The sequence below is a fragment of the Palaemon carinicauda genome, chromosome 11 (genome assembly GCF_036898095.1).
Source record: "Palaemon carinicauda isolate YSFRI2023 chromosome 11, ASM3689809v2, whole genome shotgun sequence".
In the NCBI taxonomy this organism is placed as follows: Eukaryota; Metazoa; Arthropoda; class Malacostraca; order Decapoda; family Palaemonidae; genus Palaemon; species Palaemon carinicauda.
The window spans coordinates 124,947,246-125,000,896 of NC_090735.1; the positions used below are offsets into that span (position 1 = coordinate 124,947,246).

Genomic DNA, 53,651 nt, shown 5'->3' on the forward strand with positions numbered 1-53,651 from the left:
TTGTTTGTAAACAACTTATTGGCCACAATTTTACTCACAACGTAGTGAAACTTTTTGGGATTAATTGTTATGTTGAGACGTAGGAACGATTCAATTTTGAAAGTTCTAGGTCAAGGACCATAGCCTCTGCACCATGGTCTTTCACTGTCTTGGGTTAGAGTTCTCTTACTTGAGGGTACACTCGGGCACACAATTCTATCTTATTTTTCTTTCTCTTATTCTATTAAGTTTTTATACTTTATATAGAAAATATTTATTTGAATGTTGTTACTGTTCTTTAAATATATAATTTTTCCTTGTTTCCTTTCTTCACTGGCCTATTTTCCCTGTTGGTGCCACTGGACTTATAGCATCCTGCTTTTCCAATAAGGAAACAAAAAATAGAATAGACCTACATGGTGTAAGAAGTTAGGAACTATGGAGACAGTGATAGAGTAAGAGATATGGCATTGCTGGTGAGAGTAAAGATATATGAAACACTTATGGTACCTACAATGTTTGCCAATATTGAGACATAGGGTGTAATAAATGAAAAAGAAATAAAAGAGCTAGAGGACATAGGACATAAAGTACAAAATAGTTGAATAAATGTTTGAACATAGACCATTCGAAATTAGTGTGAATCATGCAATAGGAGGAAGAACGTTCAATTATGCTGCACCGAGACTCTTCAACGACCTTCCACTCGATGTCAAGAATCGCAAAAGTGTGGCAACTTTCAAGAAAAACCTGAAGACTTATCTTTTTAGAAAGTGTTATAATAGTGACCTGAAAACTATTAAGCCTGAATACAAATGCTAGCGAAATAACTGATAAGATACAGAGCAAAATATTAACTGGAAAGAAATTATTTTCACACAACAAGGCCCGCCTGAACAGACCTTAGTGTCTAATGGAGGGCGAGAAATAAACCCGTAAAAGTAAAAGTAAAAAAAAAGTAAGTAACAAGTCACAACTAGACTTTATTGGGTGATAATAGTGGAAGCAGGAATCTTTCCACTTGAGAATAGAAAAGTATAAAAATATAACATCAGGTTACAAACGATTAATTAATGAGATATTGGAAAACTAAATAAGAGAATCATATTAACAATGATGGGGAAAAAGTCTTTTAGAAATATGCAACGAAATTATGATGATAATTTGAAATGGAATAAGTAAGGAAGTATATAAAGTAATAACTAAAGAAATTAATAAAATGTAAAGTGACAAATGAAATAAAATGAAAAACATAAGAAAAGAAAGCTGAAATTACTAAGTTGAGGTTTGTAAATGATAATGTCGGAAGACATTTCATAAGTTGATTTAACATTAAGGAAGCTGCAATGGTAATGAAGACAGGGTTGACTAAATTATCATTACTATTATTATTATTATTATTATTATTATTATTATTATTATTATTATTATTATTATTATTATTATTATTATTATCATCATCAGCTACAACCCTAGTTGGAAAATCAGGTTGCTATAAGCCTAAGTGCTCATACAGGGGAAAATAAGCTAAGTATGGAAAGGAAATCAGGAAATAAATAAACTATAAGAAGTAAATAAAAATTAAAATAGAATATTTCAAGAACAGTAACTACACTAAAACAGATAATTCATATATAAACTATAAAAAAGATACTTGTGTCAGCCTATTCAACATAAAAGCATTTGCTGCAAGTTTGAGCTTTTGAAAACTTAAAAGAAACTTATGGAAACAGGAAGGAAAATGATAGATTTTGTGAGTTATGCCGAGAAGCAGATGATACATCAGACCACATGTTCAGCTGTAGAAAATTAAGAAAATTTAGCAGTGGCATAGAATTAGGGAAGTTAGAATCATTTATATAAAGTGACTGGTTAGTGCTAATTATAGTATCCTTTTTCCTGAATCTACCCACTGTATATTAGACAATGGAAGTTAGAAATAAATGATGTAAGCTGTGTTATCTATGTAGGATATCACTAATGACTATGAGCTTACTGTATATTGCAGTGCTTTGCACATACACACCCAGAAGTGTGCCCATAATGAGCCTGGAACCTCAATTTTACTGTCCTTAAAATATTTTATTTTTACCGGGTTTCCTTTCCTCACTGGGCTATTTTCCCTGTTGGGGCCCTTGGGCTTATAGCATCTTGCTTTTCAAATTAGGGTTGTAGCTTAGCAAGTAATAATAATAATAACATGGAACCTCGATTTTACTGTCCTTAAAATATTTTATTTTTCCGGGTTTCCTTTCCTCACTGGGCTATTTTCCCTGTTGGGGCCCCTGGGCTTATAACATCTTGCTTTTCAAATTAGGGTTGTAGCTTAGCAAGTAATAATAATAATACTATATCCAATTTTATTCTGATTTAGGGTGCGGCTCGGTTTTCTTTAATAGATATTATTATATCTGCCAGTAACTTGTTTCTTTAGGTGCCTCAAGTGGGAATCAAATCTAGTAATGCCACAATAAATTCATGAAACTTGTAGAAATTATGTGGAACCTAAAGGATTTATATCTTATCTAATATGTTTATGATATAAATTATTCTACAAGAACATTATATAGGCTGATTGGTATAAGAATCTATATACGGGACATATTTCTTGAATATATAACAGCATTTGTTTTGATATTTCAACACTGAATAGACCTTATCGTAAAGCATTATTAGATAGCGTATATAGTTGTCATCATTGAGAGATAATCAGCAAACTTGGTTTAATATAGCAATTTTTATAATAGAATTAAACTAATATCATGAAAAATACTATAAATTAACATTTATTCCGTACATTATTTGAATTTGATTGAATTTCTCATGATAGATATCAAAATTGTACTTATATATTTTTATTATTGTGATAATCAGCAAACTTGGTTTTATATCGCAATTTTTATAATAAAATTAAACTAATATAATAAGAAATACTATAAATTAACATTTATACGATACAGATTTTGAATTTGATTAAATTTCTCATGATAGATATCTAAATTGTATTTAATATACAAGGTATACAAATTTTATTATTGAGAGATAATCAGCAAACTTGGTTTTATATCACAATTTTTATAATAAAATTAAACTAATATCATAAAAAATACTATAAATTATCATTTATTCCGTACATTATTTGAATTTGATTGAATTTGTCATGATAGATATCTAAATTGTATTTAATATACAAGATATACAAATTTTATTATTGAGATAATCAACAAACTTGGTTTGATATCGCAATTTTTATAATAGAATTAAACTAATATGATAAAAAAATACTATAAATTAACATTTATACTATACAGATTTTGAATTTGATCAAATTTATCATGATAGATATCTAAATTGTATTTAATATACAAGGTATACAAATTTTAATATTGAGAGATAATCAGCAAACTTGATTTGATATCGTAATTTTTATAATAAAATTAAACTAATATAATAAAAAATACTATAGATTAACATTTATACTATTCATATTTTTAATTTGATTAAATTTCTCATGATAGATATTATTATATAGTTTTTATTATTGAGAGATAATCAACAAGCTTGGTTTGATATCGTAATTTTTATAATAAAATTAAACTAATATCATAAAAAATACTATAAATTAACATTTATACTATATATATTTTGAATTTGATTAAATTTCTCATGATAGATATCTAAATTGTATTTAATATACAAGGTATACAAATTTTATTATTGAGAGATAATCAGCAAATTTGGTTTTATATCGTAATTTTTATAATAGAATTAAACTAATATCATAAAAATACTATAAATTAACATTTATACTATACAGATTTTGAAATTTGATTAAATTTGTCATGATAGATATCTAAATTGTATTTATTATACAAGATATACAAATTTTATTATTGAGAGATAATCAGCAAACTTGGTTTGATATCACATTTTTTATAATAAAATTAAAAAAATATCATAAAAATACTATAAATTAACATTTATACCATACAAATTCTGAATTTGATTGAATTTGTCATGATAGATATCTAAATTGTATTTAATATACAAGGTATACAGTTTTTATCATTGAGAGATAATCAGTAAACTTGGTTTTATATCGCAATTTTTATAATAGGAATAAACTAATATCATAAAAATACTATAAATTAACATTTATACTATACAGATTTTGAATTTAGATTAAATTTCTCATGATAGATATTATTATATAGTTTTTATTATTGAGAGATAATCAACAAACTTAGTTTGATATCGCAATTTTTATAATAGAATTAAACTAATATCATAAAAAATACTATAAATTAACATTTATTCCGTACATTATTTGAATTTGATTGAATTTGTCATGATAGATATCTAAATTGTATTTAATATACAAGGTATACAAATTTTATTATTGAGAGATAATCAGCAAACTTGGTTTGATATCGCAATTTTTATAATAGGATTAAACTAATATCATAAAAAATACTATAAATTAACATTTATACTATACATATTTTGAATTTGATTAAATTTGTCACATATATCAAAATTGTACTTATATACAAGGTTTAGGAAACAATTATTATTGAGAGATAATCATCAAACTTGGTTTGATATCGCAATTTTTATAATAAAATTAAACTAATTTCACAAAAAATACTATAAATTAACATTTATACCATACATATTTTGAATTTGATTAAACTTGTCATGATAGATATCTAAATTGTACTTATATACAAGGTTTAGGAAACAATTATTATTGAGAGATAATCAGCAAACTTGGTTTGATATCGCAATTTTTATAATAAAATTAAACTAATTTCACAAAAAATACTATAAATTAACATTTATACGATACAAATTCTGAATTTGATTGAATTTGTCATGATAGATATCTAAATTGTACTTATATACAAGGTTTAGGAAACAATTATTATTGAGAGATAATCAGCAAACTTGGTTTGATATCGCCTTTTTTATAATAGAATTAAACTAATATCATAAAAAATACTATAAATTAACATTTATACGATACAGATTTTGAATTTAGATTAAATTTCTCATGATAAATATCTAAATTGTATTTAATATACAAGGTATACAAATTTTATTATTGAGAGATAATCAGCAAACTTGGTTTGATATCGCAATTTTTATAATAGGATTAAACTAATATAATAAAAAATACTATAAATTAACATTTATTCCATACAATATTTGAATTTGATTGAATTTGTCATGATAGATATCTAAATTGTATTTAATATACAAGGTATACAAATTTTATTATTGAGAGATAATCAGCAAACTTGATTTGATATCGCAATTTTTATAATAGAATTAAACTAATATAATAGAAATATTATAATTCAACATTTATACTATACATATTTTGAATATGATTAAATTTGTCATGATAGATATCTAAATTATACTTTACATACAAGGTTTAGGAAACAAATATTCACAATATCAGTGGTAATAAAATGACGTCATATTTGGGTGTCTACTACTGTCTAGCCTAGACCTTCCCAGGAGAACTTGTTCATGGTCATACTGTGGTCTACATTAAGTCCCATAACCTCGCTCCTGTTCTCCTCGTGATTATCATCTTTAAGGTAAAAGCACTACCATCTTTTTATCAGTTTGATCTTCTATTTAAGACGTTTTGTAAGTTTTCAGTCTTTGTTACCTAAGGTAGATGTACGATAACGTCATTTTTATACCTATAAGTAAATACAAAAGACATTGTAAAATAATTATTCTAGTGGCTACTCTGGTAAAACTTATCATATATAGTAAGACAAAGGCAGTTTGGCCATAGGTTAAAAAAGGTTGTGCGAAAATCACACCCTGTAATACAATACAAATTTACCAAAGGTTCTATTGTTTGAAAAGGTTCGCCACATATATGCTCTTCTTTGGGCATAAACTCCTATATCCCTTTACTTAGAGTCTTGGGTACACTATGCCCTGGTATACCGCACCCGAGGTCTATTTAGGGCACGTTGGGTGGGCACAACCATGAGGAGTAAGGGTAAAGCCTTATAAGTGGGGTTTATGGCTAACGGGAGGTTTTGGGTTCACAACTGCCTGTGTAATGGTGTATGGGTAAAGTTTCAGCTTTGGGTCCCCCCCCATTATCGGCCGATATCGATATATATTTTAAACTAATTATTTCCGACAGGAACGAGTGCCATTTTCGATGAGAACGGACCTTTTTCTATAGAATATAGTAGTTTTTTCCCTAGGTTACATTACCCTGCAATAAAGTACAAGAATACCGGCTGTTGTTGTTCCTGACCTAATGCTTTGCTCACAGTTTTCGGAGCCTTTGTATATCAGCGGCCAGTTCTTCATGCAAGAACACCATCTAACCTAACTTGATAGTCGTGCCCTAACCTACTTACTTAACGAGGGGGATAACGACCCCCTGCGACCCCCCTTCTCTGCCGTATTCCAAGTCCGCAGTAACATACATACAGGAGGCCGCTATCATACATACACCCCAAGTTTTCTTGCATTTTGGGGTTACTGTAGTTCGTTGTGACAGTTTAAGCTCAATATGGGACGAGTCGTAGGAACCGGCTATAGACCACGGTATGTAAGGATATGGCTCCTATGTTTGCTTAGGGTTTTTTTTTTTTTTTTGTCTGTTTCCTTTGTAAAATAGGGTTTTCCAATTAACCAATGAATAACAGAGGCTTCCTTATTTTATGTAAATTTGTGCATTTCTATGTTACAAGAATTTGCGGGCATTCATCATGTAATTAATAGAAAAATTATGAAATTTTTCTTATTGTATGTTCGTCCATCGTCTTTGCCTCCAGATATATTCAACTTGGAGACAAAGGCAATGTACTCACTGGGATATTGTTTAATTCAAACTACATTGTATTTCAACTCTGAATTACTTTTATAGCAGATGACCTGTGTATGATATATGAATCCATATTTGACAATATTCACTAACAAGACAAGAACTATATTCCATTTCTTTTAGCGAGGCAGATTTGCACCGACTCGCAGCTGTGCCCTTTTAGCTCGGAAAAGTTTCCTGATCGCTGCTTGGTTGGACAAGATAATTCTAACCAATCAGCGATCAGGAAACTTTTCCGAGCTAAAAGGGCACCGCTGCGAGTTGGTGCAAATTGGTTGGACAAAAGAATTCTAACCAATCAGCGATCAGGAAACTTTTCCGAGCTAAAAGGGCACCCGCTGCGAGTCGGTGCAAATCTGCCTCGCTAAAAGAAATGGACTATATTGAATAAAATGTTCATATACTGTACTGTAGTAACTGTTGGGTTAATATATGATACTATACTTTATTTTCTAGCGAAACTGGAATTTGCTGTTAGAAATCACAAGCACTTGCTAATTTTTTTATATTTTACTCTGTATGACTAATTGTGGGCTGGGGCATAACAACTTGTGTATCGATTGATTAAATCGCAAACTGCATTTCATTGTCTAGGTTCATTGATTACTTTCTCTATGGTGTAATCAATAGACGGCTTTTTTAACCAATTAAGAGCTTTTAAGTATTCATACATAACTTCTCAATTGTTTTTGTTCCTATGCAACATACAAAACTTCGTCCTTTGATTCGGGAGATTACTTTGGCGCTAGCTGGAATCTGGCGTTGAGCTAAATAACAAGTACTCATAGTTGTCCGACTGAAGAGGGTGAAGGGCAGCATGTTGTCCGACTGAAGAGGGTGAAGGGCAGCATGTTGTCCGACTGAAGAGGGTGAAGGGCAGCTTGTTGTCCGACTGAAGAGGGTGAAGGGCAGCATGTTGTCCGACTGAAGAGGGTGAAGGGCAGCTTGTTGTCCGACTGAAGAGGGTGAAGGGCAGCATGTTGTCCGACTGAAGGGGGTGAAGGACAGCATGTTGTCCGACTGAAGAGGGTGAAGGGCAGCATGTTGTTCGACTGAAGAGGGTGAAGGGCAGCATGTTGTCCGACTGAAGAGGGTGAAGGGCAGCATGTTGTCCAAAGCTTGATGCTGCACCCTTGCTGTGCTGGATGATGTTGCTCAGGGGTAGGTTGGCTCTGGGAACTCCTTTGATATAAACCCCTCTCCTCAACCACCCCTCTGAAGTCCTGGGTCGAAGGATCTAAAAGTGATTAGTTATAGTCCCGTGCCTGATCCAGTCAGATTACTGCTCATTATTCATTTTCAATGACAAATTCGAGCTCGCACCGAAGAAATCTCCCTAATTTAAGGCCTCAGGTTTGTATAGCTAGGAAAAATACAAATTACTTTAAAAACTTGATGTTTCAAGATAGTGAGGAACTGTAATGCAGGACCATGGTAATTGGAATATTATTTAGCATGGTGCAGTAGTGTTGAATTATCATTAACCCTTTTACCCCCAGCCTATTTGGAAATTTCCAACCCTTAACCCCCAGGGGGTTATTTTTTTCCCAGCACATTTTGCAATATATATATATATTTTTTAAATTGCTCTAACAGCCTTAATTTTTGTCATAGAGAGGTCAGGTTGGTCTTATTCTCTTGGAAAATGCCTGAATTTTCTCAAGAAATTATCAAAAATATGAAAAAAAAATTTTTTATAGCATTTTTTTGCAAGGACGTACCGGTACGTCCATGGGGGTAAAGGGATGAGTTTTGTGAAACGTACCAGTACGTCCTTTGGGGGTAAAAGGGTTAACTATTGCATGGCACTCGTTTGTCCAGTCATATTAAACATAATATAATATCTGTCATTATCTGTTTGGTTGTATTCTATTGCAGGATGAGTGTCAGCAGTATGTCTAGTTACCAGGATGACAGTAGTATACCCTTGGTTGATGATGATCCATCAGGTAATTCACATTACAGTATTTTGTTCATCTAATTTAATTTACAGTACTCTTCTGAAGTTAATTTGTTCCTATACGTAATACAAACCTTTGACCTTTAATAGGAGCATGACGTTTGCTAAGTTGGGTCAGCCGTTTAAACTTTTATTGAGGGTGTAGTAATAGCTGGCAGGTCATGGATAGACTTTGGCACTCACTACTTTACTTACTTTGATGGCTGCTTTTCCGGTCCCATACAGCAGGGGAACCCCACTCTCCACAGGACCTCCACTGTCGTTATACCTTGTTCGTTCAGAGTATTTAAAATTTCATATCGCGTATTGTTCATTTACTGTTAAATCGTCACTGTTGTATGAATGTTGAAATAAGAAAGTCTTCAGTTTCCCCAATAAAGCCTTAATGTCTTCAATCATTCGGATGCTTCGTGGGAGCCTATTATATAGTTTCGGGGCTTTGTAACTTTCTCTTTGACTTAAGTTGCCAGAGAGTACAGTACAGGCTTACTTTATGGCACCCTCATGTGGCTCTTCTCCTGTGAGTGGCAATGTAGGGATTATCCGGCTGTGGCTTGGTATAGCATAGAGACTTACTATCAGGGTGCTGACTCGGACCCTGCTAACCTACCTTGAAGTAAATGGGTCCTTCTGAACAATGTAAATTCTGGGCTCCACCCTTGTTTTTGGTTCTGGGTAAGGGGACACAACAAGCTAACATTCTTCAGGTTAGATTTTTTTCTATATGAACATTACTATCTTAATGCATGGGTGACGGTCAAATGAAGTTACAGAAGACCAAATAAAAAGATTAAAAAATAGTTTTTGTAAAGCAAATATAAAAAACCATTGTCCTATAATAGAAAAAAATATCAAGGTTGAAAATACAGTATATCTATAACTACCATGACAACCTTTTACTTTGAAAGAAAAAATAGGATACCATGTAAGTAACTAGAATGGGTTGAAATACAGCTGGAATGGAGACACAAGTAAATTGATTTCTGCTAATATGCCCACCATTCAAACTCCAAATGCAATATTTGTTCCACTGGTTACTAACTCACTTTCGCTCCAAAATCACAAGTGCTTTAGAAAAAAAGGGGCACCTGGAACATGCATCAAATAATCAATCAGGCTCAGGGCTGAAGTTACAAAAGGCGAGAACACTAGATTGGACTGTAATCATTTAAACTTCTATTTATGTTCAATCACGGCTTCCCTTGGTCAATGCCCACAATAGGATATCTGAGAATTGTCTTCAGTTTGGCTGGTTTCTGCAGTTTAAAGGCACTTTATTTAAGCTATGCCATACATTCTCTAAAATTAGGTCACACAACGCATTATTATTATTATGTTATTTGCTAAGCTACAACCCTAGTTAGAAAAGCAGGATGCTATAAGCCCAGTGGCCCCAACAGGAAAAATAGCTCAGTGAGGAAAGGAAACAAGGAAAAGTAACATTTTATTAACAGTAACATTAAAATAAATATTTCCTATATAAACTTTAAAAACATTTAACAAAACAAGACGAGAAATTAGATAAATAGTGGACCAGAGTGTACTCCTGAATGTCATGGCATGAAGCGGGCAGCATTACAGTCAATTTCGCTTGTATTCCTTGCTGTGCCAGTGAACGGTGTGGACTGGTTTAAACTACTTCCCTAATGAGTGTAGTTATTGTACAAACTAAAAAAAAAAAAGAAATATATGAGACAATTTAAAGGGAGGATGAGAGATACACAAATATGAAATTAGTAAATAGAAAACTTTACTTTATTATTATTATTATTATTATTAATATTAATATTATTTCTAGCCAAGCTACAACCCTAGTTGGAAAAGCAAGATGCTGTAAGCCCAAGGGCTCCAATGGAAAAATAGCCCAGGGAGGAAAGGAAATAAACTATATTAGAAGAAATAAACAATTCATCATCTCCTCTTACGCCTTTTGACACAAAGGGCCTCGGTTAGATTTCGCCAGTTGTCTCTATCTTGAGCTTTTAACTCGATACTTCTCAACTCATCATCGCCAACTTCACTCTTCATAGTCCTCAGCCATGTAGGCCTGGGTCTTCCAACCATTCCAAAGGCACTAATCCTGTCCTGCCATTTAACTCCCAATATTAAAAACCATAATGAACTTTGAAATAAAATATTTTGAAAACAGTAATAACATCAAAACATATTTCATATATAAACTATAAAAAGACCCATGTCAGCCTATTGAACATCAAAATATTTTCTGCAATTTGAACTTTTCAAGTTCTACCGATTCAACTACCCAACAAGGAAGATCATTCCACATTAGTCGAGGTGAAAGTAGTGCTACTTTTTTTTTTTGTGGGCGCGGCCCACCGCCACTCAACAGCCAGCTGTGATTACCTCGTTAAAAAGCTTAATGGCCATTTCAATTTTTGCAGGAGTCACACTCTTATTTAAGGTCTGGTGTTTGTATGGTTAGGAAAAATGCAAGCGGATAAAAAAAAATTGTGATTTTTATCATTAAAGTTCATACTAATTTGGATATACATATGATTCAGTGTTCATAAGCCTTTAATCTAATTTGGATTTCATAGTACAGTACTGTAGCCCGTATGGTTCTAAGTTATTTACTTCTGGATTCTTTTTATAAAGGAAACTGTTAATACTTTGTAATAGTAATTACTGCCTTCTAGTGTATACAGTAGTGTTATTTATGGTATATTATACAGTTTGTACTTGACTGTAAGTTTGCATTTGGTAGTGGTGCTTAGTTTTAAATGCTCTATGTTTAGCATATGGCATTGATATACATTACTGTAAATAACTGATTGATGTTCCTACTAAAATACACCGGTGTATTCTCTGCTTGGCAAGGTAGAAGTAGACCAGACTGAGAAAGGAAATTTGTACTAATTGTAATCTTTTTATTGACTCAAGGTGAGACTTGTACTCAATCAAGTAACTATTTGCTGTATCTATCTCATATTGAAGTTCATTGAATTTGTTTGAATGACCTTGAGTGATTATACATAGCCTAACTCTTTTATTAGAAATTTTACTTATTTTAACACAACTGTCAGTCACCTTTTCTCTCCATCTAATTCTTCTTCTTTCCTATATAATCCCTACATTAACCCTTTTTCAATATTAAACTTACCCGATAATCATGTAGCTGTCAACTCTGTTGCCCGACAGAATTCTATGGAGGGATACGCCAGCTATCACAATACTAGAAGGGGGTGTTCTTACCAGCGCCACCTGTGGCCAGGTACTCAAGTACTTCTTGTTGACACCTCCTCAATTATTCCTCTGTCGTGCTTCTGACAAGACGTTCTGGGATGCGCTTATGTTCTTGGAGTATTTTCACGACTTTGGTGAAGTATTTCTCTTTGATTTCGGCTGTCGCTTTGCTGGAAACTTCTATTTTAGTTAGCTTTTGGAATTAATTTGATTATTTTTGGTGACGAAGAGAGTATGAACTCTCGTTCACCTTTCAATGGCCGACCCTTCCCTTAGACGGAAGTGTTGGTGTCTAAGAGAGTATAGACTCTCTTTCTTAATTTTGCTTAACAAAAGTTATAGATTTATTTTATATCTCTCCGCCTCTTATAGGCCTCTTCGTTTAACTTCCTTTTATTATAAACTTATTAAAATTAATTTTTATATTTGTTTATATTCGACCTTCCTAATAGTAGGCGGTCTTTTCTTGGTACCGAAGTTAATTATCGTGAGCCCGTCATTTCGGTTTTACCTGTTAACATATTATGCTATTTTAAGGTCTTTGAAAGAATTTCTTTGATAGTCTCGTACTTTTTCAAAGTTGAACTAACGTTTTGTTTGTCTCGGCAGTTGTTGACGTTCAGAACGTTTCAACTTGCACTCTATCGTTACGATAGAGAAAGAATGTTCACGGTTTCACATTGCAGTAAAGAGTAACCGTTTTCTAGCGTTTTGTTCATTCTTTCTTAACTTAATGGTTTTGATCCTAATAAGGAACTTTTCTTTTTGGGAAATATTTCAGTTTTTTTCCTTTAACAATAATATGTTTTAACGATATATATGATTGGGCTCTTCTCTCAGGTTCTAAGTCAAGAGAGAGAGAGAGAGAGAGAGAGAGAGAGAGAGAGATAGAGACGGAGGGAGAAAGAGGATAAACGTTTCCCTCAAGCCTGCCAGGCGTACGAGTAACGTCGTTATCGTTTTGCTCTTATCCCTAGTCTCTTTAGGGGAAGAAACTAAACGTTTCTAGAGTGATCTAGTGTTTAGTCTCTTTCCAGCCACTGAATTTTCTTTCATTAGATTTTTCTGTTACATTGTAATTCTGTTTTCGCAATTACTAACTTTTGAGAAGGATAGAATTGCGTGTTTCAGGTACAAACCACTTAAAGTTTCGAGTTCAGTGAAATAAGTGCAAACAGAAATCAAAGTGATAAGTGATTAGCGCAAAGTATGTCAGTGTTATGCGTGAGGGTACTTTTGTGCGCGCCAGTCGTCCTCCCAGTCCGGGACCTCTTGCAAGCTCCCAAGCCCAGGGGAGAAGCAATGTCGAAGGGCATAAGGGTTCGGCAGGCCTTGATCGGCGCACAGAAGTATCCTCGGTGGTTGTGGGCGTGTCTTACCGAGACCGTCACTCCCACCCGCAGACGATTGAGCCCTTATTTTGCTCGTCTGCAGAAGAGATTTAGAGGAGAAAATAAAGGCAGAGTTACGCTGGTCTCAGGTCTCAAGACCTCTTAAACGTAAAGTCCAGACCTATGCCAGACGTACGAAGTAAAGTTCAACAACCCGGATGCAGTCATTGGGTTAGCTCTGTCTCTCCTCAGTCATCAGTTTGTCGGGCTGAGAGTGCGCCTACACTCCCCCCCCCCCTATGCTCGCTCCGCCTGATCGCAGTACCACCTGCCAGGCGTACGATGTTGTGGATTCTACTACAGTCCATGCAAGCACAGCTTTCGGACCTGATGCGTGAGTGTCGTGCTGAGAGTGTTGCACCTCCTCCTCCTCCTGCACCGGTGGTGCACCAACCGCCTGCACCCGTTCAGCCTGTGCTGCACCCGCCTGCACCGGTGGTGCACCAACCGGCTGCACCCGTTCAGCCTGTGCTGCACCCGCCTGCACTCGCTGCACCCAGTCGCAGCACCATCTGCCAGGCGTACGATGTTGTAGACTCTACTACAGTCCATGCAAGCACAGCTTTCGGACCTGTTGTGTGAGTGTCGGGCTGAGAGTGTTGCACCTCCCCTGCACCCGTTCAGCCTGTGCTCAACCCGCCTGCACTCGCTGCACCCAGTCGCAGCACCATCTGCCAGGCGTACGATGTTGTAGACTCTACTACAGTCCATGCAAGCACAGCTTTCGGACCTGTTGTGTGAGTGTCGGGCTGAGAGTGTTGCACCTCCCCTGCACCCTTTCAGCCTGTGCTCAACCCGCCTGCACTCGCTGCACCCAGTCGCAGCACCATCTGCCAGGCGTACGATGTTGAACCTCTTTCTGTGTTCGCTGTTCCCAGTGTTGTTCAGCCTCAGCCTTCTTTAAGGCAACCTTCGGTTTGGGATCAGGAGGATTACCCCACTCTTCCTCCTCCTCCCCTGGCTGCTCCACCGGTGGTGCAACTCTCGGTGGAGGTACAACCTCTTCCACCTGTGAGTCAGTCTCCTCAGCTGCTGCACCGAGCTCAACCCGTGCACCCTGATCCTGCGCCTCAGACACCTCTGCTTGCGGGAACTTTACCTTGTTCTGCGCAACCTCGGTCTCTTCACGCTCCACTCATACCACAGGAACAGGAACTTTCTGCACCTTCCACTGTTGTTGTTCCAGCTCGTTCTGACTCTGCTGTTCAGCATACCTTACCTCCATTTTCTAACCATGGCAAAAATATGAATCATGAGTTATGAATGTAAGGTAAACATTATGTTGATTTTTAAACCCCATGCAAGCATGCATAAAGCACTCTAGCACTGGTCATGGAATTTCTGAGAAATGTTAAACGCCATGCACACGCTCTGCTTTCCTTACAGCAGGCTCTGCTTACAGCAGGCTCTGCTTACTACATGCTCAGCATTCAGCATGCTCTGCATTCAGCATGCTCTGCATACAACATGCTCTGCATACAGCATGCTCTGCTTTCAGCATGCTATGCATACAACATGCTCTACATACAGCATGCTCTGCATACAACATGCTCTACATACAGCATGCTCTGCATACAGCATACTCTGCATTCATCATGCTCTGCATACCTTACCGCATGCTTCTCAACATATCTTGGGTTGTTGCCAACTCACTAGACTGTCAAGCAGTTTCATAACGTTGCCTTCTAGTCTGCTGCTTTTGCACCAGTGAACCCTCACTCAGAGAACTTAGCTTTTCTAGGATAAGGTCCCTGTAGATGAGAAAGTTCTTTTCTCCCTCCTTCTGATATTCCCTTGAGGACTCTGTCATTTGGAGGGAGCCTTTAGCTGCATAACCTCTTATGGACTTTTATTTAAGCATAACATGCTTACAGGGAAGGTAATGGTTCCACTTCAGCCGCTAATCCCGTCTGTTACCACACCTGCTCCCATAGACCTTGAGCTGTGTTGCATGACATGCAGTCCAAGCTTAGTCCTTGTTAGAGGATTTTTGTTTACGGAGTCAATGTGTCACGGGGAAGACGTTCAACAACCAACAGAAGGGACTTGTTGTGACGCAGTGCGGCAACCTCAGCAACCCGTTAAGGAGTTGTCTGTACGACCCAGATAGTCTAGACAGATTCGGGTTGTCACTGTACTTCCTCGCTTGCCCATGATTGTCAGTTTACAGACTGTGCAGCAGTATCATGATCTTGTGTCCGGCTCCGTCAGACGACTGGCTTTTAAGAGCTCCCACAAGTCGTCGCTGTCTGGAGATTTTCAAATGGACTATGGATCTGACCAAGGAACTGGGCCTCCTGGTCAATTTTGAGGAGTCTCAGCTCGTTCCATCCCAGACCATTGTTTCCTTGGGTATGGATCTTCAGAGTCGAGCTTTTTGGACTTGTCCGTCGGCCCCAAGGATCTTCCAAGCCCTAGAATGCATCCAGAGCATGCTGAGAAGGAACCGATGCTTAGTCAGGCAGGGGATGAGTCTAACAGGGACACTTTCATCGCTGGCCCTGTTCATCGAGTTAGGGAGACTCCACCTCCGCCCCCTTCAGTATCATCTAGCTGCTCACTGGATAAAGGACATGACGCTAGAGACGGGCTCAGTTCCTGTTTCCGAAGAGATGAGGTCTACTCTAACGTGGTGGAAGAACAGCATTCTTCTCAAGGAAGGTCTACCTTTGGCTGTTCAGACCCCCGACCACCGTCTCTTCTCGGACGCATCGGACACGGGCTGGGGTGCGACACTGGACGGACAGGAATGCTCGGGAACATGGAATCAGGAGCAAAGGACACTTCACATCTATTGCAAGGAGTTGTTGGCAGTTCATCTGGCCTTGATAAACTTCAAGTCCCTCCAGCTTACAAGGTGGTGGAGGTGAACTCCGACTACACCACAGCCTTGGCTTACATCTCCAAGCAGAGAGGGACTCATTCGAGGAAGTTGTTCAAGATCGCAAGGGACCTCCTCATTTGGTCAAAGATCGAAAGCTCACGCTGGTAACGAGGCTCATTCAGGGCGATATGAATGTCATGGCAGATCGCCTCAGCCGTAAGGGTCAGGTCTTCCCCACAGAGTGGACCCTTCACAAGAATGTTTGCAGCAGACTTTGGGCCCTGTGGGGTCTGCCAACCATAGTTCTATTCGCTACCTCGATGACCAAGAAGCTCCTCTTGTATTGTTCTCCGATTCCAGACCCAACAGCAGTTCGCGTGGATGCCTTTCTGCTGGATTGGTCCCATCTCAACCTGTATGCATTCCCGCCGTTCAAGATTGTCAACAGGGTACTTCAGAAGTTCGCCTCTCACAAAGGGACACGGTTGACGTTGGTTGCTCCCCTCTGACCCGCGAGAGAAGGGTTCACCGAGGTACTGCAATGGCTGGTCGACGTTTCCCAGGACTCTTCCTCCTAGAGTGGACCTTCTGCGTCAACCTCACGTAAAGAAGGTACACCCAAACCTCCACGCTCTTCGTCTGACTGCCTTCAGACTATCGAAAGTCTCTCAAGAACTAGAGGCTTTTCGAAGGAGGCAGCCAGAACGATTGCCAGAGCAAGGACGACATCCACTCTCAGAGTCTATCAGTCTTAATGGGAAGTCTTCCGAAGCTGGTGCAAGGCCAATGCAGTTTTCCTCAACCAGTACCACTGTAACCCAGATTGCTGACTTCCTGTTACATCTAAGGAACGTAAAATCCCTATCAGCTCCTACGATCAAGGGTTACAGAAGTATGTTGGCAGCGGTTTTCCGCCACAGAGGCTTGGATCTTTCCTCCAACAAAGATCTACAGGACCTCCTTAGGTCTTTTGAGACCTCGAAGGAACGTCGGTTGTCCACTCCAGGCTGGAATCTAGACGTGGTCCTAAGGTTCCTAATGTCATCAGGATTTGAACCGTTCCAATCAGCCTCTTTTAAGGACCTCACATTAGAAACTCTTTTCCTCGTGTGCTTAGCAACAGGTAAAAGAGTAAGTGAGATCCACGCCTTCAGCAGGAACATAGGTTTCACATCTGAAACGGCTACATGTTCCTTGCGGCTCGGTTTTTTTGGCTAAAACGAGCTTCCTTCCCGTCCTTGCCCTAAGTCGTTCGAGATCCCAAGCCTGTCCAACATGGTGGGGAACGAACTAGAGAGAGTACTTTGCCCTGTTAGAGCTCTTAAGTACTATTTAAGAAGGTCAAAACCATTACGAGGACAATCAGAAGCCTTATGGTGTGCTATCAAGAAGCCTTCTCTACCAATGTCTAAGAACTCAGTTTCTTACTACATCAGGCTTCTGATTAGAGAAGCAAATTCTCATCTGAAGGAAGAAGACCTTGCTTTGCTGAAGGTAAGGACACATGAAGTGAGAGCTGTGGCTACTTCAGTGGCCTTCAAACAGAACCGTTCTCTGCAGAGTGTTATGGATGCAACCTATTGGAGAAGCAAGTCAGTGTTCGCATCATTCTATCTCAAAGATGTCCAGTCTCTTTACGAGTACTGCTACACCCTGGGTCCATTCGTAGCAACGAATGCAGTAGTAGGCGAGGGCTCAGCCACTACATTCCCATAATTCCATAACTTTTTAACCTTTCTCTTGAATACTTTTTATGGGTTGTTCGGTCGGCTAAGAAGCCTTCCACATCCTTGTTGATTTGGCGGGTGGTCAATTCTTTCTTGAGAAGCGCCGAGGTTAAAGGTTGTGATGAGGTCCTTTAGTATGGGTTGCAGCCCTGTATACTTTAGCACCTTTGGGTTGATTCAGCCTCCAAGAGGAACGCTGCGCTCAGTAAGGAAGACGAACTTAAAAAAGAGACAGAGTAACGGTTCAATTCGACTTCCTTACCAGGTACTTATTATTTCATTGTTATTTGAGATAACTGTTATATGAAATATGGGATACTTAGCTATCCTTTAATCTTGTACACTGGTTTTCACCCACCCCCCTGGGTGTGAATCAGCTACATGATTATCGGGTAAGTTTAATATTGAAAAATGTTATTTTCATTAGTAAAATAAATTTTTGAATATACTTACCCGATAATCATGATTTAATTGACCCTCCCTTCCTCCCCATAGAGAACCAGTGGGACCGAGGAATAATTGAGGAGGTGTCAACAAGAAGTACTTGAGTACCTGGCCACAGGTGGCGCTGGTAAGAACACCCCCTTCTAGTATTGTGATAGCTGGCGTATCCCTCCATAGAATTCTGTCGGGCAACAGAGTTGACAGCTACATGATTATCGGGTAAGTATATTCAAAAATTTATTTTACTAATGAAAATAACATTTTACCCCCAAAGGACGTACTGGTACGTTTCACAAAACTCATCCCTTTACCCCCATGGACGTACCGGTACGTCCTTGCAAAAAACTGCTATTTAAATTTTTTTTCCATATTTTTCATAATTTTTTGAGAAAAATCAGGCATTTTCCAAAAGAATGAGACCAACCTGACCTCTCTATGACAAAAATTAAGGCTGTTAGAGCAATTTGAAAAAAAACGTACTGCAAAATGTGCTTGGAAAAAAATAACCCCTGGGGGTTAAGGCTTGGAAATTTCCAAATAGCCTGGGGGTAAAAGGGTTAAGGGGTCGGTTGCATGACGTGCCCTCTCCATTGCCTTCTTTCAAAGACATTCTCTTCCACTAAACCTCTTCTCTCCATATCATCCTTCACCTCATCTCGCCATCCACTTGTACTGTATACCATCAAATGAGTTATTTGTGAAAATTTTCACAATGTCAGTTTTTATGTACTGTACACATTATCAGTTAATTTCTGCTTCTTAGAGACTTGGATAATAGCTACCAAATGAGTCCCTAGTGTTTGTCCTTTTTACTAGTCCTCAACTTGCAAATGTCATATTATCATTATTAATATTATTATTATTATTATTATTAATATTGTTATTATTATTAATATTATTATTATTATTAATATTATAATTATTAATATTATTATTATTGATATTATTATTATTATTATTGTCATTATTATTATTATTATTAATGATATCATCATTAGTTATATTAATTATTTTTATCATTATTATTATTATTATTATAATTATTATTATTATTATTATTATTATTATTATTAAGATGTTTGTAATATGAATTTTGTTAAATTTTGTCCTAGGGTAGACTTAACCTGACTCCCTTTTGCCTACAATTTATAACAAGTAAAAAAAGATGGTCCCGTTCTATATGAAATAAATATCAGGTTATTAGGTTATTGCAAATGTCAAATGTCATTTTGCTTGTTGCCTTAGATAATGTTTAATTACAGTATACTGTATTTATCTTATTGCAGTATACAAACGTTTAATACAATATCTTGAGATTTATAAATTCAATTGGATTTGTTTGTATGGGATGTTTGTAAGTTGAACATTTGTAAGTTGAACATGTGTAAATTGAACATTTGTAAGTCGAACATTTGTAAATTGAACATTTGTAAGTTGAACATTTGTAAATTGAACATTTGTAAGTTGAACATTTGTAAGTCGAACATTTGTAAGTCGAACATTTGTAAATTGAACGTTTGTAAATTGAGGCCCTTCTGTGATTAATACTCACTATAACTGCACAGTAGGACATTGTTAGTTCATAAGTTTGTGGTTACTAATGCATCCTTCCTCGTCCTTTTAGTGATTCTGGATGACGAACGAACCGCGGCGTCCGAAATTTCGGATTTCGGCGCAGGACAGAGTTTAGAGTCCATTCCTTCTGCCTACACTAACGGGTCTAACAGTCCTCTTCACAGCACTGGTAATATGAAAACTTAGAAGGTTGTAAATTAACCCTTTTACCCCCAAAGGACGTACTGGTACGTTTCACAAAAGCCATCCCTTTACCCCCATGGACGTACCGGTACGTCCTTGCAAAAAAATGCTATACAAATTTTTTTTTTCATATTTTTGATAATTTTTTGAGAAAATTCAGGCATTTTCCAAGAGAATGAGACCAACCTGACCTCTCTATGACAAAAATTAAGGCTGTTAGAGCAATTTAAAAAAAATATACTGCAAAATGTGCTGGGAAAAAAATAACCCCCTGGGGGTTAAGGGTTGGAAATTTCCAAATAGCCTGGGGGTTAAAGGGTTAAATGTTAGCATGTCTTCCATATGAATTTTAAACCCTTTAATATTTGGATACTTGGTTAGTGTGGATGAACAGTGATGAGAAAGTTCTTCGTGTCTTTTGTCCCTATTTTTCCAAGTATAGATGAAAGCTGTTCTTCCTGGTTTTAGGGTAGTTTTTTCTTATATGAAGAGTAAGCCAGCATGAATACTTTCAAAGGATTTCTTTTGGCTCTCTTTTCAGGCACAAAAGAGGTGTCTCATCATTAATTATCAATTTGTTCATTAGGCAGAAAACTTATATTTCAGTACGCAAGCCTATTTTTGCAAAAAAGATTATGCATGTTTTCTCCAAAATTACATTTTCTAAATGATAATAGATTTACATAATGAAGATTTATGGCTCCTTATTGAATTGAAAATATTGATTAAAATGTTTTATAACTAGAAGGGAAAGTGTCTATAGTCCATTTCTTTTAGCGATGCATATTTGCACCGACTCGCGGCGGTTCCCTTTTAGCTCGGAAAAGTTTCCGGATCGCTGCTTGGTTGGACAAGATAATTCTAACCAATCAGCGATCAGGAAACTTTTCCGAGCTAAAAGGGCACCGCCGCGAGTCGGTGCAAATATGCATCGCTAAAAGAAATGGACTGTAGGACCTGGTTCTTTTAACATGGATTTAAAATTTGATGATAGAATTAGGTCAGAAGGATCATGTTAAAACTGTTGTTGAGGATCAATGTACATTTAGCTTTTGGATACTGTATGTGTATTACTGAAAATACAAATTACCTTTTTGTTTGTGAAGCTTTAACGCATGGACTGACGCTGACTTACAAGAGGAACTCTGTCAGTATTATCTTTCTTTGTAATAATTAGTTTTGCATAATAATGTCAATTTGTTTCTAAATGTTTATTTATAAGAATTCTGCATAGCCTTACTTTGTTGAGATATTGTTCAGTTTACTGATACGTATTAACAATGTTAATAACAATGACATTAAGAATAACAAAAGGGGTTCCTAGAGATTGCAAAAGATGCAGGGGAAGGAAGAGAAGGCGATTGAATGACGGACTAGGAAAATTTGCGGGTATAAAGTGCCATAGAAAGACCATAAACAGATGCAAGTGGAAGAACATGTCTGAGGTCTTTGGTCTGCAGTGGACTAGTAACAGCTGATGATGATAGTGATTAACCCTTTTACCCCCAAAGGACGTACTGGTACGTTTCACAAAACTCATCCTTTTACTCCCATGGACGTACCGGTATGTCCTTGCAAAAAAAATGCTATTTAAATGTTTTTTTTGCATGTTTTTGATAATTTTTTGAGAAACTTCAGGCATTTTCTCTATGACAAAAATTAAGGCTGTTAGAGCAATTTAAATAAAATATACTGCAAAATGTGCTTGAAAAAAAATAACCCCTTGGGGGTTAAGGGTTAGAAATTTCCAAATAGCCTGAGGGTAAAAGGGTTAACAATGAAATACATTGCATTAACTGAATGACTACCCACTCTTTGATCCTTATATGGTAAAGACCATAAGCACATGTGAAGAGGAAACGATGTAAGAGGTTTTCTAAGAAGAGGAGATCAAAGCTGGGCGTACACTCCAAGATAAGGATTGTTCCTTCCGTAGATAATTGGCTTATGCCAAAATCAGTTCCTTTCCTTGCTGAGGCTTTAGTTTATTTAATATCCCTTTTTTTTTTTTTTTTTTTTACTCTAGCAATGTATTTAATCCTTTTAAAGCTATTAGATTTTTTCTTAGTCTAGACACCCAATTTATATGGCAGATAAATTAATATGTAAAATTTGTTACAAATTTTTAGGTCAACATCCAATGACAAAGGTTAAGTATTAGACTTTCGAGCATCATTGCCTTTTGGTTAATATAATTCCAATAATTTTGATTGCTAGACTCTCCCGTATCCGGTTAGAAGACGTACTGTACCAAACTATTTCCACAGGTTTGGAACATGACATGTCTCCAGACGAACAGGAAGAGAAAGCCCGTCTTATCTCCCAGGTTCTTGAACTACAGAATACTCTTGATGGTAAGTGTAATTTTTGTTGCTTTGAGGGTTATTCTCTTCTCTCTATTATGATTATCACTTAGAAATAATTTTTTTAAAAAGATATTTCATTATTTGATGACCCTTGTATTATAGATGATACATAATTATTAATTGTTCCAACACCGAGTACTTACCTCGAACTACTTTCTCCTCCCAACCGACCAGAGTTTTGTGTAGTTTACCCTACTCCCGTTTTCTATGAGGGGCAACCTCAGGTTGGTGTGATACGCACCCTGAGGTGACCCCAGGTCAGAGAGCATGCTTACTCAGGTCTCGATCCCCAGTAAGTTCTCTGGTCGCGTCGCGATAACATTTTGACGCTCTCCTTTTCCGGTGCGACCCTTTTGTGTCTCACGCGGTTCCCACGTGGTACCTTTGTGTTACCCCTTATCCTTTCCCTCGTGTGTTCCTGTGTCTCGCGGTGCTTTACTAGTGCGTAATGGAGCATCCCCGTCGTTGTCCCGGGCCTATGGCCGGTAAATTGTGTGGTGCTTTCCTGTCGAAACCTGAAGTTGACCCGCACTCCTTGTGTTCTTCGTGTAGGGCCAGTGTGTGTTCCCCTACAGCCACATGTCCGGAGTGCGAGTCCTGGAACGAGGTGGAGTGGGTGCGTTATGGCACCAAAAAGAAGGCGTCGAAGAGATCACCTAATAAGCCGAGCGTATCTTATCTTGCTTTGTCGGGCATTGCGTCAGACAAAGCCTCGCTGCCGCCTTCCCCTACCCAGAGTAGGGGATGAGGTAAGTTGGTTGTGGGGAAGAGGCCTGTAGCCCTTCCCCAGGAGTCTGATTTACGTAATTTTTCTTATGGTCAGAGTCTGAAGTGACATAGTGGTATCATTCCCTATTTAGGTAAGTAGCCTAGCCTTCTCCGGAACTAGGAATAAGCTTCTTTTACACTTTAAACTTTAATTTGATGAGGAAACACACCCAAAGAGAAACAGTGAGATTGCTCACTCCTGTCTGGAATCTCTAAATTAAAAAAACTGCCATTATTATTATTATTATTATTATTGAGTTAAAAGTAATGGCTGCATTGGCAGAGTTTATTTTCTTATCCAATTTTTCTATTTTCCGGATAATTCTCTTCTTTAGAGCGCTGCAATCAGCCAGCAGACTTGAAAAATTCATCAGTCAGGTGAATGACAAAATCGGGAAGACTTCTCAAGTATATTCTCACAAAATATAGTGCTCTAGAGAAGAGAATTATCCGGAAAATAGAAAAATTGGATAAGAAAATAAACTCTGCCTATGCAGCCATTACTTTTAACTCAACCTGCCTAAAAGAGGGTCTCCTACCACGATATTATTATTATTATTATTATTATTATTATTATTATTATTATTATTATTATTATTATTATTATTACTTGCTAAACTACAACCCAGAAAGCAGGATGCTATAAACCCAAGAGCTATAGAAGGGAAAAATAGCCCAGTGAGGATAGGAAATGAGGAAATTAATAAATTACAAAAGAAGTAATGAACAATCAAAATAATACAAAGAGAAAGCTGATCATAATCACCTCGAATACAGTTCTTATACATACCAGTGCAGCGAATGCTAACAAATCCGAAGAAAGCAGCATATAAACGAAATTCCGTATACAATTGAAATAAATCTGATATATGAACGGATGAGCGCACAATGTTGTCTTTCTATGTTGACCTTTAGACTGAAAAACCTATCCCACATATTCAGCATGTTAACCCTTTTACCCCCCAAAGGACGTATTGGTACGTTTCACAAAACTCATCCCTTTACCCCTATGGACGTACCGGTACGTCCTTGCAAAAAACTGCTATTTAGAATTTTTTTTTTGCATATTTTTGGTAATTGTTTGAGAATCTTCAGGCATTTTCCAAGAGAATGAGACCAACCTGACCTCTCTATGACAAAAATTAAGGCTTTAAGAGCAACTTAAAAAAAATTTACTGCAAAATGTGCTGGGAAAAAAATAACCCTTGGGGGTTGAGGGTTGGAAATTTCCAAATACCCTAGGGGTTAAAGGGTTAAGATTTTCTTTTTAAGTTTCTATACTTTATTAGTTTTTGCTATCTTTGTGAAGATTAACTCGACCCTTTTATGCCCGACAGATCTTTCGCAACGAGTAGACAGTGTCAAGGAAGAAAACCTTAAGCTGAGGTCTGAGAACCAGGTTTTAGGACAGTACATCGAGAATCTGATGTCTGCATCATCAGTTTTTCAGTCCACCTCACCTAAGACTAAGAAAAAGTGAGTATTCTATATATTTCTTGTCATGGTCTTTTCATGTTATGATTTCGTATGAAAGAAAGAGTTCGTAGGTACAATTTATTGACTTGTTATTTTTACATCAGGCTAACTTCTAGTTTATTATTAATGTGGTGATAAACTAATAATTTAAAAGTTTGAGATAAAAGTTTATTTACTAATTTATATCTTATACAGGACAATTTAATGACAAATGTTTGTATTAAAGGGTTGATTTTTTACAGGTCTTTCTGTATTTGAAGACCGTAATTTTTTCAACATGTAAATTTCACTGGATTGGCCAATGTTTAGGCTTTTATATTCTATTCTCCTATATTGTAAACTGCATTACTTTGGACCCTTGGTTTCTAATCCCTTCCTTTAGTTTTGCCTAACCAGTAGGTGTTTAACTCTTTTTACACTTGCTATAGTTTTCTTCTCTCTTGAATAATCCTTTTGGGCAAACCACGTCTGAGTTTAAAAAAAAATCCTAATTGGTGGTCTTGTTAATCCAACATACATTATGATGTCAAGTTATATCCTTAGATACTACCACTAGAGTTATTGTGTCCTTTGACTGGCCAGACAGTACTACATTGGATCCCTTTCTTTGGATACGGCTCACTTCATCCTTGCTGACACATACACAGAATAGTCTGACCTATTCTTTATACGTTCTCCTCTTTTTCATACATTTGATAACACTGAAATTACAAATTAATTATCTATTAAGTGATGCTCAGATCTTGAAAAATGTGTGTGTATTGTATCAAGTGTAATTAGATATAATTTTGTTTGTATTACTGGGTAGAAGTTATAAATGATAAAGCCATCCAGTTCATATTATTGGGAAAAATAATGAGACCTTTATGAAACCATTTAATGGTATACACGAAATTCCTATTTAAAGTTTGTATGCGGAAAAGATCAGTTGTTTTAAAGTTTTTCTATCCCTTTGACATGTGACATGTAGGATTCTAAAGAGCTACTCTATTCCAGTAAACAGTGGTGTCAGTATGAGGCCTGAAGCTCTTTCCAGGTTTTAAACAGGTAACAATTTTTTCATCTACAGCTCTCTTAGTTTCCACACCATCACAGATACTATGAAAGCTACGTAGGGACCCTGCACTGTAGTATCAGTGATTGGTAATCAAAGTCTTAAGCTCTGCACAGTTAAGGACTGTTCTGTCACATTTGCTTAAATTCAAGTAACTTTTGTTAGCATTGATTAGGTATACAGTGAACCCTCGTTTATCGCGGTAGATAGGTTCCAGACCCGGCCGCGATAGGTGAAAATCCGCGGAGTAGTGACACCATATTTACCTATTTATTTAACATGTATATTTAGACTTTTAAAACCTTCCCTTGTACGTAGTACTGTTAACAAACTACCCTTTAATGTACAGAACACTTAATGCATGTACTACAGTACCCTAAACTAAAACAGGCACAAATATTAAAGGCAATTTTATATCGTGCGTTTCCTAAACGCGCCAAAAACCACGATAAAAAATGGCAACCAATGTTTTGTTTACGTTTCTCTGATCATAATGAAGAAACAAACGCATTTACTGTACACATCTGTGTATAGGTTAGTTTATGCATCGATTATATTGATTATTCTGTACAGTATGTTAATTTTGTTATTACCAATATGTATATATATATGGGTTATGAAAAAAATCCGCGAAGTGGTGAATCCGCGATGGTCGAACCGCGAAGTAGCGAGGGTTCACTGTACATTCTTTTTGACACATTGTGTAGTGCACAGTTCTTCTTTGCAGTGAGTATAGCCCAGTTTGTCTGTTCCTTTATTAGTAATGCCATGGTTTGCTTGACCATAAATCATTATGTATGTTTCTTATTACAGGAATGATATCATGAAGATATTGCATCGTTACAGTACCCATAAACAGAAGTATATTTAATCTCCTGGAAATATCCGACACTAATATTGCCAGAATTTAGTAGTTTAACTGAGCTTTGTAAGTTAAATTTTCTTGTACACTACGCGTGAAGGCTAAGCTTTTTGTTACTCGTCCAGACTGCATTTATATTTATTTTCGTCACGATATTGTTAATGTTTTTTTTTTCTCGCTGACTTTGCTCTCAAAATGCCAGATATTTTTTATACCTTCAGCAATTTACTTCGTGGCCTAACAAAATTGCTTTCACTTAAACCTCCAGAAGAATTTATCATTCATAGTCCGTATCCAGAAAACGAAGCCTGTCATCATAATTTCTTTCAGTGTTTTTTTTTTTCTTAATTTTAAAGAGGTAAATCTTACCCAGAAGAAAATACAAAATTCATTACCATTTTCATGTAAGTGTCGGAAATCTCTAGTTTCTTATTGAATCTAATAATTTCACATGAAATAAGGCATATTATTCTTGCAAGCGATTCATTGTTATTTTTATGGCAAAGAATTTTGATCGGTGTTAAAAATTTTCTATTAGAATATATTTAAGCTTTATTAAAAAAAAATTTTATATGCAAATTAACAACACTGAATTTCATTGCAATAGGTTTGTATTTCAAACTTTCCCTGCTTCGACAGTGATTATTAAAGCACGACGCACAATTCTGCAAAATAATTTTTAGTTTCACCTTACCCATACCACTAGAATCCACTTTCATATATTGAAGCACACTATACCTTCTTTTAGCATTGGAGTTCTCCCGTGTTTTATCATTAATCGTTTATTATATCGTCGCCCTCATAAACTAACTGCCTAAGTCATTTTCTCCACTTGTTGAGAAATAAAAAGAAAAACCTTCTCATTTCCTAATTCTTCAATTCACAAATTCTTAACAGAAGAATTTGTGTATTAGAATTTGTTAATTGAAGCTCAACACAATGATATAAAGAATTAGGAAATGAGAAGGTTGTTTTTATTTCCCAACAAGTGGAGAAAATGACTTAGGCAGTTAGTTTATGAGGGTGACGAATATGCCATGCATTCTTCATACTCGCTAGCTATTGTTATATCAGCTTGAGCTACAGAGAGAGCTACACGTAGAGCAATGCAGCTCTTTCATGTTTTTGATTTTTACTCTTTTGCTCAGCATGTGTGAGAGTTACATTTTGATGTAGAGCTGATATCTTTTTAGCATTGCTACAAGAGCTAGCGTTTGATCTATTTGTAGCCGGCTGGTTCTACATCTCTATACAATGTCATGCAAGTTATTGCTAGTGTCTCGTTTCATATTTAATCTCTGAAAGGGAATGAGTTTATACACAAATTGATAAACCCAATATTTGTATTTGCTGTTATGTAGCAAAGGTAGAGAGGATTTACTATGCAATATTAAAGTCCCCTGAGGCCCTTTGCTTCAATAGGTATAGGAGATGATTATTCAAGTCCCCTGGGGTTCTGCCGTGAGTTTCACGGCTATAAAAGGTAATAGAATCGATACCTCATATACATTGGATTTCCATTTGTCTTCTGTGGCCTCTGTGTGCTATATTGTCATGTATTTGACTGCTGAAACAAATATACATCTTGCTATAAGGTTTTGGTATCTCATATTTATAGTTAGTCAGTGTGTGTCTTAAGATTTCTTATGATTGCAGTGCAAATGAAATAAATGCGTATGGTAACTTTCATTCTTTCGTGGTAATGTCTGTGTTATATTTATATATTTTTTGTCAGGTAGTCTTTTTCATAATTCTAAGTGTACATACATACATATACCAAGGCACTTCCCCCAATTTTGGGGGGTAGCCAACATCAACAAATGAAGCAAAACAAAAAAGGGGACCTCTACTCTCTATGTTCCTCCCAGCCTAACAAGGGACTAAGTGTAAAGATAAAAGTGCCGTAGTTTGCTTCTTTATGTGGCAATGTTAAACTAGAGGACTTAGAATCCTTGAATTATAAGTCCTTTCATTGTTTGACGAGATATTGATGGTAGGAACCTAGACTTTCAGACAATCTCTGTGCCATGTTATGGTACGTTATTTTGTTGGTGTTTGATTCTGCTAAATTTGTCCTCAAATGTCCTTTGGTACATGTTATTGAATGGGGGTAGTATACATGACTTGCCATGTATTTTTGAACACTTAGGAAGCCTAAACTATCATGTATGATTATTTTCACTTTCTGTTGCTACTAAAAAGAAATTGATGTATATGTCAGTGAGATAAAGTTGAAGGATCTATAATTGGATGCTTCATAGATCCACAAGAAAAGACTGCTCTGTAGCTTTTAAACTATAGTCCATTTCTTTTACCGAGGCAGATTTGCACTGACTCGCAGCGGTGTCCTTTTAGCTCGGGAAAGTTTCCTGATCGCTGATTGGTTAGAATGATCTTGTCCAACCAATCAGCGATCAGGAAACTTTTCCGAGCTAAAAGAGCACCGCTGCGACTCGGTGCAAATCTGCCTCGCTAAAAAAAATTGACTATAGTTATTGGGTCATGCTGCCAACATTTGAGGCATGGACACCATCGTTTCTATCCTGGAGAAACTCAAAGAAATATCAAAGAGTAGGTTTGATGCATGAACCCCAGACCATCCAGCCCTACTGTAGATATACATATTTGCTAGTGGCTTAAAGTCATTGTATGTACAGGTGAGGTGTGATATTTGATACTCCAAGTTGTTAATTATGTTGCACTATTAAAGCCTTGAATGATCAACAGTGCAGGCTCTCTTTTTATAGTTTTATCTATGAAAGATAAGTATTTTAATGTTGTTACTGTTCTTGAAATTTATTTGAATTGTTCATTACTTTTCTTGTAGTTTATTTATTCTTTTATTTCCTTTCCTCACTGGGGTATTTTTCCCTGTTGGAGCCCTTGGGCTTGTAATGTCCTGCTTTTCCAACTGAAGTTGTGGCTTGGCTAGTACATACATATACCAAGGCACTTCCCCCAATTTTGGGGGGTAGCCAACATCAACAAAGAAACAAAAACAAAAAGGGGACCTCTACTCTCTACGTTCCTCCCAGCCTAACAAGGGACTCAACCGAGTTCAGCTGGTACTGCTAGGGTGTCACAGCCCACCCTCCCACATTATCCACCATTATGGATAATAATAATGATAAGGATAATAATAATGATAAAGAGGTCATGTTAGATGCCTAGCCAAAAATATGTTGCACAGAGTGAGGATAAGAAGGCATAACAGCCCATACCTCGAACTTTAATATGTTCAATGAGGTATTCTATCGCGCCAATGTCGAACCCACTGGAGGGCGTTGTTCTGTGCTCCTCTAAGGTCTTGATCTAAGCAATGAGGGTCCAGTGGGTACCCTCATGGGATGTGTTCCATTGTTTATTGGTGTTGCCCCGCATGGGTATTCATGAGACAGTGAGGTATCATGAAAAAATTAGAGTATGCTGAACACTATACCCCTGTATTGTATGTAGTCTAGCACTAAGATTGGTTTCTGAAAGTATGTAGCATAAAAAGGCTACTTGCGTATGTAAAATGAAAATGGTGTTGTGTACCAGGAATTACTTAGTAACAGAATTCAGGCGATTAAATAAAGGGAATAGTTACGAAACTAATGAAGAACGTTGGTGTGAACAATACTTACTTTATTGATCGTACTAGTTAATTATTCCTTATCTCTTTGACATGAAGAAAACTAACATCAACATTTGAGAGAATCAGAGAATATACAAAAAACTGCAAAAAATGGGAGTATTGTTAATTTCCTAAAAGCTCAAGTCTCAGGATAAATTAGATTTTAAATAACACTTAGCTTTAGTTGCAAAACCAGCAAACCATAGATAGACATTTGCAACTAAAAGTAAATTTTGAGAGATATAAACATGTGAAAGGATTTGAAAATAATGGTGAATTTCTTTGTAAGTGAAGAATAGTTAGAATAAACTGGAAAAGGGTGATCATGCAAGAAAAGAAATTTGGACAGCTGTTTACTGCGGCAAATTTGCAAAAAGTAAGGTATGCGATTGAACGATATTTCGGGGTCCAGATTGTGCATGTTTCATGAAACTGCCATTCTTCCGTCTGTTATACCGTTAGGAAACATTCTATACCACGAGTATAGTCTTTGCATGCTTGATAGAATGGTGATGAAAAAATATTTTGTCAGGGAAGTGAATAAGAAATAATATAGTCATGAAGAGAAAGTTTAAAAGATTGTTTTGGGGCTTCATAATCGCATTAAAACTTTGACCCTTGAAGAATATATTGTAGCTGGTTGTAACTTTAGAATTCACCCATACCTATAGTACATTACTACTTGTTTTTATTTTTTGAAAAGAATCTAAGTGGCTAATACAATTTTGTATCTACAAAATGGGCTAATTATAGATGATCGTCAGAACGTACACCAGTGCAGAAATTTCAAGTACCTGTACTTTGGAATAACAGTCAGTGATAACAAAGACCATGAAGTAGAAATCACCCAAAGAATTAATAAATTTAATAATAATCTATATATGTTACGGCCCCTAATGAAAGACCGAAACATGTCTAGAAGAGTAATTAGAAGTGGAAGATATTTTAAAACTTACAGAGAAGGGACAGTTGTACTGGTATGACCCTGTGAAAAGAGTGGACGATGTTAGATACATACATACATATACCAAGGCACTTCCCCCAATTTTGGGGGGTAGCCGACATCAACGTTATCCCTGCGTGTCGTAAGAGGCGACTAAAAGGGACGGGACGAGGGGGCTGGGAACCCCCTCTCCTGTATCTACATCCTGTGAGACATCAACAAAGATGTTAGATACCCCCAGAAAACATCTTGAATGGAAACCAGACAGAACAAGACCTGTTGGTTGGCCAAGAATAAGATGCAAGGAAACTTAGATGCATCTCTGAGAAGAAGGGATACATACTTTGTTGTTGTAGGTTGAGAGAGTTGGACTATTTGAAAACAAGCGAGTTAGCTCACCTGGCTTCTGGTGAGAAAGGGATTTATAGGCATCCTCAGTAGCCAAAGGGTTGTCGAAGGCTGAGAGTATTTTAATTTGAATTATGTCCACCTGTTAAGTAGCATAGTGATGAGTAAAAACAATGATTAATAAGAGAGGGTCTCCTGGTATCAATCGTTGATTGATACATCAGTCTACCCAATGGAGGATATTTAACTAAAAGTTAAAATGGTCTTATTAAGACCCATGAATTCTTGTGAGGCCATATTATGAGAATTACCCTGTAGCTTCATAGACTTTATTCTTGTCCCAATTACAGGGCTCGTGACAGCTTTCTTGAAAGACATAGCTGATGGGAATTTCTTGAACACATCAATATCAGATGATGAGACCAGGGTAGCATGTGAGGTCTTGTTTTAGTATTCTATGTGCATTAATGACATTCTTTTTCATATTTCGATTTAATTGCCACATGGAAAGGGATTAGGTTAAAAGTATCGTTACTTCATAGAGATTATATAGCAGGAGGAATTGCTCTTGGAATCTGTTCTGCTGTCTTTCTTTCTTGCCCTTCATAAAATCTTTCAACATATAGCCATTTTTATAATTTTAGATATTTCATATTATAGTCTACTCGTATATAAAATATAGTTTTCAATATTAATCTTACCCGATGATCATGTAGCTGTCAACTCCGTTGCCCGACAGAAATCTACGGTCGGGATACGCCAGCGATCGCTATCCAGGTGGGGGTGTACTCAACAGCGCCATCTGTGGTCAGGTACTCAAGTACTTCTTGTCAACAAGAACTCAATTTTTCCTCCGTCGTGCCGCCGGCAAGACCTACTTGGATACGCTGTTGATTTTGGAGTCTTTTGTTCACGATTTGGTGATGTATTTGCTCTAAAGTTTAGCCTTCGCTGTTCAGAAGCTTTATCCTTAGCTTAGCAAGCTTTTGGAATTAATTTGACTTTATTGGTTAACGAACTTTGCTTAATTTTGGAATTCCCCCTTGACTACTTCTAAATTCAAGATGTCTGACCATTCCCAAGTTCCTAAATACAGGCAGTGTAGTGTTAGGACTTGTACTAGGCGTCTTCCGAAGGCCTCTATAGATCCTCACACCGTATGTTCCAATTGTAGGGGTAAATCCTGTCAATTGGAAGATCGATGTGGGGAATGTGCTGGGCTTTCGGAATTCGATTTTAACGAATTCCTCAGATATGCACGTAGGTTAGAGAAGGAGAGAGATAGGAGGAGTTCTTCTCGCTCTGTGGATTTTTTCTCTCCCCATGCCCCTCAACCTTTTCCTTCCCCTGTGGTGGTGACTCCCGAACCTGCTACGAGTGCTCAGCCTGCAATGGCTGATATGTTGCGTGCCATTCAGGCTCTCGGTGATAAGGTGGAGTCGTTGGTTAGTGACCGCAATCAGCTCTTGGCAGATGTCAGAGAGCTGAAAGCGAAGAGTGCAGTGGGAAGTGTTAGTGCTAGTGATGTGCATAGTGTCAGTGTCAGTGTTGCGCATGAGGGTACATCTGTGCGTGCCAGTCGTCCTCCCAGTCCGGGACCTCTTGCAAGCTCCCAAGCCCAGGGGAGAAGCAATGTCGAAGGACCAAAGGGTTCGGCAGGCCTTGATCGGCGCACGGATGTATCCTCAGTGGTTGCGGACGTATCTGTTAAGGATCGTCCCATCCACATACAGACGAATGAGCCCTTACATTCCTCGTCTGTGGAAGAGGTTTCCAGGAGGAAACGGTGGACCAAGGTCTCACGACCGCTCAAACGTAAGGTCCCTTCCGAGCTTGTCCAACGGCCCAGGTGTAGCCACTGGGTCAGTTCGGACTCGCCACAGTCATCTGATGACTGCACACCTCCCAAGAGAGGTAGAGTGGTCCCTCAACAGGCTACTGCTCCGTCTGTTGTTGCTCCAACCACAGTAGACCCTAAGTGGTCCATGCTGCAGACTATGCAGTCTCAGCTTGCGGCATTCATGCAGGAGTATCATGCCGAGAAGGTTAACACCTCTCCTGTTAGCCTACAACCCGCAGAGGTTGTGCGCTCAGCAGATACTGCGGCTGCCTGCTCCCACACACCACCTGTGAGAGCTCCTCCACCGATGCGCAGTCCTCCCTGCCAGACGCAAGTTCTTGCTGCACCATCTGCTAACATGCGTGATCTGCCGCATCAGGAGTTGCCGGGTTCCAGCACTATGCGGCATTCTCCTCAGCCCATGCAGCATGCTCTGCAGACCTTACAGCATGCTCCGCATACCATGCAGCATGAGCCGCATACCTTACAGCATGCTCTGCATACCATACCGCATGCTCCTCAGCCCACCGCAGACCCTCCTTCACACCAGCCCTCTGCTTTTGTTGTTGCCAGCTCGCAGACTGTCCAGCAGAGGCATGATGTTGGATCCGCAGGTACGCATGCACCCGTTCTGCAGGATTCAGCCGGTCAGCTTGCTGCTCTGCCTTTGCCACTCACAACTCAACTTTCGGATGATGATGTATCGGATGATGAAGCTGCTCATCTGGATGAACCTCACTCTGATGTTGAAGGACACAAGTCTTCGCCACCTTCCTTAGACTTTCGCAAGGTCCTTGCTTTGTTCAGGGACTTGTATCCTGAACATTTTGTGTCTGCAACCCCTCGTTCTCCTCCCTCCGAGTTTGCTCTGGGCATGCAGTCTGCTGCGCCTGCCTTCACCAAGCTTGTTCTCGCCAGATCATCTAGGAGAGCTTTGAGGGTTATGGGGGACTGGTTGCATTCCAAGAAGCAACTGGGAAGGACCTCTTTTGTGTTTCCTCCTCCCAAGCTTGCTTCTAAGTCGAGCGTCTGGTATGCCACGGGAGAGGAACCTGGCTTGGGGGTTCCTGCCTCTGCCCAGGCCGACTTCTCAAGTCTGGTTGACTCTCCCCGCAGGCTGGCTATGAGACGTTCGAAGATCTGCTGGTCCTTTTCAGGTCTTGATCATCTGTTGAAGGGAGTCTTTCGTGCCTTCGAGATATTCAACTTCCTCGATTGGTGTTTGGGAGCCTTAAGCAGGAAGACTTCCCCTTCAGATAAGGACTCGGCCATGCTGATCATGTCTAGCATGGACAAGGCAATTCGGGATGGGTCTGGTGAACTTGCGGCTTCATATGTATCAGGAGTCTTCAAGAAGAGAGAACATCTGTGCTCCTTCTTATCTGCTGGTATCACTCCTTGCCAGAAGTCAGAGTTGTTGTTTGCTCCTCTCTCCAAGTGTCTGTTTCCGGAGGAGTTGATTAAGGGGATGGCTGCCTCACTTATCCAGAAGGATACTCATGATCTGATGGCTTCTTCTGCACGTAAGGCTAAAACCTTACCTTCCGTGCCTAGACCCTTCCGCCCTGCAGCAGTTGATACACCTGCTTCTAGGTTCATCCCGCCCTTTCGTGGCAGAACCTTCAGTAGAGGAGGTACCCGTGCAGACAGTCACCGTGGCAAGTCCAAGAAGGGTTCCAAGTCCGCAAAAGGCAAGTTTTGACTGCCTTCCTCTCCAGACAGCAGTAGGAGCCAGACTCAAGACCTTCTGGCAAGCTTGGGAGAGCAGAGGTGCAGACGCTCAGTCTGTGAAGTGGCTAAGGGAGGGATACAGAATTCCGTTCTGCCGCAATCCCCCTCTAGCTACATCTCCCATCAACCTCTCTCCCAACTACAAGGAGAAGGACAAGAGGCTAGCGTTGCAACAAGAGGTGTCGCTCTTGCTACAAAAGGAAGCAGTGGTCATAGTCCGGGATCATCAATCCCCGGGCTTTTACAACCGTCTCTTCCTGGTAGCCAAGAAAACAGGAGGTTGGAGACCGGTGCTGGACGTCAGTGCTCTCAATGCTTTTGTCACCAAGCAGACGTTCACGATGGAGACGACGAAGTCGGTCCTAGCAGCGGTCAGGCAGGAGGACTGGATGGTCTCGTTAGACCTGAAAGACGCATACTTTCACGTCCCCATCCATCCAGACTCCCAACCTTTCCTGAGATTCGTCTTTGGAAAGGTTGTGTACCAATTCCAAGCCCTGTGCTTTGGCCTAAGCACGGCACCTCTTGTGTTTACCAGACTGATGAGGAATATTGCGAAATTCCTTCACTTGGCAGACATCAGAGCCTCCCTCTATTTAGACGACTGGCTTTTAAGAGCTCCCACAAGTCGTCGCTGTCTGGAGAATCTCAGATGGACTATGGATCTGACCAAGGAACTGGGCCTCCTGGTCAATTTAGAGAAGTCCCAGCTCGTCCCATCCCAGACCATTGTCTACCTGGGTATGGAGATTCAGAGTCGAGCTTTTCGGGCTTTTCCGTCGGCCCCAAGGATCAACCAAGCCCTACAATGCATCCAGAGCATGCTGAGAAGGAACCGATGCTCAGTCAGGCAGTGGATGAGTCTAACAGGGACACTATCATCGCTAGCCCTGTTCATCGAGTTAGGGAGACTCCACCTCCGCCCCCTTCAGTATCATCTAGCTGCTCACTGGATAAAGGACATGACGCTAGAGACGGTCTCAGTTCCTGTTTCCGAAGAGATGAGGTCTACTCTAACGTGGTGGAAGAACAGCATTCTTCTCAAGGAAGGTCTACCTTTGGCTGTTCAGACCCCCGACCACCGTCTCTTCTCGGACGCATCAGACACGGGCTGGGGTGCGACATTGGACGGACAGGAATCCTCGGGAACATGGAATCAGGAGCAAAGGACACTTCACATCAATTGCAAGGAGTTGTTGGCGGTTCATCTGGCCTTGATAAACTTCAAGTCCCTCCAGCTAAACAAGGTGGTGGAGGTGAACTCCGACAACACCACAGCTTTGGTTTACATCTCCAAGCAGGGAGGGACTCATTCGAGGAAGTTGTTCGAGATCGCAAGGTACCTCCTCATCTGGTCAAAAGATCGAAAGCTCACGCTGGTAACGAGGTTCATTCAGGGCGATATGAATGTCATGGCAGATCGCCTCAGCCGGAAGGGTCAGGTCATCCCCACAGAGTGGACCCTTCACAAGAATGTTTGCAGCAGACTTTGGGCCCTGTGGGGTCAGCCAACCATAGATCTGTTCGCTACCTCGATGACCAAGAGGCTCCCGTTGTATTGTTCTCCGATTCCAGACCCAGCAGCAGTTCATGTGGATGCTTTTCTGCTGGATTGGTCCCATCTCGACCTGTATGCATTCCCGCCGTTCAAGATTGTCAACAGGGTACTTCAGAAGTTCGCCTCTCACAAAGGGACACGGCTGACGTTGGTTGCTCCCCTCTGGCCCGCGAGAGAATGGTTCACAGAGGTACTGCAATGGCTGGTCGACGTTCCCAGGACTCTTCCTCTAAGAGTGGACCTTCTACGTCAACCTCACGTAAAGAAGGTACACCCAAACCTCCACGCTCTTCGTCTGACTGCCTTCAGACTATCGAAAGACTCTCAAGAGCTAGAGGCTTTTCGAAGGAGGCAGCCAGAGCGATTGCCAGAGCAAGGAGGACATCCACTCTCAGAGTCTATCAGTCTAAATGGGAAGTCTTCCGAAGCTGGTGCAAGGCCGATGCAGTTTCCTCAACCAGTACCACTGTAACCCAGATTGCTGACTTCCTGTTACATCTAAGGAACGTAAGATCCCTTTCAGCTCCTACGATCAAGGATTACAGAAGTATGTTGGCAGCGGTTTTCCGCCACAGAGGCTTGGATCTTTCCACCAACAAAGATCTACAGGACCTCCTTAGGTCTTTTGAGACCTCAAAGGTAGGTCGGTTGTCCACTCCAGGCTGGAATCTAGACGTGGTCCTAAGGTTCCTTATGTCATCAAGATTTGAACCTCTCCAATCAGCCTCTTTTAAGGACCTCACATTAAAAACTCTTTTCCTCGTGTGCTTGGCAACAGCTAAAAGAGTAAGTGAGATCCACGCCTTCAGCAGGAACATAGGTTTCACATCTGAAACGGCTTCATGTTCCTTGCAGCTCGGTTTTTTGGCTAAAAACGAGCTTCCTTCACGTCCTTGGCCTAAGTCGTTCGAGATCCCAAGCCTGTCCAACTTGGTGGGGAACGAACTGGAGAGAGTACTTTGCCCAGTTAGAGCTCTTAGGTACTATCTAAGAAGGTCAAAACCTTTACGAGGACAATCAGAAGCCTTATGGTGTGCTATCAAGAAGCCTTTTCTACCAATGTCTAAGAACGCAGTTTCTTACTACATCAGGCTTCTGATTAGAGAAGCACATTCTCATCTGAAGGAAGAAGACCTTGCTTTGCTGAAGGTAAGGACACATGAAGTGAGAGCTGTGGCTACTTCAGTGGCCTTCAAACAGAACCGTTCTCTGCAGAGTGTTATGGATGCAACCTATTGGAGAAGCAAGTCAGTGTTCGCATCATTCTATCTCAAAGATGTCCAGTCTCTTTACGAGAACTGCTACACCCTGGGACCATTCGTAGCAGCGAGTGCAGTAGTAGGTGAGGGCTCAGCCACTACATTCCCATAATCCCATAACCTTTTTAACCTTTCTCTTGAATACTTTTTATTGTTGTTTTTGGGTTGTACGGTCGGCTAAGAAGCCTTCCGCATCCTTGTTGATTTGGCGGGTGGTCAATTCTTTCTTGAGAAGCACCTAGGTTAGAGGTTGTGATGAGGTCCTTTAGTATGGGTTGCAGCCCTTTATACTTCAGCACCTAAGAGTCGTTCAGCATCCTAAGAGGACCGCTACGCTCAGTAAGGAAGACGTATTTAATAAAGGCAGAGTAATGGTTCAAGTCGACTTCCTTACCAGGTACTTATTTATTTTATGTTATTTTGAATAACTAATAAAATGAAATATGGGATACTTAGCTTCTTTGTTAACATGTATGCTGGTCTCCACCCACCACCCTGGGTGTGAATCAGCTACATGATCATCGGGTAAGATTAATATTGAAAAATGTTATTTTCATTAGTAAAATAAATTTTTGAATATACTTACCCGATGATCATGAATTAAAGAACCCGCCCTTCCTCCCCATAGAGAACCAGTGGACCGAGGAGAAAATTGAGTTCTTGTTGACAAGAAGTACTTGAGTACCTGACCACAGATGGCGCTGTTGAGTACACCCCCACCTGGATAGCGATCGCTGGCGTATCCCGACCGTAGATTTCTGTCGGGCAACGGAGTTGACAGCTACATGATCATCGGGTAAGTATATTCAAAAATTTATTTTACTAATGAAAATAACATTTTCTCTTGAGAATGTAGATTTTATCCCTTGGTAACTGTAGTTTGAGTGAGGCAAGTTTTAGATATGATTATATTTTATTTAAATTAGATAATCTTGTTTCATTCTGATATGAATACTGTTTTCTGTACTATAGTCCATTTCTTTTAGCGAGGCATATTTGCACCAACTCGCAACGCTGCCCTTTTAGCTCGGAAAAGTTTCCTGATCACTGATTGGTTAGAATTATCTTGTCCAACCAATCAGCGATCAGGAAACTTTTCCGACCTAAAAGGGCACCGCTGCAAGTCGGCGCAAATATGCCTCGCTAAAAGAAATGGACTATAGATGTCTGAATTCTATAAACAATCAAGTTCACTGTGACTTGATTTTATTTTCAGATTTTTTACAATAAAAGAAACTGTTTATAGTAATTTTTACTTATTTTTTATACCGTGCTCTTACTATTTACTTTTATGTAATATTTTTATTCATGGTTATGTATTTTTTTTAGAGTTTTCGGAATGTTTTTTTAGTTTATTCTGAACATTATTGTTATTAATTCATATGTTATTTTCAGATATTAAAATGATGGCCCTTTCCCCTTTTAATTTATTTTCGGTTTGTAAACCCACGTACATAGTGCTGTACCCAGTATCCGGAAATTACTTTTGGTGATAATTGTATCATGCATGCATTTATGCTACAGTATACAAGAAAGGAAATTTTATATGAAGCTCAACTTTGTCACTTTAGTTACTTAACCCTTTTACCTCCAAAGGACGCACTGGTACGTTTCACAAAACTCATCCCTTTACCCCCATGGACGTACCGGTCCTTGGAAAAAAATGCTATAAAAAAATTTTTTTCGTATTTTTAATAATTTTTTGAGAAAATTCAGGCATTTTCCAAGAGAATGAGACCAACCTGACCTCTCTATGACAAAAATTAAGGCTGTTAGAGCAATTTAAAAAATATATACTGCAAAATGTGCTGGGGAAAAAAATAACCCCCTGGGGGTTAAGGGTTGGAAATTTCCAAAGAGCCTGGGGGTAAAAGGGTTAACCTCTTGAATGAAGGTGTTTATATTTTTATGTATGAATTGGACACCATCCAAATGTGTTGCTGAATTCCAGATGTCTCATACATTGTCCTATTTATTATTTGTTATAGATAACCTTATCTATTTAAAACACTGTAGTTATACTGTATTTTTCTTGATAAATTGCAGTACAGTTTCACCAATAGAAATTTTTCCTTCGACAGTTCTATGTTTTTTTTTTATAAGTTACTTAGATTTGTTTTGATTTTTTTTCAGGGCCACATAACTACTTTCTGCTCTAGTTTGGTAAGTTTCCTTTGTTTTCTAAGGGCATACGCTTATTTTTTGCATTGGAGAGCTGTGGCTGTTTCTGACTAGATTTACCCCCTTAGCAAGTATTTGGAATGGTTTGTTGCATTAACTGTCAAAGTGGGGGGCTAGATTTGAATGATAGATTAGCGTAGGTATAGAGTATATAGTTTTTGATTGCTGTAGTCTCTGGATGAACCAATTATTTGACGAAGAATTGTTTTAAAAGTACTGTACTGGTTCGTTCATCAAGTAGTATTCCCCCATTTCACCTTGTTTCTTTGCAGTACTTCTGGTACAATCAGGTTCTTTGACAGATTGTGTAGACTAAAAATGCTTGTACAGTATTAAAAGTAATTAGTTGGTTTTTATACTATTTCATTCACATTTTTAGTTTTTATAAGAAAAACTGTATAAGGAAGTTTTAGCTTAATTCCTAAGATATAAAATTTCCTGTTGATATTGTAAGAAATGAATTGTTACATAGCCAGCATGTGAGACTGAAATAGTTGTAGAAGTAATTTAGGACTAATTCAATTGAGTAAATGCATTAAATTGCATGTTCTGTGGTTAAGAATCCTAAAGCAAAAGATAGACATTAAATATTTAACTTTTCAGCATTTTGTTATTGTTGAGAAATTCCTGCTACTAATATTTTAAATATATGTACTATCATACTTAATTTAATCCTGAAATGATAGCAAGAGGGGGATTATCTCTTGTAATTGGTCTCCAGTCTGCTTTTTTTATTGTGGTCCTCAATTTTCAAGTTTTAGAATTGCTCGGGGTCCAAAAAATGATCTTATTGCCTTTAGTTAGACTCAATTTTCTCTCTTATAATCTGTTGGTCACTTATTTCCACGTAACATTGGCCTTCTATAACATTTGAGCTGCTACACATTTTAGACTTTCACATTACCTCAATCCCTGCTTCTGTTCTCTCATATTGCTGTCTAGACTCTTGAGCCTTTACAACAAAATGGAACTGCGGAGCCCCCCTCACCCTCCCCCCGAGTCTGTAAATGAGCCAAAATAGACGCTGTCCAAAAATAGCTTCGTAATTGCAACTCCTGTACAAACTCCTGCAAAAGTATTCCATCTGTGGAATGTCTTCTTTGGGGTTAGAGCTTGGCAGAGAAAAAGGACTTCGTCACTTTCAAGTTTAAGGTCGATTCAATAGATTTTTCTGCTGCTTACATGAGTTCAGTATCAAAGAAAGTACATACATACATACATATACCAAGGCACTTCCCCCAATTTTGAGGGGGTAGACGACATCAACAATGAAACAAAACAATAAAGGGGACCTCTACTCTCTACGATCCTCCAGCCTAACAAGGGACTCAACCGAGTTCAGCTGGTACTGGGCATAACATTGTAGGTTCTGGGAATCCTCGTCTCTGATGAAAATGTCTTGGCAGTATGAAGAAAATGTCTCGGCATTTTATTGTCGTTAAATATCATGGTAATCCTGCAACCTGATTATCTCTCATCTTTTGAACTATGTAGCAGAGGTATGGTCATACTGAGAAAACACTTCATTTTATTAACCTGCAAAGTGAGATTAGTGTGTGTGGCCTCAACAAACTTTTTCTTATTTTATTTTCATTTTCAATTGTAGAATAGACTTTTTCCCAACGCTTGTTTTACATTTGAAGGACCATTAGTATTACATACATACATATACCAAGACACTTCCTCCAATTTTGGGGGGTAGCCGACATCAACAAATGAAACAAAAACAAAAAGGGGACCTCTACTCTCTACGTTAGTATTAGTATTAGTTTTATGAAATTATTTTCTTAGTTTTCGTTGTTGATTTGTATTGCCCTCTGCCTTTTGTTTTTATCTTTTCCCTTTGGCAACCTCTTACTCAGCTGTCTAACTAATTTTCAGAACTTACCAAGAACAAATTGTAGAATGATCACTATATGGTATGATCAAACCACTTTGTGATACTGATAACAAATTGCTTAGAATGTCAAAAGCTCTTTTGTGTCATTCGGGTGTAAGCCTTACTTCTTTTTTTCCTACTGCTTGGTTCTTCCTTTCGTCAGGCTTACGATAGGTAGGACATTAGATAGTCTTTCTCATTACCCCTTGTGTTCTTATGAAATAAAGACCCACTTAGTCCTACTTCCGAGTTGTGGTCCATGTTTTATGTATCTGTATTTATAGACAAATGTAATTATGTAGTAACAGGATCATGCTAGTCACTTTACTATCTAAAAGAAAATTTTTCCCTAAAGAAATCCTCTGTACAAAATCATGTTAAATGCAGTTACAAGACTTCTATGATGCTTAAGTGTTATATCCAAAACATATAATAAACTTGTAGTATAATATAAAGTTGAGAAAAGTATAGCAAGATAATATTCATGTAAAAGGTTGCTTATTTTTGCAGTGTAAACTCAATTATTTTTCTTAGACAAACTTAGTAAAATCATAATGTTGTATCATTTGTGACCAAAATGTTATGTAAGCTTTTGACTGATTGTTGAATTAAGTTACCTAGATGTTACTTAAAAAGGTAAGGATAATTTGATAAGTAGGTGTTGTATGATGTACAGTATAATTGTTCTTACATGAAATACGAACCATCTTCCTTTAGGTAGGGAATATGTTTTCAGTGCTAACTGGACAGCCGTTGAATGGTTTTAACGAGCAGTTAGATAACATGTGGGAGAGAAGGCAAGGACCCCCCCCCCCCCCCTGTCAAAAAATTTGTTTTCATCCGCATCGATTATACATGTGCTGTTGTGCCCATAAGTGAACTTTTCATTTTTTTATTTCAGAAAATGATTGCTGGTGGTTGGTTGTTATGATGTAAAACATGATACTCACACTTGGGAGTATAGAATGTACATCCAGATTTTGTTAAACCAGTTGTAGATCTACACATACACTGCTTCTTGCTAGGGGCATGAATGTTTGCAATTATCCACGTGTACAGGTCACGGCCACCTATGCAGTGTGAAACGGATGCTTTGTGGGAGAGGAAAAGAGCTTTGCTTCTTACTTCCGTTCATTAAGTGCGTCTTCTACCGCCACTCCTGCGATTACACTCTTGGCTCGGTCCCCAGGGAGTATGTTTCAGAAGCAAGGCTCCCTTGCTGCCTTCTTGGCAGGGTTTCAGGTTCTTCTAGTGTGTAAGATTTCCCAGTGTTTGCATCACCCCATCGGAGGTTGTGTGACCTAGGGAAAATTGTAACGTCCTTAGGTCTTTCAGATAGGCTCCCCAGTGCCATTGCCTTCCTTGGTGACACCAGGGTTGAAGGATGTAGTCAGTGTGTCCTAGGTTTTGGCAACTCCTGTAATGTCTACAGTGATTCCTCCTACCTAGACGTAGAGAGACCCTGATGGCGGAAGAACTTGTTACCCAGGTTCCAGGAATGGAGTTCCCCGTGCTTCTCCCCTATCCCTCCTTATCTTATGACTGGGGAGTCTGTAACTTCCATTCCCCAGTAAGTGTACTACTCCTTTCCCCTGACAGTGTCCCCTAATGTTGTTGTTACTATTGGAGTAACCCCTGTGGCTTCTCCGCTTAGAGGAACGACGTTGTCCGAGTCTTACTGACTTCAACACCTGTGCTTGCAGAGCCTGAGGGGAGGGTTAGAGTTCTTCCTTCTCAGACTCCTCTTTCTTGTCATCTCTTCAACTTTTGACTCTGTTTACACCTCTAAGAAGAAGTCAGAGAAGTCCAGACTGCTGTAGTTGTAGGAAAGGGTACTGTCAACACCACCTCACATAGGGTGAGTGGACGGGGCCAATGTGGCTCCCGGACCCGGGTTTCTGGTCCCTGGGACTGATTCAAGGGGCCAGGTTTAAGATCTTTGGCTACCCTGGTTGCCAAGTAGGGCAGGTTGCATAAAACTTTGGGAATACTTTGTTGAACCTTATGATGATGGCAAGAATTTTTTATTTAACTTATTTTATTCCAGCTGTGACCAAGTTGTGGAATGATCTTCCTAATCGGGTAGTTGAATCAGCAGAACTTCAAAAGTTCCAAGTTGCAGCAAATGTTTTTATGTTGAAGAGGCTGACATAATTCTTTTTATAATTTATATATGACATATCTGTTTTGATGTTGTTACTCGTTTTAGAATGATTTATTGTTAATTTGTTCTCATCGTTTATTTTTCTTATTTCCTTTCCTCACTGAGCTATTTTTCCCTATTGAAGCCTTTGGGCTTATAGCATCTTGCTTTACCAAATAGGGTTGTAACTTGGCTAGTAATAATAATAATAACTGCTACTGCCTACTGTCTTAGAAGATCTGAAATAATGGGATGGCCAGAATTATGGAAAATCTAATACAAATATGCAGAGAGCAAACAGAAAGGTGGTGCCAAAAATTGATAGTAAGTGGTAAGGAATTTAATCGATGGCAAGTGTTTTACCAATAAGTTAGGATGAGTCAGTAATAAACTGCAGTCATTAAATGCCAGCAAGTATGTTAATGTTGTTATCATGATGTTATATTAATTTAGCAAGAGCTTTTATACAGTTCTGATCCGGTAGAATGTGCACCTGCTTCTAATGGAATAAACACAACATGCGTGAATTTTGGTACAGTAGAATGTGCACCTGCTTCTAATGGAATAAACACAACATGCGTGAATTTTGGTACAGTAGAATGTGCACCTGCTTCTAATGGAATAAACACAACATGCGTGAATTTTGGTACAGTAGAATGTGCACCTGCTTCTAATGGAATAAACACAACATGCGTGAATTTTGGTACAGTAGAATGTGCACCTGCTTCTAATGAAATAAACACAACATGCGTGAATTTTGGTACAGTAGAATGTGCACCTGCTTCTAATGGAATAAACACAACATGCGTGAATTTTGGTACAGTAGAATGTGCACCTGCTTCTAATGAAATAAACGCAACGTGCGTGAATTTTGGTACAATTAGCGTGATATTAAGATTACTTATCATTCACAAAACTGCATGTAACAAACATTTAAGCGTAAAAACCACAGGAAATGGGAAAATAAAAGACCAGGTACCAAGCTCTTTCATGTTACGTACCCTTAAGTAATTTTAAGATATGAATCTCTTACATTTGTGAGAGTCTACTGCACAGATGATTACTCCATAGTAATATCGGGGCAGTAGAATAAAGTATTTTGTTGGCTTTCTTTATGCTTTTTTCTGTGCTGTGAATATTTTTTTAGTACTGTAACATAAGCATTGAACTTTAGAAGGTGTATTCATAATTTCTCAAAAGTTATACATTCACTGGTGAGCCATTTTTAAGTGCTGTATTATTAAAAGGTGTCTCATGATTATATTCTTAACATTGTGTTTGTCAACAGGTCGGAGCGCTTGCTGTAGCTTCAAGGTTCGACGGTTTCATCACTACAATAGCTGGACCACAAGCAAAAACTATATATATATAGTTTATATCTATTCTGCTTCTACATATAGAATCTAACTGTTATTAAATTGAACTAGTCATCTCCTGATTATGTCACTTGCTGATGGCTTCGTAGAAAACAAATGCTATTTTTTTTTAATTGTCACACAACAGAATTAAGGAGAAAAATTAGCTTACACTGTATTGCTATATGTTTCCGTGTTAGGAGCAATGTCCTATTACATTTCACGTACAGGCCTTTAAATTAATTGTGTTGTTGAATTTGTATGTAAATATAAATATAAAAGAGGAAATCTCTTTTTTTATGATGAAAATCACTTGGTTTTCTAAACCAATTAGATAAATATACAGGATTCCCACTGATTTAAAAAAATTATTAGTTTCTTCTATCATAAGAAATTTGGAGTACTTTGGTTAGTTTTTTGGTTGTTAGTTATTCACTTTTGTAAGCTATAAATATCACACAGTACAGTAGTTCTGACTTATTTTACAAGTCTTTAATGATTTCCACATTCTAAGTAGTTACCTGTAGCAAATTGCCTCCTGTTACAATTGTCGTTCACGATAAACACCGTGTCATATATAATGTAGTTAATGTGAATCATATTAAACTTACAGTATATGTGTACAGCTCGAGTAGAGAAATAATTATTAATAGCGGAAAATGTTTATTTTGGTAATTTAATTCTTCCTGATTTAGCATTCCATAATTCTCAAAAAGATATTTAAACTATGATGGAAATTTCATGCAAACAATGGGAGGCCTTTGAATGGCTTTGAGAAATGTGGAAGGGAGAGTGAGCTACGATAGTTAATTTAATCTGAAGATTTTTTTTGCCTCTGTTACAAGCCAAAAGAAATTCAACCCAAGACTTTTCATCACATTGCACTAGTAGTAGCAAATACGTAAGTTAGTACTGAGTATAGTTTCTAACTAATGTACTGATTTTGTGTTTGAGTGATCCTTTGTACACAATAAGTAATTTTCAAGGTTGAATTTCAATAAAGCTTTGTTTCTGGGCTCCAGCCCATGCTGCCCAGTGAATTTTATTATTATTATCATCCAGCATGCCTTCCTATCTTATTTTACCTTGCGTTTTGTTTATTATAGCACTATAATAAACAAAACGCATGGTAAAATAAGATAGGAAGGCATGCTGGATGATAATAATAATAAAATTCACTGGGCGGCACGGGTCTCTCGCCCAGAAATAGATTTTTCCTTCGTCAAAATCCCTTTTCTAGTTGTTCGTTTGCTGAATGACTCAATGAAAGTAGCTCACTCTAAATCATAATTGCCTGCGTGTCCTGTTTTTATGTACATGTAATATACAAGAATGGATGGTATTTGTTTTGCTGAGATAGGCATTAATTGAAGCTCAAATGCAGTACAGTATTCTTTGGAATTTTCAAAGCACTTTGTCTGTAACCTATCTCTAGTGCAAGAAAAGTGGAAAACTTTTATTAAATCTCTATTTCAATGAGACTTGCAGTTTCCAAGTCCCGGAAATCAAAATTTTGAAGTTGAAATATTATTATAATGACATTGAAAATATTCAATGTTCATGAGTGGGAAGTAGAAGAAACCTATGTATATGGACAAACATTAGGTATTTTGAGTTTAGTGCTACTTTTTAATAAGTGCTACCCACTACGAATATTTGGACAAACATTAAGTATTTTGATTTTCGTGCTACTTTTCAATAAGTGCTACCCACGACGAAAATCAAATACTATCTAATATTTTCAACAAAATTTGATCAAGTATGATGCAAATTTTTAAGGATTATCCTCCTTAACATTTACCACAATCGTTACATTTTAGGTAGTCTTTCGTATGTGATATATTGAAGGAATCTCAGAAAAGGGATTTTGACGAAGGAAAAATCTATTTCTGGGCGAGAGACCTGTGCCGCCCAGTGAAATACTCCTAGAGCACTTATTTCTAAGGAATACAACTGCTATCGGTCTATTTTAAGAATCCGGAACACCCGGATCTTTTTAGGTTATTAACCTATTATGGGATACTCACGTATCTGTATTTTATTCTATACTTCCCAAGTAGCGACGGGATAGTGTATTTCAAGCTATGACAATATTATTTCATTGATAACCTTAACTTATTACGGGATTGTTTTAACAATGTCAGTTTATTTATAAGTTATTCCCCGGTTACTAAACCGGTCCTAGAGTTGTTCATAGCCTTTTGTCTCGGTTTCATATCGGTCTACTTTAAGAACCCGGAACACCCGGATCCTTTTAGGTTACTAACCTATTATGGGACACTCACGTATCTTTCTTTTATTCTATACTTTCCAAGTAGCAACGGGATAGTATATTTCTCGCTATGACAATATTTTTTCATTGATAACCTTAACTTATTATGGAATTGTTTTAACAAAGTCAGTTAATTTATGATAAGTTTTTCCCCGGTTAAAGCCCATCGAACCTTGAGGCTCTGATTGACCCTAGCAGCTCCAGACTGGGGCTTTAATGAGCTTGTTAGGCTCATGTCTGATAGTGGCCTCAGACAAGACATGCCTACAGCAACGACGTCTGGCCGCAAAGAAGTCGTAGGAATCAGACAGTAAGGTTTGAAGTAATGACTTTGTCAAGACCTTAAAAGGTGGTTCTTCTTCATACATTAAAGAGGTCTTTTCTGCCATTGTAGCCGAGTTGATAGGTCCACTCAGGCGCATACAGGCTTCGAGCTCGAGGCATATCAGAGATTCCGGAAGCCTGGGTAGCCACTCACTGAACTGAATGGGAGCACAGTCAGCGCTTAATTTACCCAATGTGAAGGTCGCCGGGGCGTTAGCCCAGCAATCGTGATCCCCCAGGGACAGGAGGGAGGTCGGATGCGTTTCCTTCAGCTGCGGTAACGGCTTGTCCTCGTTTATTGCCTGCCGAGCAAGGTCCGATATCTTAGTGACACACGGAGTAGGGGTTTACTCCTCCACTAGAAACATCGTGTACGGGCTCTTGTGAGGTGTTAACGTAGTGTTAACACACTCCCACTCGTTTAAGGGCCGGACCCAGGTGGACTGAGCCTGCCCCTTTGGGTACATTTTGGTTTCTTTGGGGACCTTGTCAAACCTTACGAGTGTCTCCTCGGTAAGGCATGCGAAACTAGAGAGAGGGAACTGTAGACCCGGCGGGTAGAATTCAAAATCTTCTACAGTCCGGGTGCCAAACCATTCGATGGTTAACATACCATCTTTGAAGGGAGAGCGCAAGGCCCCCTTCCACGGATTGCTTTCGACGAATTCCGGGAGCCTAGAGGCATCCGGGATGATATATTGTGCTGTTGAGGTAGCCCATAACAAATGAGACCCTGTATGAGGCTATCTGGTTTAGCACTCACTTCCCCCTAATGGGCAATAATTCCATTCAATTGTCAAGTTCACAGAGGCACCAGGAATCTTCCATCCTATAATCGTGGTGACTCGTTATGTGACACGAGGTTTGAGCCAGTGAGCTACAGAGGTCCGTAAATTATATATATATGTATATATATGGATAAATATCAGCACAACATCGTGTTCAAATAGAAAATAAATTTCTACCTCATCCCTGGGATCGGTCGCTGGCCTCTTCTAATGAAAGGTCAGGTTGAAACTAACCATGCCACGAGAGGCCATGCATCAATCTTGAAAGGGCTGCCGGATCGAAGGGAGCCTCCGGGGTCGTAGGTTTCAGGCCGGGCTTCGCTCTCGGCCCAAGAGAAGTCTTAACTGGTTTGGTGATTTGGAAGACCTGTGAGTCTTTGCTAGGGCTGGCAGGTAGCTTTAACTTTAGGGACAACGGGACGTGGCCCGACATCAGCCACGTGCTTCCTTGAAAACCCTAAAAGGAAGAGACACAGGATCTCTTTGCCCTGACACTCCAGGCAAACCCGCCAACCCAGATCTAAAGAGTCGCCAAGGTAGAAGTCATGGAAGACTGCGAGCTCCAAAAGAGGGTATATCGTTACTAATAAACAAGGTAACTCCGTTGGGAATGTAAAATAAATAGATCGAGAATAAATGTTTAAATCGATCAATCACAAAGGAAATAAAATGAAAATCCCAAAATAATATATCCGAAGTTATAATTATAGATAGTAACGACAGGGGCACCTACAGTGTCCCATAGTAGGGTAGTAACCCAAAAAGATCCGGGTGTTCCGAATTCTTAAAATAGACCGGTATGAAACCGGGACAAAAGGCTATGAACAAAATTTCGGACCGGTATAATAACCGGGGAGAAAACTTTCATAAATTAACTGACATTGTCAAAATAATTCCATAAAAGGTGAAGATTATCAATGAAATAATATTGTCATAGCGCGAAATATACTATCCCGTCGGTACTGGGAAAGTATAGAATATCATAAAGATACATAAGTATCCCATAGCAGGTCAGTAACCTAAAGAGATCCGGATGCTCCGAATTCTTGAATTAGACCAATATGAAATCGGGACAAAAGACTATGAACAAAGTTCAGACCGGTACAGTAACCGGGGAAAAACTTATCATAAATTAACTGACTTTGTTAAAACAATTCCATAATAAGTTAAGGTTATCAATGAAAAAATATTGTCATAGCGAGAAATATACTATCCCGTTGCTACTTGGAAAGTATAGAATAAAAGAAAGATACGTGAGTGTCCCATAATAGGTTAGTAACCTAAAAGGATCCGGGTGTTCCGGGTTCTTAAAGTAGACCGATATGAAACCGAGACAAAAGGCTATGAACAACTCTAGGACCGGTTTAGTAACCGGGGAATAACTTATAAATAAACTGACATTGTTAAAACAATCCCGTAATAAGTTAAGGTTATCAATGAAATAATATTGTCATAGCTTGAAATACACTATCCCGTCGCTACTTGGGAAGTATAGAATAAAATACAGATACGTGAGTATCCCATAATAGGTTAATAACCTAAAAAGATCCGGGTGTTCCGGATTCTTAAAATAGACCGATAGCAGTTGTATTCCTTAGAAATAAGTGCTCTAGGAGTATTTCACTGCGCGGCACAGGTCGGAGCCCAGAAATTATACTTTATACGTTTCGTGAGGGACTTGGTAACGGCATCGCTTGCACAAAAGTGCTTTTAACAAGTGGATGGGCAGAATTTCTTGTGGAACTTATCCTTCATTTTTTTTCTCTCATTCCATCATACATTTATTTAATGCCTTTTGTAAATAACTATTAGGTTTGTATTTTTCTAGCACTTTTTCATGTGAAGTATGCATCTTTTGTTTAGTTTTTACAAAAATTTATGCTAAATTTCATGAATGACCTCTTGTTAAAGAGTATAATGCAACATGCATTTGTGTGTGATTTTAAGCCGTCATTTCTGTATTATATTTTCTTCTATAGTCTTACCCCTTTTTATTCATTAGTTTTTTAAATGATTATCTTTTTCTTTACTGTGTTGTTAAAATCACTGAAAAATTACATTTTTTAAAATTTCTACGTGTGTTAATTATTGTTTATGTATTTTGCAACATATGATGAGCATTGTATATCTATTTCACAGCATATGTTTGGTTCATCTATGCGGTACGTATGCCTCATCAAATGGTCATAAATGAAATCTATCCAAAATTAAGTTAGGAGTAACTCTATGACTAATTTAGTTTCCCAGTGTGTATTAGAAAGGTTAATATCGGTGATTGTTTCATCATGTATGGATTTTATTTTTATTCAGAATTATTTCAGCATACCAAAGCATGAATATATTGTATAAATTTGCTTGTACTGTTCAATATTTTACGGATTCTATCATATGGCTGTATTTGTTAGAATAATAATTCACGTTTATTGATGTTTATTCATCCATTGCAGTGACCACTTTGTTTTATTTTGACTTAGACTTCTCTATTTAGAAATTGCGAGTCCATCGTAAAATGATTGATTAAAAGGTGAAATACTCAATTTAGGTTTTAATTATTCCAAAATTGAATATAGCTTTAACTGCTTGAGAACATCAATTAGAAAATTTTTGTATTTTGTGATTTTGGAGCTGGTAACCAAGTAGAATTCAATCTCTGCAATGAAATAGTTTTGCACAAGAATTTTAGAACTATAGTCCATTTCTTTTAGCAAGACAGATTTGCACCGACTCGCAGCGGTGCCCTTTTAGCTCGGAAAAGTTTCCTGATCGTTGATTGATTAGAATTATCTTGTCCAACCAATCAGCGATCAGGAAACTTTTCCAAGCTAAAAGGGCACCGCTGCGAGTCGGTGCAAATATGCCTCGCTAAAAGAAATGGACTGCAGTATCACTTAGAAATATTAAGAATGAAGCTGGAATCACACCAGTCATTTCTTGCTTGAGGTCTTGGCCAACGGCCAGCCGATGCTCACGAGCGAAAGTGTTGTAGTATCACACTATGGTCTTGTGGTTTGAAGAGCATTAGGACAAAGTTAGAGTGAACCTGATCAGCTGACATCATCGTGGCACGCAGAAATATTTGGACTGCTGCAATAATATGTATTCTCGGAATTTTTACGTGAATTGAAGAGGAACAAAAAACGTTTGTTGGTAAAAGAGTGGCTCAGAAGAGAACCTTTTGTAAGGAAATTAGGTTGGAAGATGGTTCTGCCTTCTACAACTACCACAAGATGAACAAAGCAGATTTTTATTATCGCGTAAGGCTTATTGGACCCAAGATTGCTAAGCAAGAGCCATCTTATTTGCAGCAGCTATCATGTTTGTTTACGCTCGCTGCTTCCCGTCCAGTCAGGAAGCCAATATCTTGAGCAAGAAGCTCTCAGTTTTCCATTTTCGGCAGCAACGCTTTGCTGTGGGCAAAAAAAAAAAAAAAAAAAAAAAAAAAAAAAGGGCCTAGTGTGCTTCCATCTTTAGTGAAAGTATACATAAAATCCCTGAATCCAGTCCCTTGTAAACTACTGCAGTTTGAACCTTCATACAATATAGATATTAATGAAGCAGAGGCACAAGATAGAAAAGGAAAAGGCTACCCCAAAATGGAAGTAGGAATAATCCAAAAAAAGAAGAAAGGAACATTACTACAAAACATGGTTGCACTAGGCATAACTAGATGGTTTCTACAGTATCCTGTCTTCAATCTCCTTTCTCCCAGTTGTGCATTGCCGCTGAGTGGCTTTCTCACTCCGTTTACGGCGTTCCTCGGCAGTTGTCTACCAGGCGAAGTGGGCAGTCTTCCTGAAGTGGTGTGCATCCAAAAACATCAGGCCCTTAGGGGCGTCGATCCAGGACATTGCAGACTTTCTGGTGTACTGAGAGATGACGTGGGTTCATCCATCCCAGTCATCAAAGGAGTTCGAGCAGCCCTAGGCCAAGTCTCCCTCCTTAGGGGCATTGACTTGGGAGCCTCAAGGCACATCTCGATGCTCATCCACAGTTTTGAGCAAGCATGTCCCCCCCAGGAGGTACGGGTTCCACAGTGGGACTTAGCAAGAGTTCTCAAGGTTCTGTCAGAGCCGCTCTGCCTAGACGCAGTCCCTGGTCGAATGACCCAAAGCACACAAATCTAACCTGTGGGGATGTTCATTTTGAAGATGCAATGAACTTGATATAATTTTTTTTTGAAGTTCCTGTGAAGACTGACATAGCTCAGAAGTCCACCATCAATTCTTCAAGAGTATTAGAGTATGTCGAGGCAAAGTATTCGTCCCACATTGTCATTGCAATATCTAAAATCTCGTATATGGTTTTCTTTTAAATGTTATTCTACTTATTAAGGAATATGTTGTAAAATAAGTGACTGAAATGCACTATACAAGTGTTTTGGACCCCTAAATATTTTAAGCTTTATTTTCATCTTCCTACAATACATCACAATGTCTACACACCTCTGAAAAATATTAATGGAAGTTACACATGAATAGTTTTTTATGTATTGAGATTATCCAAATATAACAAGCTGTATATATGTCTTAGTACCAATTATTATAATTTACTTTATTAGTTAAAATTGACCAAGCCAATGAAATTTAATCTCAAATTACTTGACTGTGTCTTGTTAAGCTTAGCCTAATTTTGCTAATCCCTTTTGATACATACATACATAAATATACCATGGCACTTCCCCCAATTTTGGGGGGTAGCCGACATCAACAAGGAAACAAAAACAAAAAGGG

The 53,651-nt window shown here is 38.4% G+C and overlaps 1 protein-coding gene across 4 annotated transcripts; it reads left to right on the forward strand.

Annotated features, from left to right (window-relative positions):
• The first annotated feature begins 5,450 nt into the window (after positions 1–5,450).
• LOC137650177 (short coiled-coil protein homolog) lies at positions 5,451–47,378 on the forward strand. 4 transcript variants are annotated; one of them, XM_068383343.1, is made up of 8 exons: positions 5,451–5,588; positions 8,729–8,799; positions 20,025–20,144; positions 22,426–22,512; positions 24,630–24,768; positions 25,765–25,815; positions 40,113–40,142; positions 45,471–47,378. In XM_068383343.1, exons 2-6 carry the CDS (start codon positions 8,730–8,732, stop codon positions 25,790–25,792), a joined length of 444 nt encoding a protein of 147 aa, XP_068239444.1. In that variant the 5' UTR covers positions 5,451–5,588; position 8,729; the 3' UTR covers positions 25,793–25,815; positions 40,113–40,142; positions 45,471–47,378. The 4 variants fall into 4 exon arrangements, with proteins under 4 accessions (XP_068239444.1, XP_068239446.1, XP_068239445.1 ...); XM_068383345.1 differs by lacking the exon at positions 25,765–25,815 and having other exon boundaries at positions 45,471–47,373; XM_068383344.1 differs by lacking the exons at positions 25,765–25,815; positions 40,113–40,142 and having other exon boundaries at positions 45,471–47,376.
• The last annotated feature ends 6,273 nt before the right edge of the window (positions 47,379–53,651 follow it).

Coding starts and splice junctions, on each gene's coding strand:
- LOC137650177 (XM_068383342.1), top strand. CDS start 8,730: ATGAGTGTCAGCAGTATGTCTAGTTACCAGGATGACAGTAGTATACCC. Junction 20,145..22,425: donor CAGTCCTCTTCACAGCACTG/GTAATATGAAAA, acceptor CTATTTCCACAG/GTTTGGAACATGACATGTCT. Junction 24,769..26,635: donor TCACCTAAGACTAAGAAAAA/GTGAGTATTCTA, acceptor TTCTTATTACAG/GAATGATATCATGAAGATAT.